The sequence below is a fragment of the Abramis brama genome, assembly GCF_963993115.1.
Source record: "Abramis brama genome assembly, chromosome: 16".
Taxonomy (NCBI): domain Eukaryota; kingdom Metazoa; phylum Chordata; class Actinopteri; order Cypriniformes; family Leuciscidae; genus Abramis; species Abramis brama.
Window position 1 is genome coordinate 4152318 of NC_139978.1, and position 72089 is coordinate 4224406.

The 72089-nt window shown below is 38.5% G+C and overlaps 3 protein-coding genes across 4 annotated transcripts; all 3 read left to right on the top strand.

Moving 5' to 3' along the window:
• The first annotated feature begins 6553 nt into the window (after positions 1–6553).
• LOC311066121 (tumor necrosis factor receptor superfamily member 14-like) lies at positions 6554–13869 on the top strand. The gene is made up of 8 exons (XM_084087128.1): positions 6554–6941; positions 8241–8530; positions 8853–8978; positions 9145–9300; positions 9457–9544; positions 9619–9803; positions 10155–10191; positions 10400–13869. The coding sequence occupies exons 2-6, from the start codon at positions 8404–8406 to the stop codon at positions 9788–9790; spliced, it is 669 nt and encodes a 222-aa protein (XP_083943254.1). The 5' UTR covers positions 6554–6941; positions 8241–8403; the 3' UTR covers positions 9791–9803; positions 10155–10191; positions 10400–13869.
• Positions 13870–30478: 16609 nt separating this feature from the next.
• On the top strand, positions 30479–42770 carry LOC311066117 (tumor necrosis factor receptor superfamily member 14-like). Of its 2 annotated transcripts, XR_014603023.1 has the most exons (9): positions 30479–30885; positions 39154–39443; positions 39761–39886; positions 40078–40233; positions 40387–40474; positions 40549–40733; positions 41093–41129; positions 41338–41614; positions 41736–42770. XR_014603023.1 is itself a non-coding variant. In XM_084087122.1 (8 exons), the coding sequence occupies exons 2-7, from the start codon at positions 39317–39319 to the stop codon at positions 41104–41106; spliced, it is 696 nt and encodes a 231-aa protein (XP_083943248.1). In that variant the 5' UTR covers positions 30479–30885; positions 39154–39316; the 3' UTR covers positions 41107–41129; positions 41338–42770. The 2 variants fall into 2 exon arrangements, 1 of the variants encoding a protein (XP_083943248.1); XM_084087122.1 differs by having other exon boundaries at positions 41338–42770.
• A 19906-nt stretch (positions 42771–62676) lies between these two features.
• On the top strand, positions 62677–68492 carry LOC311066119 (tumor necrosis factor receptor superfamily member 14-like). Its single transcript, XM_084087126.1, has 8 exons — positions 62677–62988; positions 65798–66087; positions 66415–66540; positions 66704–66859; positions 67009–67096; positions 67171–67603; positions 67713–67748; positions 67957–68492. The coding sequence occupies exons 2-6, from the start codon at positions 65961–65963 to the stop codon at positions 67364–67366; spliced, it is 693 nt and encodes a 230-aa protein (XP_083943252.1). The 5' UTR covers positions 62677–62988; positions 65798–65960; the 3' UTR covers positions 67367–67603; positions 67713–67748; positions 67957–68492.
• The last annotated feature ends 3597 nt before the right edge of the window (positions 68493–72089 follow it).

Below are 72089 nucleotides of genomic sequence, written 5' to 3' on the forward strand. Positions count from 1 at the left end.
AGAACCAAATCCATCAACCTTTGGAAAGTGGAAGGGGAGTTACACAGGCCAAAGCTAAGAACATTAAATTCAAAAAGACCTTGTCGTGTAGTAAAAGCCGTTTTAGGTTTATCTTTCGGGTCAACCTCAACCTGCCAGTACCCACTGGCTAGGTCGAGGGTTGAAAACCAACACACATTTGCCAGGCTATCCAACGCATCATCCATCCTTGGGAGCGGATAGGCATCTTTCTGTGTCACCTCATTTAATTTCCTATAATCAATACAGAAACGCAGACTGTTATCTCTTTTTCTAACTGGTACCACTGGAGCTGCCCAAGGACTACACGAAGGCTGAATAATGCCATTGTCTAACATTTGTTTTATGTGATCAGTCACTTCTTGTTGTAAATGAAGCGGAACCCGGCGAGGGGCCATTTTAATAGGTTTAGCAACTCCTGTATCAATCTGATGGCGAATAAGATGCGTCCTACCCAAATCAGTATCCCCTATACTAAAAAGTTGGTTATAACGCTCTAACACTTGACGAATGGCCTGCATTTGTTCTACATTAAACCCTCTAGAGTCTAACCCAAAGTGAGAAATCAAAGCATCCGCCGACCACAAGATCTTACCATCACACCCTTCATCTACTTCCTCTGCACCTTCCCCCACCTCTACATTTGTAGCCAACACCCCAATTTTCATTCCATCACGTAAAGTATGAGCTTCCTTGGTTACATTAATAACACGAACTGGCATAACGCCAGCGGTGACTACACACACCACACGTGCCACTAATACATCACAATAGCGAGACAGAGAAGAGCCGGGCTCCAGCATACCTACTATTTTTCCTGGCGGCGCTCCCTCCACTGACCCCAAAATTATCACTTCACTACGTGGTGGTATCCTGGTATCCCCGCAAACTACAACTGGCATGGAAGGAGCTAAAAAGTCAGTTTGCAATTGTACAGAAATTTTTTTCCCCATCAAATAACAGCATAATTCCTTTGTAAGCCCGTCTAATTGGTCCAATGGAGGTCTCCAATAATACGGGGAAGGTTTCTCTGCGTGTTACTGTCTTTCCTTTTACGCAATACAACAAGATTAAATGGAACACAATTCTCATATGTATTTTCTCGTTATTTCATCTGACTCCATAAATGAAAAGGTTTTAATGATATCTGTGCATCATTAAACGTGAACGAACATCTGATTATTCTTTTAACTCTGGTTATAGTTTACTCATCTAGATTTGGAAACTATATCGCTTAGCAGTCCTTCGGATGCACGACACAATCTCGCCAGTCTGGCTTAACAAAACAGAGGTAATTGGCTAAATGTTTGAGATTTGCTGTATTCACACGTACAAAATAACAGACACTTAAATAGCCCCCTTGAATGCCACCTCAGGAACTTCATTCAATTGTTACAATTAGTAGAGGTCAAGACCACCATTAAAAGACGTTAGCCGATCAACTTACTTTTCTTAAAATGGCTTTGTTTAGCCAAGCCCGTGGGATATCCACGTACACTTATCTAAAAGAACATCGAAAGAGAACAGAGGTTATGGAGCGCACCCGAATCCAGGTTGATCAAACAGCATTAGCTGATTCTGGACGGAAATTAACTCGCCCCCTCATTCAAGTACACTTGAATCTGTTATCCAGTATTAGTCGTCACTAATGTCTGACGCAAACTTGTGGAAATATACGAATCCTATAATCTATAAGAGTGAAAACAATCTCAGAGTCAGTCAGAATAAAATCAAACGTTTACAATTTATTGACCAGGTAATGAAGCAATAATTCAAATCCAATTCGCAAGAATAAAATCATCAGTTAATCATAACAGAACAACAATTCCGGAATCGAGGAATTTGTAGAAATTATTACCTGGCAACGAAAATTACACACAACGGTTTGTGTGGGCAGTCAACCTACAGACTCCCCGAACTTTCTGCACCTTTTCCTTATATACCCAGATAATTCAATACTCTTACCAAATGGCCGTCTATCATTATAATTAGATTTTGGTTCCCTATTCAGGGATTCACACTGGGAGATCAGAATTTGTATTTGAATAGGTTCTTGTTTTACATACAGGAGGTACAGTCTGAATGGAGGATCTGGGGGAGGGAAACACCTTTATAGGACACATCACTTTTCTCATATTTTATAACTTCTTTTAACTTTTCATTATGGTTGGGAGAATGAGACCATTTTACCAGGCGCACTGAGACACTTTAAATGATATCAAACATGCATAGATACTTCTTGTACATACTTTACATTGCATAGGTTTTCAGTGTATTTCAGGTGAGGAGGAGGGGGGATGAGGGGGAGATAGTGTGCGTGGGGTGTGAACTGCACTGTGTGCTGCACCTCGAAATCCCTGTTACATATGCAGGAGATAGTTCAAGTGTTAATGTCCCGGGGGGCCTTTTGTTCCATCGAGGGGTCGGCCAGACATACAAGCAGCAGCCTTACACCTTCAAATCCAGTTTTGCCCCGAATTTGACTAGAAAATCACTGCCCAGTAACACTTCACCGGGGCTAATATCTGCCACTACAAAATCAACCACTACTGTCAGAGAATCAAATTGACAAGTGGTTTCCCACTGGCCTATAACTTCCATCTGGTCTCCATTAGCAACCTTCAATCTACCCCTATACTCTACTAAATCACCCCCTCCACCGGTTGCCTCCTGCCAAAACGATTTAGGTACAATTGATACTTGTGCCCCTGTGTCCACCAATAAGCGGGTCTCCACCCCCCCCCCAACTTTACCAAACACATAAACTCCACCTGTTTCTGATTGGGACTGACATACTCCCCCAGACATAGACGCAACAGAGAGAGGGGCGGGCTCCTGGTCTACCGGGCCCGCCCCCTCCCGTTTCCCGACACATATGGGCAATCTTTCTTGAAATGACGAGTACACCCACATTCCCAACAAGCTTCAGTCTTATCTCTATTTTGTGAGTCTATTCGTGCACTATCAGTTTTAAAAGTCCGTGCATCTCGTCTATTTATAGCATAATCAGTCTGATGACTAAGCGGAGCAAACGAATTCCCTGTTACTTGATCTTGTAGTAATTTAACAGTACTCTGCAAAATCTTTACTTCTTGACGGAGCCCCTCTACCATGCCCATTAAAGATTGAATTTGCCCATCTCTAGCTGGCCCAACATTATCATTTACCACACCACAAACTTTTGCATTTGGGAGAGCACTATTTCGTTCCAAACTCCGAATTAATTCAAGTTCGGACGCCAGATTAATAGCCCCCTCTAACGTGGCTGGTTTCACACTACGCAGATGAATACGCGTATCCGCGCAACCTATATGGGCCACAAAATGATCTCGAGCCAGTAAATCCCCTCGTAGCATTATCCACGGACGGATATGCCTTCGAAATTAAACGCCTCAAAGCATTTCCAAACTCGCGCACGGTTTCATTTGGCTGCCTCTTGCGCGAGGAGAAGCTCACGCGATTCCAATCAGTACTTTCACAAGGCTCTAAACATCTACCCATTGCTACCTTCAGTTGACTGAAATTTCGCCGAGCCTCATCTGGCAAGCCGCAATAAATATCCCGCGCACGACCTGACAATAACAAAGACATAAATTTGAGCTTTAATACATCATCCCAGCCGTTAATCTCCGCAGCCATTTCGAACTGTTCTGCCCAATCAGACCACTCACGCCCTGTACACGTAAATGTTTCGGGCATAAAAACAGGACGAGGCGCAGCATTTATCTCCCCCACAAAAACACCTGCCACCGGCACGGCATTACTACCGCTGGCCACCTCTTGCGGTTCTAACATTCTGACAAACCGTAGGCTATCAACAAAAAAAAAAAAAAAAAAAAAAAAAAAATTCAATGAAGTTTATAAGATCCGCAATCAGCGCTGATCTCACCGCTGCCACCAGTGTAATAAACCTCAGAACAGCCCTACGGTGGTCAAAGAACAGCCAGCCGGTTTAATCAAAGAGAAACACTTTATTTCAAATAAAGAGGCTAAAACTCATCATACGGGTATACAGACAAGATATGGAGCCAGGGAAAAGAAACACGGGAAACTCCGCAAAGCACAACACTTCATACACAGAGTGAGTTTTCACGCTCAATACGTCACACAGTGTTTAATACTCAACATAGCACCCCAGCCTGCACGGCACACAGTGAACACACGTAAGGCGTGTTTCCTCCGTTCTAAATTCCCCAACCTCCCTCTCTAACCCGCTGTCCGTTACACAATACACAGTCAAACAATTCATGTAGGAATAGATTAAAAACACTTCCCTCTCACGGGGCAGAGAAGACCCATCCGTAGGGGTTAAGTAGTGCGAGCAGCAACCCGTCTTCTCGCCGAAGACGTCACTCTGCCGTCCAGGGGCGGAACTTACAGCTCATTCATAAAATCCCTCCGTCGTATGCGTCAAGGCATTCATAGAGTCTCGGTAACACGTGGGCATTCATTCATAGAATCTCGGTAGCACGTGGGCGTTCATTCATAGAATCTCGGTAGCACGTGGGCGTCAGCCGAGCAATATTCTGAGGTAATCGGTGACACTAATTTCCCCCCCTCTACAACTCAACTGTCTCAAACAAAGGCAGCTAGCTAACTAGCTATCTTCATCTCCGGAGGACCTATTGTCCCCGAGAGACAGCCAAAACGTTCTCACCAAGTCACCACCTCAGCCCCGGTCGGTTGCACCACACCTCTTTTTTAAAGTCCCTTTGTCCTCCATTCACAGGTGCATGCCATCAAAGCAGTCATGTAATCAGCCAATGACGACACACTACACTCCTCTGGATTTGTGGATGTTTCCCCGGTGACTGCTTTCGGCTACTGTCTGCCATACAGACCCGGTTTTGTTCATTAAATGTTCTGATCTGCCTTTGCTTTTTATGTTTTATTTATTATACTTAAAATAAATTTGTATATTCATTTATTTCTTTTTTTTCCACAAAATGTATGACTTGGAAGTGCAATTTGATTATATGCAGTTTTAATAAAGTTGAATTAACGAAACCTGTCATTTTTACTCTTCAAAGTGTAGGCTACACTTGCAGGTGTTGATAGCCCCATTAAATAATAATATAGATCAACAATAAACGATAAAAAGTATATAATTATCTAACAAAATACACCATATACAAATATTGTCAGAACGTCGTCTCTCAGTTGCTGAATGTCGGAGATGGTCCTCACTGCGGAACATGAAATCCACGGGGAGGAGTCGGATAAAATCCAACTCCTCCCACCTTACATATACCTAAACCTACCCGTCTCCACCCCCTGATCCCTAAACCCACCCCTAAAACTACCAATCTACACCCCTTATATCTGGATCCAACCCCCGGATCTCATGTACTGCATTGAGGTGCTACTGGAATGTCGCGCAACAACGTTGCTACAGCCCTGTCACGTCTTACAATTCTACGTTGTTACAATGTAGCGAGCACGTAGACAGCGACGTTGCCATAGCAGAAATACAACGTGCCAGAGACGTTGCCACAACGTAAATGTGTTTGCTGGGATACCACTCCTTACCTTCCTTACACCGGGAGGGCTGGACCCTCCACGGACTTTGTTTTTTAACTCTGTAGTTGTTATTTTCAGGCCTTGGGGTTGAGGGGTATGGTTGCCATTTAGTAGTTCATCGTCTGTTCGGCGATGCAAAAGCAGGGGGTAGATTGTGGTGGGATGTATAGAATTTCGTTTTTTAATTAATTAATGTTTGTGGGTAATGTTGTGTCCATTTATATTCCGCGAGGGAGCGTATAAAAGGGGATTCGGATGCACCGTTTGTGTGTGTGGTCACCGCCTGTGCGTCATTGCCGGGGATCGCCCATTCCGGTTTGTTTCTCCCGTCCGCTTTGAGCATAATGGCCGATGGTTCGATGTTGGCGGTGGCTATTCATATCCCCCGCCTGCGATATTTTTTTTCCCAGGATGGTAGGGGAAGACTCATGAATATTAATTAGGGAAGTCATCCCTGATTGGTCTTAACCCCAGTGACGGGTAGGTTTAGGGCAGGGTTAGGGGACAGGGGTCGATCATCAGACCCCCAGTGGCGGGTAGGTTTAGGGGTGGGGTTAGGGGTAGGTCATCAGACCAATCAGGGATGACTTCCCTAATTAATATTCATGAGTCTTCCCCTACCATCCTGGGAAAAACAATATCGCGCCCCGCCTGCATTTTCGTGCTTTGTGACATGGTGGTATTGTAGGTAGCCTACACGATCCGTTCTACGCATGCGTATAATGGGATTTTAGCAATATTGCGATTATACTTTACCTCATGTAAACACAATACTTAATAATGTGATTAAGATCATAATCGCGTCAACTATAATCGTATTAATAAAGGTGGCGTATGCCGTTTTTAACCATGAAAAACACTTTAATCGCACTAACTGAAGTGCGCGTGTTTTTGTCACGCACCTTAAGGGCGTATTCATTTTAAACTTGACATTAGTTTTCCCTGAACTCTGTCAACAGGACTCACTGTCAGCAGTCTGCCTTCATCCAGAAACAACTCAAATAACGTGACAGCAGTGTATAAAACTGTTACAGGCACCGACATAATATTTCTATCTTCATCACGGCACAGAATAACAAAATACATCCATAAGAACCCGTTTGTTATTTAACGTACGTAATTACGCGCATGCGTGAAACGGATCGTGCGTGACGTGGATGTGCGACTGGTTATGAAATGGAGGAGGAATAGACAGGAATAGCCACTGTTTGGCGGGGAAACGCTGTTTGACGCTGCTGTTTTGTATCCGGATTATCTGCTGTGACAAGCTTTCTCATCAACACGTGCGCGTTCGACCTGTGTGTTTGGTGTGGCGCCTGCTCTCCAGCATTTTGTCCTCGTGATCGCTGGTTTTTCTTTCTTTTCTCTAACTGGTCTTTCAATTTGTTTGTAATTTGCTTTAGGTATATTTATTTTACTTATTTTTTCTAGTGCATTCCTTTATGGATGTTGTTTTGCTTAATTGTATTTTTTATTTGTCTTTTTGTAGTTAAGTGTTCTTGTTGTATGTTGAGACCAGTGTGGTAATTTTGCTTCCGTTACAGGAGCCGAGGCTTCAAGGCAGGCCGCTAGTAGGCCCTCACGTGCGGTGGTGGAGGTTTTGTCTCAGAGTGCTGTGCGTTCATGCTTGACCTTATTGGAGTGCGTGTGTTGATGCCATAGACTGTAAAAAATAGGTTGATGCCCGTGCACAGGGTGGTAAGAGTGACTATAGGAGCCTTGTGCTCACTAAAATAGTGTACCTGCCATTGTTAAGCCTCGGCCTCCTTCTTGGTTTCGCCAGATTTGTGAATGTTGAATGATAAATGTTGAACCAGTCTTTTAATGTTGTCTTTTGATTGTTGTTGACTATTTGAATAAAACACTTTTGTATTTTGTGGTATCCACGTCTCAGGCCCTTCTTCGATAACCACGTGATTCATATATTAAATTGATTCATATATATATTCATAAATTGAATTATATATATATATATATATATATATATATATATATATATATATATATATATATAGCCTATCAGAAGGAAAGTATTTAAAGATTTTTAGAAAATCTGCAGCTTTGAACTACTAGCATAAATAATCACGGCACAAAATAAGCTTTTCTTGTCCGTATTTTAAAAGCAGTCGACAACTGACCAAATTATGTGTGCCTTTATCTTTCATGAGTCGCTTTGATCCTACAGTCCTATACCTGTTATTTCTGAATTTCGTTCACACAATTTCAAAAGTGAAAGTATTTTTGCCTTCTGCTCCTCCCACTTGTTTTCATTTCTGTTAAAATGCTTTTTTTGCTTCTTATGTGGTTTTATAAAAACTTGATTTGGTGATATGCTTAATGCCATGATAATAAAATAAGAATTTTTGTTTATTTATTCCATACTAGTATTTATTATGAAAAAAAACATAATTTTTTTAAAAAAAGACTGCATTTAGAATACTGTACCTATAGCACAACAAAGATTTGTCTCTTTTATTCCTCAAAATGTTTAAAAATGTCAATGAAAATGACACTGTGGTGGAAAAGTTTTTGATGTTTAAGGAAAATGTTAAAAATGATGGAACTAAACTAATGAGAGATTTCTTTCCTAAATATTATCAAGACAAAAGTGCTTTTATTTGAAGAAACAGTCAAATGTACAGGCAATAAAGTTCACAGTGAGGTGATTCATTTCTTGTTCTTGTTTTTCTTTCTGTTTTTAGTTTGTTTGACAGAGAATGGATATGTCTGCAAGATGCTTGTGGGAAATACAACCTGCACAAGATCTGAGTTTTGAACGGCTGTCTTGAGTCCTGCCGTCAGCTACTCTTCAGACATCAGACCATGCAGCAAACGACACCGCTACTGTGAAAGCTGAGGACATTCATGACCACTTTAAGGATTACTCTTCTCATTACTGTTATTCTTCCACTTTACTATGAACTTTGCTTTTGTCGATGTGCTCGTGCTGAATATGAGACAGATGGGGAATGCTGTCCAATGTGTGCTCCTGGTAAGACTGATAATAAAAAGTTATACCATATACTTTACATATTTTACACAATTTGTATAATTTCAAAGTTTCTAACTTTAGAATTTTTTTTTTATTCTTTATCAATGTTTTTTTTTACTGCAAGTTTGTGACGTTATCACGTCAGTGATGATAATCTGCTTTATTCTGCCTTAATGAATATATTTTTTCTGCATAAAAGCATTTGTTTGGTTTGTGAAAAAAAAAAAGTAAAGTCAGAATACCATGACAGTGCATTTTGCATCATATTACCAAAGTGATTTCTGTTGAAATTCAATAACAAATTTTATGTGCTGCTTTTTAGGAAACCGTGTTTATTGGCACTGCAGAGAAGATACCAGCACAACTTGTGTTCCATGCCCTGAATCCACTTTTATTGATGAACCCAACGGCTTATCAGAATGCTTTAAATGTACAGTGTGTGATTCAAGTGAGTGTTTCCCCCTTTAAATTTGTTCATCTGAAAATTAAAAAGTTGTTATAATTTACTTAAGAGGTGATTTAGCATCTAAAGAGATGCAAGCTAGTTGCTCATGGGTAACTGTTCCTACAGTAACTAATGTAATATGGTTTCTGCTGACACATTTCTATCTTAGAGCGAGGGTTAAGAGTGAGTAAAGCCTGCACTCGGTCGTCAGATGCTGTGTGTGAGCCACTGGAAAGATTCTTCTGCACTGAAAGAGAGAAACACTCCTGTAGACTCGCTGTGCAACACTCTGAATGCAGACCTGGACAATACATCAGACAAGCAGGTAAATGATCACATTATATAAAGATGCATAGACAGTGCATGAAATGCTGTTTATTGTTATCTGTGCTGCATTAGTTGCAGTTAAGGAAACAAGAGCCTTTATTCATTTTATTTTAAACAACATCTTTATGTAACTATATGTCCCTTGTCTTTCCAGGCACTGGCTCCACAGATACCGTATGTGCCGACTGTAAAGCTGACACATATTCAGATGGCTCTTTATCATCCTGTAAACCACACACAAAGTAAGTGTTCTCTTATACTGTTGGTGTGTGCTGTTGCTCATCATTTTACATCTGATCCTGAATATTATTCACAGGTGTGAAGCATTGGGACGTACTGAAATAAATCCAGGAACACAGTCGTCTGACAGCGAATGTGGAAATCCACCTAATGTTACAGCCATTGCTCTTAGTGTTACAGTTACTGTGATAGTAATAATTACAGTGATAAGTGTCCTTACAATCAGACATATTCAAAAGAAGAAATGATCTCGTCAGTCAGGTAAGCTTTAATCAATTTGTTCAGAACGTTTTTGTAGTATGAGATATAAAGTTATTTTTCATATAATTTCTATGCAAGTTCAGCCAAATTAAATAAATAAATACAGTCATGGAGCTGGAATACTTTTTGACAATCATTCATATACACTATATTTGCTACAATTAGAAAAGAGGCTGATGCAGTGAGTAAAATAATTGATTAAATTATAATTTTGTCTCTCTTCTGTTCATACAGGAATACAGGTATTGAAAGTTGATTTCTTTTTTCACATTAAAGAGAAAAAAAGAAAACAAATTACTTTTAATTTGTTTTAAATAACTAAATGTATGTTTATCTATTTTCTGTTAAAAGGAAACGGGAAATGATCTCAATGAAAAAGCCAGAATGGGTAAGAGTAGTAATTCATATTGACATACAACACAGTTAATCAGCTCATGTACATGATGAGAAACTTCAGTGACATAATATTAGATTTTAATTGTGATTTATTTAACAATATGTTGGTCTTCTGTGGTTTGACTGTGAGAAAACAATGCAAAACATTATTTGTGCCTGTGCAAGTTGGAAAGTAATGCTTTCATTCACTGTGTTTTCAGCTGTTCATGACCGAAAAATACTGATCAGTTCGGATTGGAACAACCCGTAAACGACTAGGAATAGCTACAGTTTCCAGACTACTCAGAATTGTCTCCACATCAGGACCAGTGCCATGCCATTACACATACTTCAGAACAAATGCAGACTATTCCCCTACTCGCAGAAATAGTTGCGTCTCTCTCCTTTACCCAACACCAATGAAGAGAGAACGCCAACTCCTGTGAAGACTTCAGATGATGCAAACTCTGAATCAACATGCACCAATGCTATATTTTTCAAAATGTCATAATCATTTGTTTACAAACAAATTAATTTTTTTACGATTATAAAATCGTTTTTTATTATTATTCCAGAATCGATATTAATTCAAATTCAATTGTTTCATTTTTGTCCTTGCTTATAGACAGAAGTTAGCCACTTTTGTTCCAACAAAGGATGAAATGTGTCATCTATGAGTGTTGAGTGACGTAATATCCCTGTTTAAGGCACAATATGTAACTTTTTTGCTTTAAAAATAGCAAAAATCACTATATCTATGTTATATAGCTATTTTTTTTAGTTGTGTACTTACATTATCCCGACTGTTTCCAACAACATTTAAACCAGGAGAAATTTGTAATTTAATTCGAGAAACGTCCCGTTTCTTTATTTCCGTTTTTGTCGCCGTCAATTCCGTCATATCCGCGTTCTCCCTGGTTTCCGCTCATGCTGCCATGGCAACCAGAGCTATGAACCAGAGCCGTCAGATAGTAACCAAGACGACAGACGTGGACAACTGTGTAGTTCGCAATGTCTATCTGCACGCTGTTGTTGTTTCATTCAATCATTATGGACCATGGCAAGCAGACTTTGGATAAAAAAGGAGAACTAAAACGAGAATCAATATCAGCGCGGTGTTTTCGAGATGCCGAGAGCTCCCATAGACAGTATATAAACGAGAGCTCCACGTCCGAGACTTCGACCGTTCCTACATGTACTTTATTAAACAGGTGAGCACATTTACATAAAACTAATCAATGTTATATAGTTCAACAATGATAAAATGATAGAATATGATCTATATGTTAATATGAGATATGAGAATATGTTATTCTAATGTTGATCTAGCTTACTGCTAGTCTCATAAGTTAAGGGATAAGTAAAGGGATACTTCAGGATTTAGCATTAAGCTTTGTATTAGTAGAAAACCTGTAGTATTTTCGAAATACCTTGCTTTCCACCCTCATATCCCCCTGAGACAAGAGATTTATGTATTTTTTGTCTGGAAAAAATCCTCCGATGACGCAAAAATCGTCATTTTGCGTCATTTGAGGATTTTCTGGCCAGAGGCTAAAGACTACAGCCAGTAGATGGCGTTGTTCTGCATGTTATCAGCCCGCCCATAGAGGGTGGGATCTCACTCACAGAATGCACACAGTGTCAGCCGTCTTTCTTTGGAAGCTAAGCTAGCAGGCTCTTGTTCTGTGGAGAAAGCTGAATAGTAGGAGAAAGCTGAGTAGTAGGGGTTACCATCCTCCTTTTCCCGGACTTGTCCGGCAGGCGAGATCGTTCAAAATGTCCGGGATTCAGCTTTTGCGTTCTGCGCCATTCATTGTTTACATGCACACCTTTTGTTTCAGTCTAACTGAATTCATTCCGATTGGTGAATCTGAATGTAGTGTTTACATGAGCGCTAAACAAGTGATCGGTTGATGTGCGTTACCATTGCTAAGAAAATTCCCGCTCCTCCGTGAGAGATAACTTACGAGACTGGCGCGTCACCATAATCACACCACCGGCCTCACGCCGTTCTCCCGCGGCCGTCAGCCTCGTCCTGCTCGCCACAGTAAACATGATGAATGGCGACTGTAGAACGCAAAAGCCGAATCCCGGGCATTTTAGGCGATCTCGAAATCCCTGGCAAACTCGTCACGTAGGCTAAGTTAGCCTTGTTGTTTTCAACTGCGCTGTCTTATCGGTAGGCGTGGCCTCCTAGGGCAGCGAAGCAAGTGCATTCTGGGAGTTGTTGTCTTTCATCTACATAAGCCAAAAATACATTTTCTGGCTTTTCTCAGTCTAGAAAGCTCCAAATTCAAAAATTTCTTCACATTTCTTCTACATAAATGACCTATTTTAAATACACATTCATCTTCCCAGAGGTGAAGTATCCCTTTAACGTTGGGCGGTTCTTTGCCTCCACGTCATGCATTAAATGCACAGCTATCTGTGGATTATCCCCCTAATACGGTAATTTGCCAGCAATGACAACTTAAAGCTGTTATTGATGTTTGCAACGCAATATTTGACTGGAAAGGTACAACGGGCGGTTCATTCGTCAGTTGCGGCTCGTTGAGAAATATAATGTAGCGATTCAGCGGAAATGGAGTTTAATTTATCAATTTTATTTTAAAAAAATATTTATTTTAATTCCAATGGAATGGATTTGACTGACGGCGCTCTGAAAAGCGAACAGACAAATGCGCTGAATTAGAGACGGTAAAAGTAAGTGGGTCCAATATCATTGATCTTAAAAAGTGGGTGGGTCCTGTCCCACCCATATACAATGGTTCCGACGCCCGTGTGTGTGTGTGTGTGTGGGTGGGTGTGGGTGTTGGGGGTGAGGGTTTTTTTTTTTTTTTTTTTTTTTTGTGCTGTATAACCTTAAAAACTCTATGGCCTAAACTTTAAAACATAGGATAACTTTGTGACAATTAGACATTTCATATGAATGTTCAAAGTGATTTACAAAAAGATGAACAAATAGCATTTCACTGTAAGTTTGCGCTCCTTTTTAAACATCGCATGTGACACTGTGACATGGTGTGGGTGGGAGGGAGAATCCCTCGAGGGGTGTGGTCTCTTTGACCCGTTGCACCGGTTTTCTATGGTCATTTAAGTTTGGACAACGAAGTGACCGGTCGCTTTTTCTATTTGGGAGTGGATAGGAGCTGTGGGGATTTCCCACGGTGACATCTGTTGTGGGCGGAGTTTGTGTGTGTCTCTCTGTAACCTTCAGAAAATGTCACTCTTGTCAGACCTCCGGCCTGTGTGGACGCTCTCCACTCTGCTCCAGCACAAGGAAACACTTATGTATCTTTAAACTGAGTTTTTAACAATTGGGTATGCAAAAACGCAAGGCTTTTTTTAACAATGATTGTGTTTTATGTAGAAGTTTTACAAATACTCTGAAAGTTGAATATATCTTTAAACTGAGTTTTTAACAATTGGGTGTGTAAAAAACACAAGGCTTTTTTAACAATGTTTGTGTTTTATGTAAAAGTTTTACAAAATACTGTGTGAAAGTTAAATGCTTACAAATCAACATTTTAGATCTTTTTGTAAATGAAAAACTTGTTTTAATGTTTTAACATCTCTTAATAACTCTTTTTAGAGAAAAAATGTAATTTTAACTTATTTCATTGATGTTTTAACGTTTAATATGTAATGATTGTACATATGTCTTCTTTAATAAATAAAAACACTGATCTCACACTATGTTTTTATTGTACATTTCTTAAAAAGTTTATATCGTTTAGAACTACTGAGCATGGGAAATTTTCCCACACTTCAGATGTTCAACCCATAAGGAGCCGTGGTACAAGTCCGATTTTCCCAGGGTGTACGTACAGCCTATAAGTGGGAGGAGCTAGCGTGGGAATATTCCCACATCAAAAGGGGGCGTGGCTTAGAGGGCCATAAATCACTCAAAAGTGACATATGGTATCCCTCTATACTCTCTAATGATTCACAGTAAGCACTCCGACAGGATGGTGAAGAAATAAGATCAGGAAAAATAAAAGAGAAAAAAACGTTAAAAAACCTGACCAAGACCCGATGAACTTTTTTTACTAATTTTACTATTTTACAACTCATTCCTTTGCTCAACTCTCTCATAAAAATAAATTCTAATTATAGATCTTTTTGATCGTTACTGAGTTTCCTCAAACAACTATTTGATATGTGAGCGCGCAAAGCTGCTTCTCTGCAACTGCGTCACACATTATAAATCAACACGACAATCACTTCTTCTTAGTCTTTCACATCAAACTTCACTTCTCCTCCTGCCACATCATCTCCGGATACATATAACTTCAATCTTAATCAATTTTTTTTTAATTATATCAAACAAATACTCAATTCTTTCTGGAGAGATCCAAATCAGGCCTGCTCTTGTCTGCGCTGCCGATTAGAGAGAGCGCAATCTCCAACCGCGTGCGAAATCCGGAAACTGAAAAAATGCGCTTTTCAACATTCTCAATCCTCATTGGTCAGTCTTCCAAACAAAAAATATTTTATTTGGCTATTTTGATACTCATGAAAATAAGTGTACCACTATAGTCTATAAGTGAAAATGTATAAGTGACAATAAATGTTCATTTAATATAATAAATACTTACTGTTCACCTCATTTAATCGCGTGTTAATGCTGTTGATAACCTGGGTTACATTTACAGAACAAGCGGGAACCCAGTGTGCCTGTATCTTTCTCTATTGCTGTTCTATTACAAGATAGAAAGTCTCTAAGGCCTTCAATAACCGTACAGCAAACCCAACTAATCTGGTGCCTATTACACGTCAAACTAAGATTGATGTGGAGACAAAAAGTAAGACTGTTAAGTTAGCACTTTTAAACATTCGCTCACTTAAAAATAGATCACTTCTAGTCAACGACTAATAATAACCAAACAACCTTGCTTTTCTATCTAAATGAAACCTGGCTAGAAGACAGCTGCATGTGCAACAGTCCTCAATGAAGCAGCCCCTCCTAACTTTACTTTTATGAGTGTCTGCAGAGCTGTTAAGAGAGGTGGGGGTCCAGCTGCTATCTAATATCTATCTGATATCTATCAATGTAAGCAAATATCATTTGGGAATTACCCATCTTTCGAAATATCTGGGTACTGTGTTAAAAGGTGCTCCACGCATTTTACTTATTATTTACAGGCCTCCAAAATACTCTCCAGCCTTTGCTGAGGACTTTGCTGTGGGAAGAGGATCAGGCGTGACTTTTTACTGCGCCAGTCGAAGTACTCCCAAAAGTGCTATTCCGCCATACATTATAGTTATCCTTTTTAACCCGCTTAGAAAAGCACCACGTTTTATTTTGTGCCTCCATACTTGGTCGTATAACTACTTGTGTAACTGTTTTTAATTAGGGAAAATGCTGATGTGTTTGGTCACTTCTAAATTCATTGCTGCTAGATACCACTGAATATACTGGGCTGAGCTAAGTGCTATCAAAGTGTCACCGCGCGCCAGAGCGATTAAGTGCACGCACTGAGATGAGAGAGGTATGCACATAGACCAGGGACGTGCGGTCAGGGTAGGCAGGGTAGGCAGTGCCTCACCAAAGGAAATGTTGACATTACATTTATTAATTCCAAGAACTTTATTAATTCACCACAATATGATTTATTTTATTCCAAATATTAATTTTTGTAACAAAAATTCTCAGGAATACACATATAATATACTCATTTTGCCATTGTTTGCTCCTAAAACCATTGTTTCATGCAGGAAATTCAAGGCCATGGCCATTGAGGCAGAGGTTAGCAGTGCCTCTTTGGTCCATAGAACGTAGTTTACGTAGGTTTGCGCATGCGCAGTCAGTTCTCATGCTGTCTTGAATTATCAACATTGAGGCAGAGACCGAGCTTGCTTCATGTCACGTGATCCACTCACTCTCACTCAATCCGCGCTTCCCGATCTAGCGGCGCCTAGCGTTGGCTGTCAACAGGCCCGGGGTGGGTAATCGGGAGAATTCCCGGTGGGCCGCTTCACTTTTGGGCCGGTCGAGGATTTTTGTTTTTTCACATTTGTCACGTTAGTTACATTAGGCTACACACGTTCCGCATTCTGACACCGCAGCGCGCAGCCTCTGCATAGGTTGTACCATGTGAGGGAGTTCTCCCCTCCCCTCCTATAGAGTTGGTTGGGTCCATAGCCCGTCTTTTCCAAAACGTTTTCTCAGGTAACTACCGCGGCACCGCCGGCGCCTACCGATAGCTGGGCCGGCCCGGTAGCTATGCGTCAGGGAGGATGGATGGGAGGAAGAGGCCAGGAGGTATGGAAGCTTGTTTCCGCCACAGAATAAAACATTTTAAAAGATAATTGCGACTTTTTATCTCACAATTGCGAGTTTACATCTCGCAATTCTGTCATTATTTCTCAGAATTGCGTGAAATAAAGTCGCAATTGCGTGTTATAAAGTCAGAATTGCGAGATATAAAGTCAGAATTGCGTGAAATAAAGTCGCAATTGCAAGATATAAAGTCAGAATTGTGTGAAATAAAGTTGCAATTGCTTCCTATAAAGTGAATTATTATTTAACCTTTACATTATTTGTTGAACCATGGCATTAATACAAACTAGCCTACACAATAGTGACTAGGCTGCTTGTCGGTTCGCTGACACCGCGCCGCCTCCCTCTTACTGTGTCCCGCACAAAACATTTGTTTTGTTGTATAAGTCATAAGATAGATGTGTCCATTAATTTGATTATTAGATTTGATTGTGCATTAGCCTCACATATGACTGACTTTGCTGTATGCAGGCAGGGATGTGATGATGCCTGATATGAACTTGGGTTGCTACATTAACTGAATGAATATATGCCACATTGATAGGTCACAGCCTACCCATGACAAGATTTCACTGCACGTTACTGTCATAGACTGTAAAAAATAGGGTATGCATCAACTCGTCTTAGTTAAGGGAATAACATAGTTTAATATGAAAAAATGGTGGAGTATCCTTTAAAGGAGTCATAACCTCGTATTACCTTGGATACCTACTGCTGTATTATAGTCTTTCAGGCCCTTCTAAAAAAGAAAAGTGGAAAAAAAATAAACACAGAGCTCCTCAGACCCTTATTTCTGAAGGCATTATTGTCTCGCGCGATCTGATGCGATATTTTGGCTGTCGTGGACGGTCATTATAATAATGCAAATGAGGGGCGCGTTGATTGGTGGCAGGAAGGAGGGGGGTTGACACTGCAGGTAACGCTTTAGCATATCATTACAAACTGACATCATGGCGCAAGTTGTGAATGAACCCGACCGGCTTCCCGGCCAGTGTATAAGTATGAGGCGCCGTTTAGGGCTTAAATCAAACTTCATTCACGCACACATATATGAAACACGCTTGCATACATATATACTAAGTAGTCACACATACATGTATATGAACTCTCCACACACATAACGTTACTCATATGAGACGCGAGCACACACACACACACACACACAAACTAGACGGCGCCTCATATATAAGCATTAGGCAATAAATAAACAATAGCCGAATTCATGATGATCTCAGTCATTTGTTGTTTGCAAAGTAACGTTAGCAGCCATTCCCCACTTGGAAAGCCCAGTATAGAGGTAAATCTTCTCATCTCAGCCATTAAGGTATTAAATGAAATAAATTTGCTTAGTAGCCTATTGTGCATCATCACCTATTATACTACAGGGCCGTTGAATGCTTGAATCTGATTGGTTGACAAACGTTCTAAGGTGTGCATTATTTTCATTTAATTTTAATAGATAAAGTATAGTCCTATATAATCAATAGAAAATTAAACTGAATATAGGCTAAATAAACGGATAGTCCTGCAGCACGGATTTTTATTGCAGATAATTTAACAAATAAATAATTATTGATAGGCCTACTTGTTAAAAGGGCTTTGTGTTTCATTTATTTGGCTAGTCTACTGTCATCTGTCAATAATAGAAAAAAAATGAACGAATTAATTAAAACGAATTGAATTAATAAATAAAAAATAATAATGACGCACATGCTTTTCTGTCTCATTATTGCAACATCTCTCTCTAATAACTGCATTAATAACTGCATTAAGCCGGAGACACACTTTAAGGCCGGTTATGAAATTTGATACTTATGATACGACTGATCATGCCCAAACGCGCGTTCAGCGCGTTCAGTCTGTGTTCAGAGTCGGTGTTTAAAATCTGCTGCAGACAGTCGACGAAAACAGTCAGAGAATGTGTCAGCTAGTCGTGTGTCCCAGCATTAGTCTGCTATCAGTGGCTCAAACCTCCGTTACTAACTCTAATATGACGTTTTGGAATTAGCAACGGAGGCATGGGATTAGATGCGTAAGAAATTAGTCCTACATACAAGAGCGTTTTAATGACAAAAACTTTACAAACATCTTGAAATACATAATCTGAACAATGTTTTGAGGTGTGGTAACTGTAGTATAAGCGGAATAATTGACTTCAGGCCGTTGAATTATTATAAAAATAATGCACACCCGAGGTATAACGGCCACTCCGCTTCGCGTCGTGACCGCATTACCACCTCGGGTGTGCATTATTTTTCTAATAATTCAACGGCCTGTCGTCAATTATTCCTTACTTAGCCTATTTATTACATTTTCAAAAATTACAGAATAAGAAATTAAGTTCTTGATACATTTCTTTTACAAATTTTCATAATTAATAATTTGAAAAAAAAAAGAAAAAGTAAAAGAACGGTTTAGGCTTAGACAACCGCCTAGTTCGCCTATAGCAATCGCCGGCCCTGGGCATGACCACTTTAAGGATTACTCTTCTCATTACTGTTATTCTTCCACTTTACTATGAACTTTGCTTTTGTCGATGTGCTCCTGCTGAGTTTGAGATAAATGGGGAATGCTGTCCAAAGTGTGCTCCTGGTAAGACTGATAATAAAAAAGTTATACCATATAGTTTACATATATTACACAATTTGTATAATTTCAAAGTTTCTAACTTTTGATGTATTTATTTATTCTTTATCAATGTTTTTTTACTACAAGTTTGTGAACTTATTACTTCAGTGATGATAATCTACTTTATTCTGCATTAATGAATATTCTTCTGTATAAATCATTTGTTTGAGAAAAAGAAAATTAGAAAGTCAGAATACCATGACAATTCATTTTGCATCACATTATTAAGTGACTGTTGAAAATTAATACCAAATGTTATGTGCTGCTTTTTAGGAAACCGTGTTATTTGGATGTGCACAGATGATGCCAGCACAAAGTGTGATCCATGCCCTGAATCCACATTCACTGATGAACCCAACAACTTCTCAACATGCCTTAAATGTACAGAGTGTGATTTAAGTGAGTGTTTCCTCCTTTAAATGTGTTCATCTGAAAATTAAAAAGTTGTTATAGATTTTATTAATTTGAATCAGTTTGATCTTTTAATGCAGGTGATTTAGCATCTAAAGAGATGCAAGCTAGTTGCTCATGGGTAACTGTTCCTACAGTAATAATGTAATATGGTTTCTGCTGACACATTTCTATCTTAGAGCGAGGGTTAAGAGTGAGTAAAGCCTGCACTCGGTCGTCAGATACTGTGTGTGAGCCACTGGAAAGATTCTTCTGCACTGAAAGAGAGAAACACTCCTGTAGACTCGCTGTGCAACACTCTGAATGCAGACCTGGACAATACATCAGACAAGCAGGTAAATGACCACATTATATAAAGATGTGAGCAAGGGGAAAAAGGCTTGTGGGGGGTGTTTGGCTCGAGGTCATGGTGCAAAGGACCCTAGTTTGATTTTACTCCGAACCATCCCTTTAAAGGAATAGTTCACCCAAAAATGAAAATTCGATCATCATTTACTCGCCCTCAAGTTGTTTCAAACCTGTATGAGTTTCTTTGTTCTGCTGAACACAAAGGAAGATATTTGGAAGAATGTTTGTAACCAAACAGATCTCGGTCCCCATTGACTTCCATAGTATATTTTTTTTCCTACTATGGAAGTCAATGGGGACCGAGATCTGTTTGATTACAAACATTCTTCCAAATATCTTCCTTTGTGTTCAGCAGAACAAAGAAACTCATACAGGTTTGGAACAACTTGAGGGCGAGTAAATGATGACAGAATTTTCATTTTTGGGTGAACTATCCCTTTAAGGAAACGAGAGCATTTAAAAAAAAACACACAGTATCTTTTATGTAACTATATGTCCATTGTCTACAGGCACTGGCTCCACAGATACAGTATGTGCCGACTGTGAAACTGACACATATTCAAATGGCTCTTTATCATCCTGTAAACCACACACAAAGTAAGTGTTCTCTTATACTGTTGGTGTGTGCTGTTGCTCATCATTTTACATCTGACCCTGGATATTATTCACAGGTGTGAAGCATTGGGACTTACTGAAATAAATGCAGGAACACAGTCGTCTGACAGTGAATGTGGAAAACTCCCTGTTACAGCCATTGCTCTTAGTGTTACAGTTACTGTGATAATAATAATTACAGTAATAAGTGTCCTTACAATCAGACATATGCAACAGAAGAAACGATCTCGTCAGTCAGGTAAGCTTTAATCAATTTGTTCATAACGTTTTTGTAGTATGAGATATAGAGATATACAGTCATGGATCTGGAATACTTTTTGACAATCATATACACTATATATTTGCTACAATTAGAAAAAAAAAGATGAAAATGGAAAACATGACATACAACACAGTTAATCAGCTCATGTACATGATGAGAAACTTCAGTGACATAATATTAGATTTTAATTGTGATTTATTCAACAATATGTTGGTCTTCTGTGGTTTGACTGTGAGAAAGCAATGCAGAATATTCTTTGTGTTTGTGCAAAGCTGAAAAGTAATGCTTTCATTCACTGTGTTTTCAGCTGTTGATGACCAGATAAATGCTGAGCTATCCGACAACGCTAACGACAGTTTCCAGACTAGTCAAAACAGGAGTATTAGTCTACTACTACCCCCCCTCCCCCATTGACCAAAATAAGCAAGTACAACCCCCCCTCCTCACCCATATATCATGGTTAATGGTGTGACACAAAAGCAATAAGGTACGAGAGGCTGTGCTGTGTGGAGAATAAGTCACGGCTGAAGGGTGTTGATATGCTCGACGCAAAGCGGAGGCAACCGTGACTAATTCACCACACAGCACTAGTCTCTGTTTTATAAAACGGTCACCACACTTCATAGAATGAATGAATGAATGAATGAATGAGGGATTTATATAGCACTTTCATTTGTACTACTGTACACCCAAAGCACTTTACAGTCATATCAGGGAATCTCTCCTCAACACCACCAGTGTGAGCTTGGATGATGCGACGGCAGCCACAGAACGACGGCGCCAGTGCGTTTACCACACACCAGCTACAGGTGGAGAGAGGAGAGAGAGTGATAGAGCCAATTCAGTGGATGGGGATTATTAGGAGGCCATGATTGGTAAGGGCTAATGGGTCAGTGTAATGTGGCCAGGACACCGGGGTTACACCCCTACTCTTTATCAGAAGTGCCATGGGATTTTTAATGACCTCAGAGAGTCAGGACCTCGGGTTTACGTCTCATCTGAAGGACGGTGCTCTTTAAAAGTATAGTGTCCCAATCACTACACTGGGGCGTTAGGACCCACACAGAGCACAGGGTGAACAGCGCCCCCTGCTGGACTCACTAACACCTCTTCCAGCAGCAACCTGTTTTTCCCAGGAGTCTCCCATCCAGGTACTAACCAGGCTCAGCCCTGCTCAGCTTCAGTGGGCAACCAGTCTACAGGGTGATGTGGCTGCTGGCTTCATGAAGTAAAATCACTAAAAGCCTTCCTGCCGCTGAAAAATAGTCCTTGACTGTGAACAGCAACAGAAGTTGCATTATTTCTCCATTGGACTGCGGCAAAAACTGTCTTAATGAGTGAGTCAGTCAGTAGAGAAGACTTTAACATTGAAAGGACTGAAACTTGTGAACATGGAGAAGGAAGACGCAACTGACAAATGACGAGTGCACAGAAAACCCCTGAACTGTTAAAAGAACAAGATATTGCAGCGGACATTCAAGACCTTATGTGCCTCAAAAACTGACCATCAGAATTCCTGAACTTTGTCTGAAATGTAAGTGTCCCCCCCCACTTGAAAAAAATGTTCAATAGAGAAATATGCAGTGATGGTAAAACTAAGTGATGCTTTTAAATATTAAATTAAAACCGCCAGTAGGTGTTGAGTTATCGAGTCATTCATTCAGTAACGAAGCAAGTGGCTGTATTTATGAATTAATCATTGAATCGATATCAGACTTTAATGACTCCAGGGGCGTAAATTTCATCTAAATGTTGGGGGGGACAATAAATATAACATTCCTCAAGAGCAATTTTTGAAGGGGACACCAATAATACAGGCAAAATTTTACATTTTCCCTTAGAAAACATTCTCATTCCTGTATCCTCTCTTTAATCCGTTCAGATATGGTATTATATCTGTTCAGTTTTCCAATGTATTCATTTTGTATCAATTGATTTAAAATACTGCAAGAGATTATATTGTAGCCTATGCTTAGATAAACGTTTGTGACAATTCATTTTGCACTTAATGTTTTGCGACGTGTCATCCATTGTATTTTTGATGTTATTATCATTGTGATGTTGTTGAGACTGCTTTGAGCACGATGAGGAGGAGATTCTCATTCCTGTATCCTCTCTTTAATCCATCAGTGCAATAAACCCTCCATCAGCAGCAGTTCCAGTGTCCCGTGTATACCATCAAATAAACACAACGCAGATCGTAACAGTGGTCAGAATTAGGCCGGTTACACATGCATCATCATGTGTCAATTTCATACAGTTAATTAAATGTAATTATAATAATAAGACACAATAGGGCTGTTACCAATCAAATTGCTGGGGTGCTGGGCCCACTTTTATTTACCATTTATGTAAATGACCTCGGTTCAAATGTCCACAATGCTCTGTTTCATTTTTATGCTGATGACACAATCATTTACACCTGTGGAGAAACCCTTCACCAGACCTTTCAGTACCTGCAGGATGCCTTTGACACTGTACAATCTCGGCTATCTGACTTGAAGCTTGTGTTGAATGCAAGTAAAACCAAGACGGTCCTGTTCTCAAATAATAGGAACTCCACATTTATCCCTCCAAACATTGTTACCTTGCAGGGAAATCTAATAGAGCGTGTGGCTGAGTACAAGTACTTAGGGCTTTTACTTGACGACCATTTGACTTTAAGGCTCACATCCTAAATTTAGCCCAGAAACTTAAAGCTAGGGTCTATTTTAGGAATAGGGCCTGTCTTTCTCTTGCAACAAGAAAGAAATTGGTCGAGGCTACTTTTCTGTCTCTTATGGACTATGGTGATTTTTTATATATGCACGCCCCTAATAAATATTTGCACCAACTGGATTCAGCTTATCATGGTGCACTGAGAATTATTACAGGGTGCAAACCCTTTACACATTGTTGCACTCTGTATAATCTAGTCCAGTGGCCCTCCCTTGCTCAGCGCAGGCTGACCCGGTGGCAATTGTTTATATATAAATCCATCATTGGGACATTGCCCCCTTATTTATGTAGGCTTAGGTCCTTTAAGGCCAGCACTCGCTCTCTGCCGTCTAATTATAATCTCCACCTGGTTGAGCTCGCACAGAGTTAGGGAAGCAAGCATTTAGAATTTCTGCCCCATCAGCGTGGAACTTGTTACAGAATGACTTGAAACTTGATAACTTGGTCTCCTTTGGTCAATTTAAGAGGCTAGTAAAGTACCGGGAAGCAGGCACAATGGGCACCTGTCCCTGCTTCCCAATTTAGGATAAGTCTATGGTGACAATGGGGGATGTCATGATTTTATTTTATTTTTTTCTAACGTTGGTCGATTCATTGTACTGTTAATGTGTTATGTTTTGTATGTTCATTGTATTTATTATATTTTGTATTCTATGTGGAACTTTTATGGCGGCCTTCTTGGCCAGGGCTCCTTCGTAAAAGAGACTTGTTCTCAAAGGATTTCCCTGGTTAAATAAGGGTTAAATATAATAAACAAGTAATAAAAACTCAGTGAGTGTTTTAGCGCAATTTTCTCACCTCATGGGATCACAACACTAAATCGTAAATCTTTTCCTGGATTTTTTTTGTGCGTTCCCGAGATTAGACCTTCCTTAACATAATGCCGAAAACCCGAAGTCTCTAGGTGGTCTGGTTGAGGAGTAGATAGAAGTGCAAGATTGGTGCGCACAGACAGAGCAGAAATCATGAGTTAACAATCGCAATTTGTCCGGTGGAAAATTGCGCTAAAAATAAAAATTAAATGAGTATCAACAAAACCTTTGCAATGGAGAGAAAACACAGAAGCTGCATTTGAAATGGCATTTAGATGCTTTTACACAGACATAAATAATGTTTTGTTTAAAACATAAAACGTTGAATATTGATATTTGAAATGATTTAAAACATGAAAAGATACTTTAAATGTTAAATTAAAACCGCCATTAGGTGGTAAGAGAGATTGTGAATCATGTGAGATTCAACCACTGATCTATATAATGACATTCTAGATCAGTGGATCAGTAAGGAAATACCTTGTGTGTTTCTCAGAGACGCAAATACATTTTAATTTTTTTATTTTATTGCTAACAGGAAACGGAGCATGTAAAAAGACACACAACTTAGGGAGAAGAAAGTAAATTAAAGTAAAATAATAATAAATTATAATAAGCAATAGATAAAATAACAAAGGATAAAGGAAAAGTAATAAAACAACAGTTATGGGGCTTCAATTAATTTTAAGGCATCAATAAAATTAAGAAGTTTTGCTGTTTTCTTCATGAACAACAGGGACTTGTAGTACAATGCAAATTCTCTCTTGAAGACAAAAAAAAGAGGCTGTGTTTTTATACATTTACATTTGTGGATGAAAAATTTACCCGAGATAATTAAAGTGTTTACAAGCAGTTCATAGTTTTTGTCCTTCATTATAATATCAAATGTGACGTTATCTCTAGTGAGACTGGAGAGAGACTGGAGATAAGGCTCCAGCAATCATACAAGTCACACCAGACTGTGTTCCTGTAAGGGCAGAAGAAAAACAAATGATCTGTGGTCTCTATGTCCTCATCACTGAATATACAGTTAGTTAGATCAAAGTTAAATCGTGAGAGGAGGTGTCTTGAAGGATATATGTCATTCAATACTTTGAAGTGAAGCTCTTTAGCTTTCAGTAATAAAGGTATAACTTTAAGAAATCTGTGCGTAGTTTCTTCAGAGAAGAATGATTTCGGCTGTATTGCATTGGGTATAAAGTTATAGTAAAGAGATCACAGAACACTTTGGTTTGCAAAGTCCCACTGCAGAACTGGTGACCAGCAAGAATCATCAGTGAAGGCAGAAGAGGGGGTTCAGCAAATGAGTGCATTTTTGCCATCAAAAGAAAGGCAGAAGGGACGCTTTGGATAACCATATCATAATGTTTACGATTGCACTGAAAATTAAATTTTGTACCAAAATCTTCAAAAGATAAAACATTGCCATAACTGTCCAGGAGTGACAGACCAAATGTTGTTTTCCATCCATTCATTGAGATACAGGGACTTATTCCTAAAGAGAATGAATCTGCAATTCCAGATGGGAACATCATGGGGAGTAAAACTGTGTTTGTACAATAGTTTCCAATATAACAGAACTTGAGAATGAAATTCAGACAGTTTTACAGGAAGTTTTGGAACATTAAAATCACAGCGTAAAAGTAAATCAATACTTTTTTTAAACAATTCCGGAGACACAATACCAGAAGCTTCTACTGTTTGCTAGAAAGCATCTCAACCATTTAGTCTTTAAGGCTCCATTTATACAATCAAAGTCTATGGCTTGTCGCCCACCGTCTTCAGTCTTTCACTATACTCGCTTTTTTCAGATAATGGGTTTTTCTTTTCCAGATGTAATCCAAGTTTAATGTATTGATGGTTTTAGAGGCTTTGTTGGGGATTGACAGAGAAGAGGCTGGGTAAATACACCTTGAAAGGCTTTCCATTTTGGTTATATAGATGCGACCAAACAGAGAAAGATCTTTATTTAACCATCTGTCTAATCTTCATTTACATTCATCCATTTTGTTCCATACATTTAATGTTTCACTCAACTTAGTGTCTTTGGTTATATGTGTACCCAAGTATTTGACTGCAGTTTTAATAGGGACACCATATGCTGCCTCAAGGTGGCAGTCATGTATAGATAACAACTCACACTTTTCCAGGTTCAGTTGTAACCCAGAGGCTTTGGAGATTGAGTCTATAGTTTCAGTAGCCTTTGGGCCCTGCTCAACATTCTTAAGAATCAGAGTGGTGTCGTCAGCCAGCTGACTTACAACTATTTGGTTATAAAAGACATTTAACTGTTCAATATCTGAATTTTTGATGAGGATTGACAACATTTCAGCTGCAACTATGAAGAGTGAGGGTGAGATGGGGCTTGTTGTATGCCTCTGTTGACAGTGAGCGAGGCGTAGTGCCACTACGCATCAACATTACCCACAAACGTTATATTCTGTCATTATAAAAACATATTATTTTCTAAATTTTTCCCCAAAACCACAGAGTTCCAGAGCCTTAAAACTAAAGGGGTGTCATACCGTGTCAAACGCCTTATAAAAATCCAGAAAAAGGATAAAGCCATCGTCCTTTAAATGCTCATTATACTCAAGTAAATCAAGGACAAGGCGAACGTTATTGTGTATTGATCTACCTCTCATAATCCTGAATGGGTGTCACTTATTTTTTGAGGAAGACCCTCTTTAAGACGATTTGAAAATATGTGTGTTAGCAATTTATAATCATTGTTTAATAGTGTTATTGGTCTCCAATTGTCCAAGACTTTGGGATCTTTGTTTGGTTTTGGAATGAGAACAATTACACCTTGCCTCAGCGTCTGTGGAAGTGATCGGTTATTTAAAGCTTCTTTAAGTGTTTCAAATAAAAGTGCTTTGATATGTTCCCAGAAATGTTTATAAAGTTGGCTGTCAGGCCGTCTGGGCCAGGGGAGCGGTCAGAAGTCAGACATTGCATTGAAGGCCTCTGTTGCATCAGCCGAGAATCTAGAAGAATATAAGTTGTTGCTGTAAAAGGAATAAACTTCATTGGATATCGTTTTAGGATCAGAGCATTCATCTTCATTAATGACCAGTGTTCCTGTGTTATTTCTTTCCTGGCAAGTTTTCTCTAATCTACAGAAATAAGAAGACGCAAATATATATTATATTTGAACCCAGGGGTTTTTGTACTGGATTTGAGGAATGTTGAAGAACACAAACTTCCTGTCAAATACATTAACATATATTTCACATACATGAGTGACTTTGAAACATCTATCGTGTTTTTAACCTTCAATTCTCATATATTTAATCTTCTTCTGACATCACACAACACAAACAGTATTTTATCCGATATATTGACAGTGACAGCGATTAACACTCTTTCAGTAAGAGCTTTCTGGCTAATAAAGTCAGCTGATGTTGATGTTGTTGTTCTGACCTTGCTCCTTCACTCAGATCTCCATGCGTGTTATAATTGACAGTCATAATCTTCACCGATTTATTAAACACAATTTCTCCTTTCTGCAGATACTCCAGTGTCCTCCGTATGGGGAATCTTCCCTTCATCGGCATGATTATAGGATTTATTTGAGTAACACTGATGATCCAAAGACGTGATCCCAACACATCAGCTCATGCGGCTCCTGCCTCGCGCTTATTGATGACGTCAGATACACGCGCCGCCAAGAACGAACAATCACCATAGACAGTATATAAACTGGACACAGCGACCCCATAGGTTAGTTGAAGCACATTAGAAGCAGTCACTTCCTGATTGCCGAGCGTACTGCGCAGACTCAAACTGAGCTTGACGACGTGGATGTGACGTGAGCAACCTGCCTGACAGTTGTAAGTTTTCTAGTAGCCGTGCCAAGCGAAATCGGAACCATTCCCTTCCGAATCTCGCAGAGACGGAGAGTGTGAGTAGGAGCTGTCCATGAGCTAGGAGCAGGAGCAACGTCATGACTCTCTATGGGCTTCTCCCTTGACTTTATCGGACTTTATTGCCTCCACGTCCCCCCGATTGATTGCGAGCTTCTCTTCCTGTCTCTACGGTAATTTCCAGAGAGTCGCGTGGTTATGACGCAATCGTTAGCCTACTTTTACAAAAACTGCTTCTACGGGGCCATAACGTAAGATACAAGGTAATGGAGCCTTTTATACATTGTCGTGTTTCTTTAGAAATAAACAGTGGACAAATGGAGTCTTTAAACGCCTCAGATGTAAAGTTATTCGCTGTCAAAGTGACGCGAAAATGAATGGGAGTCAATGGGATGCTAACAGCAGGTGAAGGCTTGTTAGCCAATGGCGGCTCACGGGGGGTACCTTCAAAATAATATGAAACCCTGACCGCCTGACAATCACCAGCGGTTTCTGGACTGGCTGCAGTAACACGTCTCTGTCCATGCGGGGGCGCTCGCAGGCGAGTGCAGAATGAATGGAGATCAAGCGTGCCGCACAAGCCCTGAAAAGTGAAGCCAAAACGTCTCGATCGCCCCCCGGTGACTGGTCCTAGTATAGGTCATAAGCAGCGCCTCCCCATGTTATTCAACGGGACGTGAGACCAACTAAACAATTAAATTACACTTCAAATATCTTTTTACCAAAGGTGGTTTCTTTCATTTGCTGTCGTTTTTATCACGCTGATGTAAGTTCAAGTGTCTGTTTCAAAAATAAGTTGGTTTTTAGTTAGTTACGTGATGCGGTGGTGTGACGTCATGATTGACAGCTGTGATTGAAAGCTGTCACTGAAGCACCAACGGACATTTTTTCGGGATCTTCGGAGGACTGAGGAGATTGTATTTACTTTATTTTAACAAGCCTCTTGACGTACTGCAATCAATTTTTTAAAAAGTGTGCAGAATCCACTCTCCCTGAGTGCATTCTGCGAGAGTGAGGGCGGAGCGTTGATTTCGCGGCTTTACTTCCTGCTCACTACTGCGCAGGTCTGGTCCCGAGATCGCTACTGCGCAGACTCAAGATCCAATATGTCAGTGCCAGAGCCATAGAGAGAAAAGAGTTGCGACACTCCCATAGACCTCCGTTGTAAAAAATGGCGGCGCTTTTAACCGCCTACTTCCGGGATTTGAAGATCGGAATAGTTCCAAACACTGTCATTTGGGCGTTGGACCCCATTCACTTACATTGCTGCGCGTCGAGTTGTTCCAGAGTTAAGTTGCTGAAATATCAACCTCTTTTGAATTGTCAACTGTCTATATTGTTTCAGAGGCCCTTTGCGATGCTTATACTGGTCTTCATTTGTACATGCACAGCGTAATTATTTATATTTTATGTTGGTTGTTTCAACCAATTTTCAAGCACTGCCTGCTAGCTAGTTAGCTAGCGCGACTTCGTCAGCTAAGAGTTCGGTAATGAATCGCTGCCACCTTTATAGCAACTTTTATTTAATTACATTTTTTGGGATATACTAACTTTTCATTATGTTTTATTGTCTTGAGTGAAGCGGCTTGTGAGAACAATGCTGGACCTCTAGGATTGTTATGGCCATCACCAGTCCTGTCTGTTTCATGGATTACCTGCCCCTGGTTTTTGTTTTTCTTGTTCACACACACTCACACAAGCACACATTTTTGTTGTCTGTCATTGTTTAAAAAAAATTTTTTTTATTTGAAAACCTTCATTTGTATCAGCCATGCTTAAATTCGTTTTTAATCTGTTATAGTTTTGATAATGTGTATGGCTTAATCTTAAAATAATATTCTCTTAACATGATAATGTTTCACGTTGTGGTCCTGGGGGTGGCCACTTTCATCAGAAGAAGTGAGCTAGCTTCTAAGCGAATTCTGAACGGACCGCCACGGCAGACCTCTTTGCGTGATCACGAAGGTACAAGGTCTAATGGCTGAATCCAAATTTATAAACAAAATCACGGGAATCAATAGCCTAATACAGCCCAGTTGTGCTAAAATAAATATCATGAGACGTCCATCATCAGATGAATGATATGGAAAAGTTAAGTTAGAGCCGCTAAAGCCAGTGCTACTACCCATGCGAACATGAACACTAAGCTTTTCCCTCCAAAAATATAGCCTAAAACTTATCTCCAAATGCAAAACTGACATTAACAAAATGCAATAATGCAATAACAGCTGAAAAAGTACTTGGGTGTGTGTTTTATTTTATATACCGTTCAATAATGCAATTGCTGCTGTCTGTCCCATAGAAGAATATGACAGCCAGCGTATGTTTTGGAACTATTGGGGCTTACATGAACCACGTGACAGCCATATGGCTCTGGTCAGCGCCATATCGGGACTCTGGCGGCTTCAGTTCTCATCAATGGAAGAGAGCGAAGGGGCGTCGTCCATCTTTTTTTACAGTCTATGATGGAGATCTATGGCGAAATACCCATCAAAATCCACTTTTCTCAGGATATAATTTTTTGTCTAGTAATTTGAATGTTGTATTCGAAAGGAGATGCAAAGAAATTACACATTGCGGGGTGTTAGATTTTTTAGAGTCACTTATTTGCTTTAAAAAGTCTTTTAAAATGTCAATGACGTCATACACATCGTACGACCAGAGATAGCCTACTGCTGCTTCACGGCAATCCTTCAGTTGTTTTGGTGCGTTCGCGCTCTGCACTTTCTTTTCTCTCGAGGCATCTACAACACAGCTGACACAGGTAAATACAACATTTATAATACTCCCCGTAGACGTGCTCTGCAATCACTGACAAGCAAAGACTGAACTCAATAAATTAATTCATATACAATGTACATGATTAAATACGTAATGATTCGTTGCAATAAACAAAAGTACAATAAAATGTAAGTCGCGAAATACAGCTGCTCCCGACGAGCTGGATGGCGCCTTGCATGGCTGACACCGCCGTCGGTGTGTGAATGAGTGAGTGAATGGGTGAATGTGAGGCTATGTAAAGCGCTTTGGTGGCCATAGGTCTGTGAAAGCGCTATATAAATGCAGTCCATTTACCATTTACTTAATTTCTTAATGAAAAATTAAAAACCGAAACACGCCTTAAAATAAAACTCAAGAAATACACTTTGAAATAAAAAACAGCAGACAACGTAAAATAATTTAATACATCATGCATGAAATAACGGAATAGCTACATCATGAAATGATGCAATTAAAAAATAAAGTGCATTCTGAAAATATTCAGAATCCATGTTTTTTCGTTTTTCCATTCAACCGCGCTACTTTTCTATTGTTTTTCATTGTAAACACACGCTAGCACGTCTTTGTTGCTGGAGAAGTGATTTTATTATATTCTGTCTTAATAGTTCCACTCAAATAGTACACACAAAATGTATTCTTTTGTCATTCAGACAGATCTTAAATTATATTTATAGTCTAAATAAGTATTGCATTATGCACAAGTTTGCTGAATGTTTATTCTAAGTGCATCAATATCTCAGAGTATAATAAAAATACAACTTGACTACTATTACTATCAATTTCTGTCCACTTATTGATAAAGATAAATAATAAAGAGGTGATTCTACTGTCAAGAGAATGTCATTGGTTTTTATAGCCTACTTTTTGCTCAACTGTAATTTCAGGTTCTGCTCTTGATAGCCCACATAGATGTTTATTATGACTTGCTTTATATTATTTCTATCTTCTAAACCTGGTTATTAATAAATAAAAAAAAGATATACATATATTCAGTATATAAAAGTATATAGACCTATTATAATATGAATTGATCATTTAAAATCACAATTATAAGTATTATTCATACGACCAACTTCCGGTTGTAAAAGGCAGCAGACGACATACGGTTTGTCATCACACCCATACAGTGGCGGAACTAGAGTTTTATACAGGGGGTGGCCAGGGGGTGGCCACTGCTACTTGCGGGGGTACACAGTACACACACACACACACACACACACACACACACACACACACACACACACACACACACACACACACACACACAGACAGACAGACAGTGGAAAAGCTTATGGAAGGAATTGGGTCACTCTGTTTGTGTCTATAAGTGTTGAACATCTTTCTAATTATAATTATTTAATTTATAATTATTTTTTTGTGTTCATTTTTTGGTGAACTATCCTTTTAATCTGGCAAAATCTTCTCAACTTAAATTCCTGAATTTGGTATGTGATTGACTGCCTGTGTCTGGTAGATGCTCTGAGCTGTTGATGGTTCTGAAGTCTGACCACACTGACTCTGACTAGCCAGTGGTGATGCAAGGGCTGGGGTCTGATCTGCCTGTTAGTCCAGTCATTTTAAGCCAAAATGGGGGTCAACCATGAACAAATTGCAACAGAAGCAAACTCAACTGATTTTGTATCCTCAATATGTCCTAAGTAAGGAAAAACAAGTCCTGAAGAATCCCATTCTGAAAAAGACCCAAATATAGCCTATTCATACGCCTATTCATTCTTTTTCTTACGTGAATAGGGTAAAAATTTTAACCTTTAGATATCACCATGAAAATTACTGAGTTGATTACTTGCATCAAGACAAACAAAAAATGTATTACAAGTTTTTTTTTTAAATTGGTTGTTAACATGGACAAATGGTGCATAATCTAATTATGTATGTGATAATTTGCGTAAATACCACAACAGATCTAAACATTGGATATATCCAGGAGAAAATGTCTTGTTGAATCTTGTTGACATATAACAGTAAAATACCTAATGTTAAGGTCTGAATGGAACCCATTACGGCTACCCATGAACATTAATACATAGAGGCAGGAAGAAGTACTTTAGAAACCAGCCTTTATTAATTATTAAGAGATTGGGTTTGGGGCTGGGTCTGTGGGACTGTTTCTGGGGGACGAGTCTGAGGGAAGAACAGGAGACAATGTTAAGGAAAATGCTGAAGACTAAAGGTAGGTAAAATAAAAAGTGAATCCCCAGAAACAGTTTTCAAAACTTTCCCCTAATGGGATTCTTCTGGACTTTTTTTCCTTACTCAGGACATAATGAGGATACAAAATGATTTGAGTTTGCTTCTGTTGCAATTTGTTAAACCTTTTTTCATAAAATGACTGGACTATGTTTGTGCTTATTAAAAATATTTTTATCTTAACTCTTTCCAGTATAAAAAAAAAATGGTGTTTTTGGTAATTTTCACAATTTCATGGCACCCCAGAATATTTTGTTGTATGAATATCTGAACATAAGAAAGAACAGACCCTGTGCTTTAAAAAAAAAAAATTCTAGCTTCGTGCGTCTTTTTAGCGCAATTTTCCACCGGACAAATTGCGCTGGTTAACTCATGATTTCTGTTCTGTGCGTCTGTGCGCACCAATCTTGCACTTCTATCTACTCCTCAACCAGACCACCTAGAGACTTCGGGTTTTCGGCATTATGTTAAGGAAGGTCTAATCTCGGGAACGCACAAAAAAAAATCCAGGAAAAGATTTACTATCTCTTAGTGTTGTGATCCCATGAGGTGAGAAAATTGCGCTAAAACACTCACTGAGTTTTTATTACTTGTTTATCAACACTTGAATGTTGGCAAGTTTCATAAAAAGCAACATGAGCAAAAAGCTGAGAAAATCGCATTTTTATCAAAGACTACATCTAGATCAGATTTAATGATGATCAAAACACAGCTCGAGTCCATCAACACCCTACACCCATAAAGCTTCACAGTCCTATAGTAATCGCATTATGATATCGCTTGTTTCTGCTCTTCTTTGCCTGCGTTTTGATCTCCTATCCTCACATTAGCTAGAACATTTGTATACTGTAACGTAGGCTACACACGGCAAGGTAGCCTACTGTATATGCGTGTATTAGGCCGAATGTATTCGGAGCAAACCCCCCTGATGCTAAACCTTAAAAACTTACTTCAAATATGATGTTTTCTTATTCGGTGAAGTTCGGTATCTTGCAACCATCTCTCGTCCTCTGCTCGTCCGTTTGAAAACTGCGCGCGCGCCGCGTTGCCGGCGAACGTAATTTTTTTTTTTTTTTTTTAAATCAGCATCAGCAACTGCCAGTGGCAAATAAAATTTTGGGGTGGCACCCGGGGTGGCCAATCGCATGTCAGGGGTGTCCAGTGCCACCCCGGACCCCCCTCTGGCTCCGCCACTGCACCCATAGATAAACTAGTGAAGGCAAAAATGATTGTTTTTGATGCAATACCAGTAGTTTTTTTGAGACTTTTGTGAGGCAGTAATGAACCTCATAAGCAATCACTGTTTAAAAAACAGGTATTGTTAAATGGTGTTGATATTAAAGACAGTAAATGTAATAATACATTTTTCAGATGCCTGATTCATTGCCCTGCAACACCTCGAAATAAATACTTTTGGAATGAACATTTTGAAAATTTGAATTGGAGATTGATTTGAACTTATAATAACAAATATTGTATCAATAATACAATTTATGAAATATACGTTAAAATTAAACATAACATTTATCCAACAAACCAGTTCCTAAAAAGGTATAAGAATGACCTTTCTGAATCTTGTGTCGTTCCCTGTAAACGATTTGAGTACGGTGATGCATATCCACTGTTCTCTGTAGATGAATTTTAAGGATGATGGACAGGATGGGAAACGGCTGGTCACATACCACTCCTCCTTACCTTCCTTGCACCGGGAGGGCTGGACCCCATGGGGTAGATTGTGGTGGGATGTATAGAGTTTCGTTTTTTTAATTAATGTTTGTGGGTAATGTTGTGTCCAATTATATTCCGCGAGGGAGCGTATAAAAGGGGATAGATACAGACGGTTGGTCTGGGAACGCCCCCGGGAACGCCCCGTCACGTGATGTGAATTTAGCCCGTGGCGGAAAACATTGCCTTGGAGCTCATTGAAATACACGGGGCAATCATGCCGAAGAGTTGCTGTGTCGTTTTCTGTACCGCCAATAAACAAACAAATTATGAACTGAAGTTCTACATCCTTCCTAATAAACACACAGAACCGGAAAGGAGGACAAAATGGCTTTTGAGCTTTCTTTTTTGAGATTACTGTGTGAGTAGCTCCCTGTGTGATAGTAGTGGGTGTTAAACTCGTATTAGGCAGTGGTGGGCTAGTTTTGTCTACATCCCTTACGAAAAAGAACTATAGTAATCCTATAAGAATTCTATAGTAGTGTATAATACTTATGTGATGTTCTGTAATACCTCTATAGTACTTCTATAGTATGTCCCAAAATACTATAGTATTCCTATAGGATTACTATAATATTTTGTCCCGAAATACTACAAGATTCCTATAGTTGTTTTTCATAAGGGATGTCTAATTCACATTAGTGTTATCAGCTGAAGGCTCATGACGCGAGCCGTGAACCTATGGAGTAACTTACTGCAGTCTGTGAGTTACTAGAGGACTTTAGGGATAACTGTCAGCACAGTCCCTCGGCAACTTCGTACTACTGATCACCGTTTTACAAAAGGATAGTTTGGAGTGAAGCATACGTACAATTGGTAAATGACAAGGTTTTATGGAGTTATAGTATGCAACATAAGTTGATTGAGTTATAGGCTAATGTTACCGCTACAGCTGCCGCGATGTCTTGGAGATTCAACCACATAACAAAATATGTCTGGAAACGACACCTTCGGCCATTTGGTTGGGTCATTGACCCAGTTTTTAATTAAATAAGGGCTATCATAACCTATTGCAGTTAATTTTACAATGTACCGTTGCCGGTCGGCAGGCGTCAATGACTCGCAATACCACATTTTTGTCATTCAAATACACACGATGTTCGCAGTGTTTTCCCCCACGCCGACTCCACCCTCGCCACGCCCCCAACTATGACTAGATGCCGACTGTATGTATTAGGATGCACCGTTTGTGTGTGTGGTCACCGCAGTGGCGTAATTTTGTTTTAAAAAGTGGGTGGGACATTGCTAACACAATGCTAAATCATAAATCAGATGTATGTACAATAACATTACGATGTTCAGCAGTCCATTTAAATAGTACATTGGGTCTAATGACCCAATTGTCGTTTGTCATTTGTCGTTTAATGAGGTCTAATGAGGTCCGACAAAATTAAGTGTGAATTTAAATGGGCCAGTGGCGGAACTTTTGCCAAGCGTGTCAGAGGTTCTGGGTTCTAATCCGCACTCGTATAGGTTTTTTTTTCTTTTCTCATCAAAACCGATTGTTTATCAGTGGTTGTATATCAGGCAAGGACACGTTTGTGTGCATTTTGTTTTGTAATTTCACTGGAATGAATAGAGTCTCCACAACGGATTGAAGCGTGTGTCCGAGTGAAGACTGTACGCGAGCCACAAGAGAACACAGCATCCGCGCCACTGATCGCAGCGGAAACGAGCACTTTGATCACTTGATTTAAAAAACAACACATTTCAGCGCTAGATCGCCTCTTATTTAACAAACGAACGAAATGAATTCTCTGCTAGTTAACTGGAGATGTTTTATTTATTTGTATTATATGTTTCAAAAGTGGTGGGGACAATATCGACCTTAGCAAAAAGTGGTGGGGACATGTCCCACCTGTCCCACCCGCAAATTAGGCCTATGGGTCACCGCCTGTGCGTCATTGCCGGGGACCGCCCATTCTGGTTTGTTTCTCCCGTCCGCTTTGAGCATTATGGCCGATGGTTCGTTGTTGGCGGTGGCTATTCATATGCATATGCCCCACCTGCATTTTCGCATAGACAGTAAAAGAAATGGACACAGCGACCCCATTGGATTCAACGGAGACAAAGTGAAGCCAATTAGAAACTCTTACTTCCTGGGGGTCGAGCGACTGCGCAGACTCACACTGAGCTTGACGACGTAGATGTGACGTGAGCAACCCGTCTGTCTTTTAGTAGCTGTGCCAAGAGAAATCTGAATCATTCCCTTCCGAATCTTGCAGAGACGGAGAGTGTGAGTAGGAGCTGTCCATGAGCTGGAGCAGGAGACACTTTTGCTATGTATTCTGATTAATTATTTTGTCACTTTGCCTCCACGTCCCCCCGATTGCCCACGAGCTTCTCCTCCCGTCCATACGGTAATTCTCTACTGTGCGACAGAGAGTCGCGTGGTTATGACGCAATTGTTAGCCTATTTTTACAAAAATTGCTTCTACGGGGCCATAACAGAAGCTACAAGGTAATGAAGCCTTTTATACATTTTCGTGTTTCTTTAGAAATAAATAATGGACAAATGGAGTCTTTAAACGCCTCAGATGTGAAGTTATTCGCTGTCAAAGTGACGCAAAAATGAATGGGAGTCAATGGGATGCTAACAGCAGGTGGGGGTCCGCTAGCCAATGGCGGCGCCTGGGGGTACCTTCAAAATAATAGAAAACCCTGCCCCCCTGCATTTTCGTGCTTTGTGACATGGTGGTATCCTTCTGGGTGTGCGTGACGTGGATGTGCGACTGGTTATGAAATGGAGGAGGAATAGACAGGAATAGCCACTGTTTGGCGGGAAACGCTGTTTGACGCTGCTGTTTTGTATCCGGATTCTCTCCTGTGACAAGCTTTCTCATCAACACGTGCGCGTTCGACCTGTGTGTTTGGTGTGACGCCTGCTCTCCAGCATTTGTCCTTGTTGTGATCGCTGGTTTTTCTTTCTTTTCTTTAACTGGTCTTTCAATTTGTTTGTAATTTGCTTTAGGTATATTTATTTTACTTATTTTTTCTAGTGCATTCCTTTATGGATGTTGTTTTGTTTAATTGTATTTTTTATTTGTCTTTTTGTAACTAAGTGTTCTTGTTGTATGTTGAGACCAGTGTGGTAATTTTGCTTCCGTTACAGGAGCCGAGGCTTCAAGGCAGGCCGCTAGTAGGGCCTCACGTGCGGTGGTGGAGGTTTTGTCAGAGAGAGAGTGCTGTGCGTTCATGCTTTACCTTATTGGAGTGTGTGTGTTGATGCCCGTGCACAGGGTGGTAGGAAACGTTCTGGGAAGGTTCTCTTTAGGTAATAACCACAGAGAACGTTCTGTGTTTACTGGGTAAGAGTGATTATAGGAGCCTTGTGCTCACTAAAATAGTGTACCTGCCATTGTTAAGCCTCGGCCTCCTTCTTGGTTTCGCCAGATTTGTGAATGTTGAATGATAAATGTTGAACCAGTCTTTTAATGTTGTCTTTTGATTGTTTTTGACTATTTGAATAAAACACTTTTGTATTTTGTGGTATCCACGTCTCAGGCCCTTCTTCGATAACCACGTGATTCATATATTAAATTGATTCATATATATATTCATAAATTGAATATATATATATATATATATATATATATATATATATATATATATATATAAATATATATATATATCCTATCAGAAGGTAAGTATTTTAAGATTTTTAGAAAATCTGCAGCTGACCTGGAGCTTTGAACTACTAGCCTAAATAATCACGTCACAAAATAAGCTTTTCTTGTCCGTATTTTAAAAGCAGTCGACAACTGACCGAATTATATAAATGTGTGCCTTTATCTTTTATGAGTCGCTTTGATCCTACAGTGCTATACGTGTTATTTCTAAATTTCGTTCACACGTTCTAAAGTGAAAGTATTTTTGCCTTCTGCTCCGCACACTTGGTTTCATTTCTGTTAAAATGCTTTTTTTGCTTCTTATGGGGTTTTATAAAAACTTGATTTGGTGATATGCTTAATGCCATGATAATAAAATAAGAATTTTTGTTTATTTATTCCATACTAGTATTTATTATGAAGAAAAACATTATTTTTTCTAAAAAAAGACTGCATTTCGAATACTGTACCTATAGCACAACAAAGATTTGTCTCTTTTATTCCTCAATGTTTAAAAATGTCAATGAAAATGACACTGTGGTGGAAAAGTTTTTGATGTTTAAGGAAAATGTTAAAAATGATGGAAGTAAACTAATGAGAGATTTCTTTCCTAAATATTATCAAGACAAAAGTGCTTTTATTTGAAGAAACAAATAAAGTTCACAGTGAGGTGATTAATTTCTTGTTCTTGTTTTTCTTTCTGTTTTTAGTTTGTTTGACAGAGAATGGATATGTCTGCAAGATGCTTGTGGGAAATACAACCTGCACAAGATCTGAGTTTTGAACGGCTGTCTTGAGTCCTGCCGTCAGCTACTCTTCAGACATCAGACCATGCAGCAAACGACACCGCTACTGTGAAGGCTGAGGACATTCATGACCACTTTAAGGATTACTCTTCTCTTTACTGTTATTCTTCCACTTTACTATGAACTTTGCTCTTGTGGATGTGCTCGTGCTGAATATGAGACAAATGGGGAATGCTGTCCAATGTGTGCTCCTGGTAAGACTGATAATAAAAAGTTATACCATATACTTTACACAATTTGTATAATTTCAAAGTTTCTAACTTTAGTTTTTTTTTTTATTCTTTATCAATATGTTTTTTTTACTGCAAGTTTATGACGTTATTACGTCGGGTGATGATAATCTGCTTTATTCTGCATTAATGAATATATTTTTTCTGCATAAAAGCATTTGTTTGGTTTGTGAAAAAAAACTCAATTATAAAGTCAGAATACCATGACAGTGCATTTTGCATCACATTATTAAGTGATTTCTGTTGAAATTCAATAACAAATTTTATGTGCTGCTTTTTAGGAAACCGTGTTTATTGGCACTGCACAGTTGATACCAGCACAACTTGTGTTCCATGCCCTGAATACACTTTTATTGATGAACCCAACGGCTTATCACAATGCTTTAAATGTACAGTGTGTGATTCAAGTGAGTGTTTCCCCCTTTAAATTTGTTCATCTGTAAATTAAAAAGTTGTTGTAGATTTTATTAATTTGAATCAGTTTGATCTTTTAATGCAGGTGATCTAGGATCTAAAGAGATGCAAGCTAGTTGCTCATGGGTAACTGTTCCTACAGTAATAATGTAATATTGTTTCTGCTGACACATTTCTATCTTAGAGCGAGGGTTAAGAGTGAGTAAAGCCTGCACTCGGTCGTCAGATGCTGTGTGTGAGCCACTGGAAAGATTCTTCTGCACTGAAAGAGAGAAACACTCCTGTAGACTCGCTGTGCAACACTCTGAATGCAGACCTGGACAATACATCAGACAAGCAGGTAAATGATCACATTATATAAAGATGCATGGACAGTGCATGAAATGCTGTTTATTGTAATCTGTGCTGCATTAGTTGCAGTTAAGGAAACAAGAGCCTTTATTTATTTTATTTTAAACAACATCTTTATGTAACTATTGTCCATTGTCTACAGGCACTGGCTCCACAGATACAGTATGTGCTGACTGTGAAGCTGACACATATTCAGATGGCTCTTTATCATCCTGTAAACCACACACAAAGTAAGTGTTCTCTTATACTGTTGGTGTGTGCTGTTGCTCATCATTTTACATCTGATCCTGGATATTATTCACAGGTGTGAAGCATTGGGACTTACTGAAATAAATCCAGGAACACAGTCGTCCGACACTGAATGTGGAAATCTCCCTGATGTTACAGCCATTGCTCTTAGTGTTACAGTTACTGTGATAATAATAATTACAGTAATAAGTGTCCTTACAATCAAATATATTCAAAAGAAGAAACGACCTCATCGGTCAGGTAAGCTTTAATCAATTTGTTCAGAACGTTTTTGTAGTATGAGATATAGAGTTGTTTTTCATATAATTTCTATGTAAATTCAGCCAAATTAAATAAATAAATAAATACAGTCATGGAGCTGGAATACTTGTTGACAATCATTCATATACACTATATTTGCTACAATTAGAAAAAAGAGGGTGATGTAAAATAAATAAAATAATTGATTAAATTATAATTTTGTCTCTCTTCTGTTCATACTGGAATGCAGGTATTGAAAGTTTATTTCTTTTTTCACATTAAAGAGAAAAAAAGAAAACAAATTACTTTTAATTTGTTTTAAATAACAAAATGTATGTTTATCTGTTTTCTGTTAAAAGGAAACGGGAAATGATCTCAATGAAAAAGCCAGAATGGGTAAGAGTAGTAATTCATATTGACATACAACACAGTTAATCAGCTCATGTACATGATGAGAAACTTCAGTGACATTATATTAGATTTTAATTGTGATTTATTTAACAATCTGTTGGTCTTCTGTGGTTTGACTGTGAGAAAGCAATGCAAAACATTCTTTGTGCCTGTGCAAGTTGAAAAGTAATGCTTTCATTCACTGTGTTTTCAGCTGTTCATGACCGGAATAATACTGAGCTCTCCAGATTGGAACAACCCGTAAACGACTTGGAATAGCTACAGTTTCCAGACTACTCAGAATTGTCTCCACATCAGGACCGGTGCCATTACACATACTTCCGAACAAATGCAGACTATTCTCCTACTCGCAGGAATAGTTGCGTCTCCCTCCTTTACCCAAACCAATGAAGAGAGAACGCCAACTCCTGTGAAGACTTCAGATGATGCAAACTCTGAATCAACATCACCAATGCTACATTTTTCTAAATGTCGTAATTATTTGTTTACAAACAAGTATTTTTTTCACGATTATAAAATCGTTTTTTTATTATTATTATTATTCCAGAATCAATATTAATTCAACTGCTTCATTTTTGTCCTTGCTTATAGACGAGGTTGACAGAAGTTAGCCACTTTCGTTCCAACAGAGGATGAAATGTGTCGTCATCTATGAGTGTTGACTGACGTAATATCCCTATGAAGTGGACGCGTGGAAGAGACGTGAGACTGAATGCAATGAAAAGACTCTGGTGTGTTAGATTTATCCATAGTCTCTATATAATATCTATGGATTTATCGGTCAGCTCGTGCTGAGGAGGCGGAAACAAGATTGCTGAACAGTTTGTCTTTGTAAGGAGGGCAGAAAGACCACTTTTGGTTCTTTTACATGAGAGGTAGTTGGTCATATGTTCATTGGTCAGTTAATTGTTATTGTTGGTTGCATTTATTTATATACAGTACCAGTCAAAAGTTTGGAAACACTACTATTTTTAATGCTTTTGAAAGAAGTCTCTTATGCTCATCAAGCCTGCAGTTAAAAAAAAAAAAAAAAAAAAAAAAACAGTAATATTATGAAATATTATTACAATTTAAAATAATGGTTCTCTTTTTTAATATACTTTAAAATGTAATTTATTTTTGTGATGCAAAGCTGAATTTTCATCAGCAAGTACTCCAGTCTTTGGTGTCTTATGATCCTTCAGAAATCATTCTAATATGATGATTTATGATCAATGTTGGAAACAGTTGTGCTGCTTAATATTTTTTTATAACCTGAGATACTTTTTTCAGGATTATTTGATGAATAAAAAGTTAAAAAGAACTGTATTTATTTAGAATAGAAATCTTTTGTAACAATATACACTACCGTTCAAAACTTTGGGAACAATAACTATTTTTTTTAAAAGAAATTAGTACTTCAATTCAACAAGGATGCGTTAAATTGATAAAAGGTGATGGTAACGATTTATATTGTTAGAAATGTTTTTATTTTGAATAAATGCTGTTTTTATGAATAAATGCTGTTAACGTTTTACTCATCAATGAATCCTGAAAAAAGTATTCCAAAAAAATATATTAAGCAGCACAACTGTTTCCATCATTGATAATAACTGAGCATCAAATCATCATATTAGAATGATTTCTGAAGGATCATAAGACACCAAAGACTGGAGTACTTGCTGATGAAAATTCAGCTTTGCATCACAAAAATAAATTACATTTTAAAGTATATTAAAAAAGAGAACCATTATTTTAAATTGTAATAATATTTCATAATATTACTGTTTTTTTTGTTTTTTTGTTTGTTTTTAACTGCAGGCTTGATGAGCATAAGAGACTTCTTGCAAAAGCATTAAAAATAGTAGTGTTTCCAAACTTTTGACTGGTACTGTATATATTTATATGTTGTTTGTATAATATATGTTGTTTGTATATCTGGAGTTTGTAACAAATAATTCCCCCCTGGGATTATTAAAGTATTTCTGATTCTTTAGCAAGTCTACTGTTGTGCATTTTCACAACAGAGTTTTGACTTATTTTCCGTGTGTTTTTACACTTTTCTAGTATCACTAATTTAAATGGGAAGCTTTTTACATCTTGTATGTTATACCTTTTGTACCCTTCTGTCATTGTATTCATCGTTTTTATTGTTAATAAACCACATCCATCCCCTGCACTTTTGGAAAGCTTGCTACGCCCCTGAGCTTCACAAACAGTCTTTTCAACCTCATAGTATCATTATTAGTGTGATGCAATAGTTAAAATTATCCTAGATGTTTAAAGTTCAAATATAAACACTGATGTCTACAGTAGCGATCAAAATCAGCTTTTGATAGAAACTTGGTGGCAACAAGTGACTTAAAAAATGTATTTGTTATTGAATCATTTATTCAAGAGTATGTAATATTGTATGATGCTTCTGAATAAAACTTATGATGTGATGGTTTGCTTTTGCAAATATGACTCATCTTGTACATCATGTACAGTCTGTATAAGTGTATGATTTAGCTTTTCCCGATGGTCTAGTGTTAAAAAAATTGCAATATATCGCAATACTTGTAGAATCGCAATTCTTAAAAAAAATTGCAATACATATCGTATCGGCACCCAAGTATCGTGATAGTATCGAATCGGAAGATGTGTGTATCGTCCCAGCCCTAGTTTAAATTAATAAATGTTTCACTAACTGATTTTGTATATGTATATTTCTAAATACAGTCGTTTGCATGTCTTGATCTCCTACTCCTACTATATGTTTTTTTGAAAGCCAAAAGGTCATCACTTTTCTCCTGTTTATTGGCTAGATGAGGAGATAGGGTAGGTAATAAGTCATTGTATGTTTTCCTTCTTTTGTTTGATTCGTATGGAAGGTAGTTTTATGTGGGAAGTTAGTTTCGTGTGTTCATTGCTTTGACATTAGCTCACCCCTGAAGATATGCTTCCAAACTTTTTTTTTATTAAAGAAATTGTTTTGTTAAAAACAAAAAGAGTCACACTATGAAAACAAACAAAAAAAGAAAAGGGGTAATTAAGAAGTACTGTTTTGTCATTTATGTTACACCCTTACCTAGACCAGGGACCGTAACATTTTTTAAGGCAAAGTTAAAATCACTAAATAAAAAATGAAAATAAATAACAAAAGCTCAGACTATATGTTAACTAGTGAGAGGAACACATATTAACTAACCTGGGATTAGTAATAAAGTCTATAGATCTTCTGTAGCTCCACCTCTTTTCAGTGATGCAGTAATCTGATTGTATTCCCATCTGCATGAAGGCAAGATCTTACAGATTTATTAATGAACCACTTGTTTTAAAATCTTCCTGGTCTACTGACATTTATGACATCCACTTCAAACATCACAATGCTCATGATAACTTTCGTAAACTCTACAGTAAGTTAATCCACTTCACCATCGAATTACTCTTCGATGTGATACCATAGAAATATACAGAGCCAAAACAAAAAGTTCAAAGACAAAATTCTAGAGATGGCTGGATGCTTGTTTCCCTGGTGCATAATGTCTATGGCCTACTAGATTTGATTTACCCCACTTACAATAGTCCCTTTACAGGTACTGCTATCAAAAAAATAAATAAAAAAAATTCTACATGAGGCACATTTAATGTCCAACAACAAATATTTTAGCAAAATGTATATTAGTCAATTATTGTGCTCCATTTGGCGCGCATGCTGGTTCTAGCTGTTTTTGTCAGCAGGGAAATGACCAAAAGACTTTGTAGGCTGTACAGTGCACTTATATTACTATATGAATGGGAGAAAGTGCATATAAGTGCAATAATAAGTCCCGCCTTCTAAATAAAAGAGCCAATCGCAGATTTGTGAAGTCACTGCGTCACTGCAGCTGCCCTTATAAGTTCCGGTTGAGAAGCTCACATTTATGATACAGGTGTTGTCAGATGTCATTAATTGTAAGCTTGGTGAACAGCTTTGGAGTTTCCCCATTCAAAGAGATTCAAGCTTGCATGACTGAAACATGGAGAGGCATTTCAAAGATGGCCGTCAAGTGAAATTTGCCTGAAAGGGACATGGGCTGCGTCTGAAATCACACACTTCCCTACTATCTAATAGGTGAAAAACTGTGTGACAAAAGAAGTATGTCTGAGTTTACAGTGCTCATAAAACTGTAGGCTGAATGTACCCGGATGATCTAAAACTGGTGAGATTCTGAAGTGTGTATATGATGGACACTTTACTATCCCATGAGGCCACAGGAGAGGATTTATGAATGACTGACGCTGGTAGATCACATGATAATGACAACATGGCGAATGTAGTACCAGATTACATTCATACTACAGTAGTCAGCATTTGAAGTGGAGCAAAAAAGTCCATCAAAGTTGTCCTGAGACAAGAACGGGTATTTTTCAAAATTCATGTATAACTTTGATGAAAGGTTTTGATCCACTTCAAATGTTGACTACTGTATATAGAACTTACTTTTTTAGTGGTTGTGAAGTAATTACTTATTCAAAATAAGTGCCTACTCAAGAGTGTGTGATTTCGGACGCAGCCATTGTCTTGACTCACTGAACCCGCGGGTCAAATTAGTGGGATTGCGTGAACTTGAATGGTCCTTTATGGAGCCGCTTAAGCCCCAACTGATGTGCTAGCTTAATTCAAGTCAGGTTTTGGACTTTTGGTCAGATTTAATCCCCAACTTTCTTCGTGCACTGTATAGAACAGGCCTCTGAAGACCTTGATTAGCTGGTTCAGGTGTGTTTTACAGGTGTCCAGTCCTGTTCCTGAGAATCAAATTGTAGAAACATTTGAAAGATGATCAAGAGAAATGGGATACAACTGAGATATATCTCAAACATCATAGCAAAGGGTCCGACTCTATTAAAGTTCCCCTGTAGTCAACAATTTGATCCCTTACTACTCATCTTTGATCACCAAAATTGTATATTTAAACGTTTAAAAAAATAAAATAAAAATGATTCATGCCTTAAAATATCTTGAATGTAACTCGACACCCTTGCCTCATTTAGTATGCGCGGTTCAATGAATATGCAAATGAGCCCCGCCTCCACTCCCTCCACTCAGCTCAGAGATCCACTGGTTGACGATCACACGTTGATCTGATTGGTTACAAGGTAGTTTGTGACGTCAGAAACACCAGCGATTTCAAAGCGTGTTTTTGAGACTGTCTTTGGTTCACTGCAGTTTTAAGGAGAAAATACTCAGCAATGGTGTCGACTTATGAATTTACACATGGTTTGTCTTAAAGCATATTAAAAACACCCTATAGACATATAAACATATAAACAACATTAAAAGCTGGATTTTCACCACAGGGGGACTTTTAAAAAACGGCACAGTTATCACAAATCTGGGTTTTAGCTGTCACTTCTTACGAGGGATGGACTCTAGATTAATTTAAAACATTTATTGCATTGCAAAATGTAATAAATTAGAATAAAAAGGTCTGAATACTTTCTAAATGCACTGTAAATATCCTTCCCCCCCTCAAGCAACAACATTTAAACTCCACATCAGTATACAGTAGAATTTAATAAAATTCATAAGCTAGTTCATGCACAGCGTTTTCTTATTGTCTCACAGACAGATGAAAACAGAATTACAACATGGCATTACAACACCTATAAAAACACCTTCACTCTTTATGCGTATGCGAAGGTACAGTGCCACGAATTTCATCATTAGGGGTTTCATTTCTAACCGTTGTGGTTCACAAAACAGGCCCTGAATGAGCCGTACGCCACTTCACATGCATGAGATGTATGGAACGCCAAAAGGGTCAAATTTCGCCACTAACGAAACGCCTTTCAGTCTCAAAACACCGGTGTTTACAGCGTTTAAGACGAAAAGACGCCGCAAAGTACGGCGTTCTGTGGTACAAACGCCAGAAATTACGCCATTTGCAAATCAAAATGCAAAATGTTTTTTTTATCCATCCAATGACGCCGTTTCTGACGCCACAGGCCATCCATAGTGCGCCGAAAATTGCGGCGCTTCTGTCTGACAAAGACGGCGTAAAAAGCGGCGTTTTGTATAATATTATAATCAGCCCCTCCCTTTTCTTCAAAGTTCAGCCCATCTCATGATGGAAAGACATATGTAGTAGATTGTCGATCTGAATGGCGATAAGAGTTAGTCAAGATTTAGACTTGATCGTGTCATATTTTTTATTTCTTCATTGGGCACGTGTATCCCCCTTTTTCCTTTATCACATGGGTATATAGAATGATTTTAGCCTCTGTTTACATTCATGTCTGTGAAATACATTGGATTTCCCAGCAAACTTACTTCAGTAGGGCATTGGTCTGCGTGCACGGGCAACAGTGTCGTTTTGCTCTTATAGTGACAGGGGTTCGACTCCAAGGTCCGACCGTATTATTTTCTCTCCGTATCGTTTCTTTTGTATTGGTCTGTTGCTGTATGTCTTTTAAATTTTGGAAGACTACCCGGTAGCTGACAACTGATTGAATAGCAGGCGGTATATGCTACTTTTTACGGAAATGACAGCTGGTATAATAAGGCTTTAATGCGTGTAGCAACTGTTTTAAGCCTGCTTAGTGGCTATTGTGGGTCCGTTTGTATTGCTGATTATAATGATTTAGATAGGCCTAGATGCTTCACGATATAGTCCATCTCGCTTTTTAATATCATAAAACTCTGGACTTTTAGCAGTTCCGTTGAACTATTGCCTTCCTGATATAGCCTATACTGTTGAGGTCTCAGACACACTCCCTCATTTTAAATTCATTTACAACAGTCAGGAAATTTGAAATGCTATAAACAACCGCTGCGCTCATTATTTTCCATCTGCTTTTATGTTTCTGCATCGGGATGCCCGTCAAGATCCAGCCTCTTATGAAGACTCTTAGATGAACCATTAGTGGAGACTGAGATGACGCCAACCCAAGCGATGACTACCGCTGCTCTTGACCATCATACAAGACTGTAACATATTTCACATTATAAATTATTTATTATCATGCTGCCATTGCCTTAAAATGGACATAGATATTGCTAACAGTGAATATTATATTTTGTACTACCATATTACTGTTCATTCTGATGTCATATAATATAACTATTATAAGACTTTTTTAACACAAAATTATTCATTTTCTGTAGAATCAGAATTGCTGGCGCTATTTTAAGGGGACAATTTAGGAAACAGGGGGCTAAAGTCAAGATGGAAAATGTAATGGTCATTCATTTTTTGCCAAGACATTATTCAGTAATTTTCCGGAATTTTCCGTTTACCTTAAAACACAACACAATGCAATGCCTCAGTAAAAATACATGGGCAAACTGTAAGAAACATCTTCTCTTATTATAGCCTAATAAATGCCCTAGTTTATGGACTGTAAATAATAAAGAGATGTCAGATGCCTGTATTTCCATAATGGCTAATGTACATATTTTATTAGGTTTTTCTTTTAAAAAAGAACTGTATTGTAGCCTATTTTTAAAAAATAAAATCTTGATTTGAATTGTTTCAGTCAAACTTGGACTCAGCACATTTGGAATAGCCTATTTACTGGAGTAATAATTTTATTTTTATTTTTATTAAATATCTTGAAGCAGCGGGAACTGCGGACTGTTCAAGCCATAAAAAAATAGTAAAAAAAGCGTCTGGTCTGTTCATAAAGTGATGTGGATGTTTATCTCTGCAGTTCAGCACTCTATATAGACAAGTCGCACCACGTTTATTTATACCACTTTATACAATAGGCCTACAGCATATTGCTTTAAAGCCACAAATATCATAACTTCCTAGGCTTACAGTAATTGAGACATGCAAGAAATTCATTAAAATCAGAAAGACAAATGCTATTGTTTCGGCCTCAAAGGCCCCGGAAACATGGCTCGTTTGTTACGTAGGCGGCGGCCTACTTTAATCCAAACCCGATCTTCTTGGTTTGCTTCTTATTTATTAAATCCAGGCCATTGGTTGATGAAACATTGAATAAAATTAAGATACAAATTACACAGAATGAAATTCACTTTAAAGAAAGTCTTTCTACAAAACAAACTCCTACTAATGCTGTACACTATTCATAATCAACATAAATGAAATAAAATAACAATAGCCTATAATAATATTTAAACATAAATATGAAACTAAATAAGAGTGGAGTGATGGCTTGGGCCAAAGAGCGGATATTGAGCGGAGAGTCACGGTGAAAAGTAACTTGAAACTTGTTTTTTAAATAAGCGTGTCTTGGTTCACCTTCTGCATATCAGAAAATTCATATCTAATGCTTTATTACACAAAACGAAACTTGAAACATTATTATATTTATATGACTATCACTTGGAGAATAGGCGATAAAAAAACCCCAAAATGTTAGGCCTACACATCAATATGCTACAGATGTAGGCTACATATTTTATTGCTATTTGGTATGTATTGTTTTTATCATTGTGTTGTTGGAGGAATTGAAAGTTTTTGTTCCTCGTTTTTACGAAGTAGGCTAGGCAATATGTAGCAGGCTAATACAATATTAGCAATGTTAGTAATATTAATGTCCATTTTAAGGCAATGGCAGCGTAATAACAAATCATTTATATGTGAAATATGTTACAGTCTTGTATGATGGTCAAGAGCAGTGGTAGTCCTTGCTTGAGTTGGCGTCATCTCTCCACTGGTAATGGTTCATCTTAGAGTCTTCATAAGAGGCTGGATCTCGACGGGCATCCCGATGCAGAAACATAAAGGCCAGGTCTACTGGATATTTCCCGCCACTATCCTCTGGCCGGGCTGGGCCCTTGATCAAGAATTGTTACAAAATGCAACACGTCATGTGTCATGCGCAGCATCTCCCCCACTCGCACGCATCACACCGGGGCGGGATACTAGGCTTTAAAAATATTTATTTTGTTTAAAAAATATTCTATTCTAAAACCTTGTTAAATTATATTAGAGTAGCCTAGTAGGCCTACTCTGGCCATTCAAAGTTCATTCTTGTTCATTTTCTGCATTGTTCACGTTTGTTTTTTTACGTTTCTTTATTCGGATCCATTTGCAATACATTTCATTCTGAATAAACAAATCAGTTTACATGCTTCCTCCTTGTTGCATTATTCATTAAGATAATAATTAATAAATGCACGCACATTTATCTGTGAACTTGATAAATGTTGCAGATATGTTTTAGGCTACTATGCACAAACAAATGCCTTTCAACTTATGTGTGCAAAATTCAGAAGTAAATGAATGTGCAGGAATTTGTACAAATAGAGAGTCTGTAGGCCTACTATAGCCATTCAATTAGCGCATTTATTTTTATATTTGTTAAAATATTATAATGTTATTTTTTTCCATCTATGTTGAATATGAAAAGTGAACAGCACGAGTAAAATAGAATGCAGAATATATCGGGAGACATAGAGTGGGTCAGACATGATTTTGACCACTTCATTAAGTTTTGTTTTGTAGAAAACCTTTCTTTAAAGTGAATTTCGTTTTGTATAAATTAAATTTTAATTTTAATACATTTTTCATCAACCAATTGCCTGTATTTAATAAATAAGAAGCAAATATAGCAGTCAGTATAATCATGACATGGAGGCGCCGGCGCGGTCATAGCATTGCACGTGAACTGGAGCGCATCTCATCATATAAATTAACCGAAACTCGGTGTATGCCTTACAGTCATGAGAAATATATCTAAAAAAAAGCTTGAAATGTCTTTAAAAGACACAATTCAAAACGAAAAGAAATAGGCTACTCTCTGATCATGTAATCCATTATGTGCATTTCTCTCTATAGCCGCGTTCAGAGATGGCGATCGTCAACTTCATCTTTGCAGCCGACACTGACAGAAAACACTATTAAAGGGTTAGTTCACCCAAAAATGAAAATTATGTCATTAATGACTCACCCTCATGTCGTTCCAAGCCCGTAAGACCTCCGTTCATCTTCGGAACACAGTTTAAGATATTTTAGATTTAGCCCGAGAGCTTTCTGTCCCTCCATTGAAAATGTATGTACGGTATACTGTCCATGTCCAGAAAGGCAATAAAGACATCATCAAAGTAGTCCATGTGACATCAGTGGCTCAATCTTGAGTTTATCAAGCGACGAGAATACTTTTTGTGCGCAAAAAGTAAACAAAAATAACGACTTTATTCCACTATTCATTTCCTTCTCTCTGGGCCTCGAGTGAGTTCACGTAGTGTAATAGCGTAGTGCGTCTGTGTTGTACGTCACACGTAGGCTCACTATTGGCCGACGCTGGTCATGTGTGTGATGCGTGTGACGCACAACACAGAAGCGCTACGCTACGTGAACTACGAGGTGTCCATGAGCTAGGAGCAGGAGAAACTTTTGCTAAGTATTCTGATTAATTATTTTGTCATTTTGCCTCCACGTCCCCCCGATTGCCCGAGAGCTTCTCCTCCTGTCCATACGGTAATTCTCTACTGTGCGACAGAGAGTCGCGTGGTTATGACGCAATCGTTAGCCTATTTTTACAAAAACTGCATCTACGGGGCCATAACGTAAGATACAAGGTAATGGAGCCTTTTATACATTTCTGTGTTTCTTTAGAAATAAATAATGGACAAATGGAGTCTTTAAACGCCTCAGATGTAAAGTTATTCGCTGTCAAAGTGACGCCAAAATGAATGGGAGTCAATGGAATGCTAACAGCAGGTGATGGTCCGCTAATCAATGGCGGCGCCCGGGGATGCTTCAATGTTTTCCGAAACACTGCCCCCCTGGTGTTTCGGAACTCTTCTTCCCATTGCCTGAATGTAGGCAAGTCTCTTTGCAGCCTGGTAATTCGGGAGGAGCAACGCTGGCAGGATCTTCTTGATTGCCCTGACTACTGTGCGACTGTCACCCCTAATAACGCTAACCTCTCGGATAAACTCTGTGTTTTTTTCGATAAAAACATGTCTGTAGGGTGTCTATATACCTTCTACCCTCATGTTTGTCTTGCACAAACGGCAATAGTCGCTGAACGCCATCGTGTACACATAAATCTTTGACCCATCGTCTTCTTCCTCGTCGAATTTCTGTCGCTCTACATACGTCATCTGGTATAATTGAAACGATTGGCTATGAGCTACGTACAGGCGCATTTGATAGACATTCGTAGCGCCCAATAAACGTCTCTGGGCATTCGTAAACCACGCCTCAAATACGAGAAAATGAACATGTGGTTCCCAGACCACGTCTCAATGAGAAGAGGTCTGACGTTAGCCAGGCTACCAAATTCTATCATGATTTATACACATCTAAATTTAGCAAGCAACATGCTCATAATTTTTTTGATTCGTTATTTTCCATTAATCAATTAGGTAATGCTGATCAAGCCCTTTGCGATTTTCGCATTACTTTAAAAGAAATTGATGAAGCAATTAAATCTTTAAAAATAAACAAATCCCCTGGTACAGACGGTCAAACCTCTAACGTCAGAATTCTATCACATATTCAGTGAAAATATAGCTCCTTTCTTATTAAATGTCTTTAAGGAAAGCATAAACAAATCGTCTCTCCCTCCTACATTATGCCAAGGGCTGATCACTTTAATTCCCAAACCAAATAAAAATATTAATTTAATAGATAATTGGCGTCCTATAAAAATAATGATTATAAAATAATTGCTTTAGTATTAGCCAAAAGATTAAAAGGAGTATTACATTCTATTATTGATGAAGCACAGTCTGGCTTTATGCAAAATAGACACATATCTAACAATATAAGATTAATATTAGATATTTTAGATTATTCTAATATAATTAATAATGACAGCTTCATTTTTTTTATTAGATTATTACAAAGCTTTTGATACTTTAGAACACGTTTTTTTTATTTCAAGTAAGATGGTTAAAATGTTAGATGTAAATGGAAATAGTTCTTGTAGTGGCTATTTGTCCATAAACTTAAACAAAACTAATAATATCAAACTTCTCAAATGGCCACTGAGGCTAGGTCATGGGTTAGGCTTTACGCAGGTTTAGAGGTACCAAAGTGAACTAATGTCCATAACAAAAAATGAGTTTGAGGAGGTTTATTTACACATATAAGCAAGCTCACAGACATTTTCTGCTGCCACTCTTACGCTGGTAAAAAACCATATGCCCTCGCCGCCCGAGGTCCCTCCCACCTTGACCTACTTATGTAAATTAACATAGCAACATGTGACCAATAAACAACAATATAAGTAAACAAAAAAAAAAAGCATAAATACAAAATAAAACAAATTAACTTTAGCAAGAAAAGAAAGAAAATAAATTAAGCTATAACTTAACTTAAGCCTAAAATAAACAAAATGAAAAATAGCTCCAACAACCCAGCCCCTAATTGTAACGGTACTTTACCCACAATTAACCTTAGCTTTAGCACAAAGGAGCTATTTCCTAATTGTAGCCTAAGCATTAAGCTAGAATCTTTACATCTTCAGATTCCCCATGCCTGAAAGAAACAAATAGATGGAAGACAGAGATAGGAGAGAGAATGAGCTGCATAGTCAATTATTGGCCTCCAAGAGAAGACAGAGCTTGGTTATTGGTCTGTCCAGGATGCTGATCTTCGTTTGGACCTTCACAGAGCGAACCAGTCCTCTTGAGTCAGCTGTGGTGCTTAGAACTCTGCCCATCATCCATGAGCCTCTTGGAGCTGTGGCATCAGCGATTACGACAATATCTCCTGGAATGAAGTTTCTCTTTTGCTTTGTCCATTTTTGTCTTTCTTGCATTACAAGCAAATACTCTGCTGTCCACCTTTTCCAGGAAAGCTCCGCAACGTACTGCACTTGCCTCCATCTCCTCTTAATGTACAGGTCAGATTTTTCGAACAGGCCTAATGGCAGAATGGGCTTGCCTTTTAGCAGGAGAATGTGATTTGGAGTGAGCGCTTCTAAGTCATTGGGATCTTCTGAAACCTTAGTTATTGGCCGGTCATTGAGTATTGCTTCTACCTCACAAAACAGTGTTTGCAGGCCTTCCTCGTCCAACAGTTGATGTCCAACAACAGAGGTAAGTACACTGCGCACAGAGCAAATCAGACGCTCCCAAACGCCACCTTGGTGAGATGCAGCTGGGGTGTTAAAACTCCACGTCACTCCTTCCTGCACAAAAGTCCTTTCAATTTTAGAGTGATTTAAAGCAGCCAGAGCCTGCCTCAGTTCCTTCTTCGCACCAACAAAATTTGTGCCGTTATCTGACCTTATACTTGTCACAGGTCCTCTTCTGCAGATAAATCTTCGCACAGCATTGATGCAGGAGTCTGTGTCGAGGGAGTGCGCCACCTCCAGGTGTATTGCGCGGCTGCTCATACAGGTAAATATCACTCCATATCGCTTCAGCACAGTTCTCCATCTCCTCACATCCAGTGGTCCAAAATAGTCCACTCCCGCATTTGTAAAGGGTGCGTTATCAGGCACAACTCGTTCCTCTGGCAAGTCGGACATTTTCTGTTCTCCAAGTTTTCCTCTGTACCTTCTGCACACTGTACATTGTGAGAGAATCTTCCTGGCCGCAGAGTTGGCATTTATGATCCAATACTTCTGTCTCAATCTGTGCAGCATGTGATTGCGTCCAGCATGTCCAAGTTGGTAATGGATGTAACGTAATATGAGCTGGGAAACATGCAGATCCTTTGACAGAATCACAGGATGTTTTACCTCCCACGGCAGGGCAGATTTAAATAGGCGTCCACCAACTCTGAGGATACCATCTTTGATGAAGGGGTCGAGGCGATACAGAGGGCTGTCTTTGGAAACAGTCTTTGGGTCATGTTTTAGTGATGAAATTTCAGTGCTGAATCTTTGGTTTTGTGCAAACTGAATTATTGCCTTTTCGGCTTCCTCCAAGCGCTCTGGTGTCAAGCTGGATTTTCCAAGTGCAGCTTTGAATTTTTTAAGCTCCTTTTCCACATTTTCATTCTGCTTGACCACATATTCTTTTCTCTTTCGGCTCAAAAGTAAAAGTCTTTCTTTCAGCTCCAACAACCAGGCCACTGATGTTTTAAGCTTTCTCCAGGATGAAAAATAGTGAATGAGCTGACTGAGGGGATTGTCACTGTGTATTGTAACAACATTCACTTTAAATTCTTTTTTCACCTCTGCATCATCAGATGGGATGGAGGAGGAGTCCAAGTGGAGTTTTGGCCATTTGGTGGAAGGCAAGTGCAAAAAGTCTGGTCCTTTTAGCCATTTTCCTTTCCCAAACTCCTGAGCTCTTAGTCCTCGAGATGCTTCATCTGCAGGATTATCTTTGGTGTTTACATACCTCCACTGATCTTTGTCTGTGGCTTCTCTTATGGTGCTGACACGGTTGGCAACATATGTGTGAAAGCGCTTTGTTTCATTGAAGATGTACTTGAGAACAGTAGTGCTATCGCTCCAGAAAAATGACCTTTGCAATGGCAACTGTAGCTCCTTCAACAGCATTGTGTTCACTCGAACAGCAAGCACAGCTGCAACAAGCTCAAGGCGTGGAATGTTTAGTTGCTTTAGAGGAGCAACACGAGCCTTGCCTGTGATGAATGAAACATGCACATTGTCAGTGCTCTCCAATCTCAAGTATGAAACAGTGCCATATCCTGTTTGACTGGCATCTGAAAAATGATGCAGTTCTGCTTTCACTTGTGTTCCAAAGTTCTTGAGTTTGATGCACCGTTCCACTTTAAATCCACTCATATGCTGAAGTTCAGAGAGCCACTCAGACCAATGTCTGGAGACGGCACTGGGGACTGGCTCATCCCATTTGAAGTTCATTCTGCATAGCTCCTGTAACAGTAACTTGGCAGGGATTATGAAAGGAGACAGAAAACCCAGCGGGTCATAAAGAGAGCTCACCACAGAGAGGATGCCCCTCCTGGTGTGTGGACGTTCCTGCACTGCAGTCCTGAAGCTGAACGTGTCTCCTTGAACACACCATTGCATCCCCAGAGCTCTTTCCACAGGGAGTTGGTCCCTGTCCAAATCCATATTCTCCAAACCCACTGCTCTAATGTTACTGGGAATAAGTGCAAAAACATTTGGGCTATTTGTGACCCACTTTTGGAGATGGAAGCCGCCTTTTTTACAGAGAGATGTTAGTCCATGTATGAGCTTCACTGCATCTTCCTCTGTCACAGTGGACTTAAGACAGTCATCCACATAGAAATTTGTTTTGACTGTGCTGAGGACATCAGGTGAATATTGCAGTGCATTATCCTCAGCAGTTCTTCTCAGTGCATAGTTTGAGCAGCTTGGAGAGGATACAGCTCCAAACAAATGCACGCACATCCTGTATTCCTCTGGCTCTGTTGTAGCGTCTCCATTGGGCCACCATAGAAAGCGCAAGAAGTTGACGTGCTTATATGGGACCCGGACCTGATGGAACATGGCGTTGATATCAGCCATAACAGCGATGGGCTCTTCTCTAAACCGAAGGAGGACACCAATAAGCGTGTTAGTAAAGTCTGGGCCCTGCAGGAGCTGGCTGTTTAATGATGTACCTTTGTAAGTACAGCCGCAATCGAACACAACACGCAACTTTCCTTTGGTTGGATGATGTACACCATGGTGGGGAATGTACCACACCTTTCCTTGTTTTGGAGTGGGCTCATTTGTGGGAACCTTTTCTGCATATCCTTGCTCCAACATGTTGTTGAGGAAATCAATATATTGAGCTTTGAATGAAATATCTCTATTAAATCTCCTCTTTAGGCTTTGGAGTCTTTGTAATGCAATGCAGCGATTATTTGGCAAAACAGGATCTTCAACTCTGAAAGGTAAGTCAATGTAATAATGTTCATTGTTAAGCACTGTTGTATCCTTCACAATTTTCATGAATTTAATGTCTTCTCTTGACATCTCAAGTTGTTCATCATTTGTTCTTTCAGTAAAGTCATGATTATACTGCTGCATCAACATATTTTCCAAGTGCTCCACAGATATGTGATTAGCAGTTACAACGGTGCATCCTGATTTGACACCAGCACCTCCAGAGTCTCCAGCACGAAGAGGCCCGTTTATGACCCAGCCAACTCTGGTCCTCACTGCATATGGTCCACCACATTGACTGTTTATTAGTTCCCATGGCTCCAAAACTTTGGGAGAGTCAGTTCCAATGAGCAAGTCCACATCTGCATCTACTTCATGTAGCCTAATGCTGCTCAAATACGCCCATTTGGCAACATCATCCTGACATGGCACATTGACTTTAGATACAGGCATTTTTGTTTGTGTCAGAACAGATGGCAGCTCAATAAAGTCCTCGGTGTCGAAACCAGACACCTCCAGACCAGTTATTACAGTAGTATTAATGGTTTTAGTCTGCCCCATTGTCCTTAATAGTATATTACAGTTTTTGCCTGATACTCCCAGCCTTTCAGCCATACTTGTAGTGCAGAAGGTACCAGAGCTCCCAGGGTCCAGGAAAGCGTAAGTGTGCACAACTTTATTACTTTTCTGACTTTTCACCTGCACAGCCACAATGGAGAAAACAGCAGTATCCTCTTCACCAGCCCCAATATGACCACACGTCTGCTGCTGCCCGGATACAGTGCTCACAGTTTCTTTGGAGGTTATCCTTGTAGTATCCTCCTTCTCCACATGCAGGACAGATGGGTGTTTCCTATGACACACTTCACAATCCAAACGACTCCTACAGTCTTTGCTTGTGTGTCCATATTTCAAGCACCCAAAACACACACCTTTCTCCTTTAGAAAGTGAATCTTGTCCTGTTGTGTCTTTCTTCTAAACTGAAAGCATTTTTCCAGGGTGTGATTGGTGAGATAGCAGAACAGACATTTGAGCTGGTTATTGTGAGCCGTTACGTTTTCCTTTTCTTTATGTCCATCCTTTATTGCATTGATGCTGGTAGCAAAGGTACCACTTTTCCTTTTCTGCTTAACTTGAATGGATAGCTTTGTGTGGCTGGCTGGGGGAACATCATTAATATTTCCAAACAGCGGGTCTGAAACAATTTTGACTTGTTTTTCAATAAAATTTACAAAATCAACAAACACTGCTCTGCTTCCAGTTTGTTCCAGTATGTCACATGCCACATTTCTCCACTTTTCCCTCAGCTTGTATGGGAGTTTCATTAGGATTGTCCTGAGGTTAGCTGGCATGTCCAACTCCTTCATGTACTTTATATGATGTACTATATTGGAGCAACCTCGAAGGAACAAAGCAAATGACTGCAGAGCGTTAACATCCTCAGGTTTTATTGAGGGCCAGTTGTTGATTTTGTCCATATAAGCAGAGGAGATTTTGTGTTCACTGCCAAAATGTTCAATCAAAAGTGTTTTTGCTCTTTGGTAACCAGGTTCAGAGGGCAGATGCTGACAACTTCTTACAATGTCTCTTGGTTGCCCCCTAGTGTACTGTTCTAGGAAGTACAAACAATCACTGAAATTCTGAGTTTTATCCTCAATACAATTTTCAAAGGCTCTGAGAAAAGATTTGAAATACAGGGGATCACCATCAAATACAGGTATATTTCTCATAGGCAGAGCAGAGACTTGTATTACAACATGTTTGGATTTAACACCAACAGGGACAGAATTTAATAAGCGACTGGAGGGAGGTTCAGAGGTTTTATTGGTGGGCACAAAACGTTCAGCATTTGGATTTAGTTCATATGTCCCTTGAGTTTCTAACCTTTCCAAGTAAGAGATCATGCCATCTGATGTTCTAGATGCACATCTTGACACTTTAGAGCCACACTTTGAGCTTATTTTCAGAACCTCCAATTTTGCATTTGTCACCTTTAATTCTGCCTCCAGAGCAAGTTGTTCCTTTTCTCTCCTTAAATGTTCCCGTTTCTTCCGTAATTCCTCTTGTTCAAGTCTTATTTGTTCCTCCTGCGCCTCCAAAATGTGCTTTTGTTTTAGAGCAGCCATGCGCTCCTGTAATGCTGCTTTCTCTACTTGCGCTAATATTTTTGCAGATGCACTGGATGAAGTCCTTGACAGTTTAGAGCCAGCCTTCGAGCGCGCTGCAGAACCTTTATTGGATACACTGTCCTCAGGCCCAATATCAGTTTGATTATCAGGTGGTTTGATTGGAAGTTCATATGAATGGCCTGTATTTGATAACCACCTTTTGGCATCATCAATAAAGTTTGAAAACCAATTTTCCTTTTGTTCAAAATATTTATTTTCTTTTTCTTTTTCATCCTGAGGTATGTTCAGTGACACAAATGACAAATGATGTTGTTTTGCCTCATCAACACGTTATCATTTGATTCAAAAGAGACTTGACTGCATCAAAATTGTCTGCAGAATGCATCAATTTATCCATTTGATTCATGTACGATTTGGCTCGTCTGCATTTCGTCGATCTCTTTTCCTGACACGTTTGCATGAAAAACATCATTCCTTTAGCAGTGAAACTTGTGCGCCTTCTTGTGGAAAGCGCCGTGTCACTTGTGGCTTTGTATGCAACGTCAGACATTTTTACTTTTTATTGATGTTGGTCATGTGCACACACAGTTATTTGCAAAGATTGAATGAAACACGTACCTTGCAGAACGTTGTTTGCAGCGGTGGTTGCCTTTGCGCACGGAGTTGGATGCGCGCAGTGATTGTTGTTGCGCGCGGCCGTGCGCGTCATCTGTGAAGGCTTTGGGCCTTTGCGAATCCAAATTGCAACAAATATTAATCCTCCACTCCGTAAATGCAGCTCCAGCGCTCCAGTAGCGTCACCGTTATCCAATACGGTGTCCAGGGAAGCTTTACACTGTCGGATGGGTCGTATTATTTGATGTTTGCGCTGTATCCAGCCCACGCCTCCGCCACTCCTAGGCCCAGCCTTGTCTTTGTCTCCCGCATCCAGGTGAGTAATCCACTTTCGAAAAGGTAATCCAGCAAACAACGAATCCAATTTCCACGTAAACCAACGATATACATCCAGGGGCAGGTTTTTTACTTAATGTAGTGGCTATTTGTCCATAAACTTAAACAAAACTAATAATATCAAACTTCTCAAATGGCCACTGAGGCTAGGTCATGGGTTAGGCTTTACGCAGGTTTAGAGGTACCAAAGTGAACTAATGTCCATAACAAAAAATGAGTTTGAGGAGGTTTATTTACACATATAAGCAAGCTCACAGACATTTTCTGCTGCCTCTCTTACGCTGGTAAAAAACCATATGCCCTTGCCGCCCGAGGTCCCTCCCACCTTGACCTACTTATGTAAATTAACATAGCACCATGTGACCAATAAACAACAATATAAGTAAACAAAAAAAATAAGCATAAATACAAAATAAAACAAATTAACTTTAGCAAGAAAAGAAAGGAAATAAATTAAGCTATAACTTAACTTAAGCCTAAAATAAACAAAATGAAAAATAGCTCCAACAGTTCTATTAAATTAAAAACGGTACCTCTCCCAGACTTTTCCTTGTGTTCGACAGGGTTGTCCATGTCTCCTTATTTATTTTTAATTGCAGTACAATTTCTTAATTTGCATATTATAAGGAGCAACCTAAAAGGCATAACTGTAGGAACTACAAAATTAATCATAAGTCAATTAGCTGATGACACAGCGTTATTTCCCCGTAGCCGTACATATCCTTCAGTCATTCTCTAGAGCTTCTGGTCGAAGTCTGAATAATGATAAATGTGAATTATTGCCCATTAAAAATTGTAATGTTTCTTCAATATGTGGCATAGCTGTTAAAAGCACTGTAAAATATCTTGGCATAGAAATAACTAAAGATAAAAATAGATTATTGCTAAAAAAAAGAGAGAAAACTTAATTGCTGCTTCAAAGGGATCTAGTATCTATTAAAGGAAGAGTTTTGCTCACTAAGGCCGAGGGACTTTCACGTCTCTCTTATGCGGCACAATCTCTTTATGTTGATAAGTCCACATGTAAATTGATTGATAGAGATCTGACAGATTTTGTCTGGAAAAATAAAAACCACTATATGAAAAAATCAGTTATTCTAAACAATTATAACAAAGGTGGTTTAAATTTGATTGATTTTAGCTCTTTAAATTATACTTTTAAAATAAATTGTCTTCATCGGTATTTGAAAAATCAAGACTCCATCTGGAATATCTTCCCATCAAGCTTTTTCAAATATTGGGGGTATAAGATTTTTATTAATGTGCAATTACAACATATCTAAAATTCCCATCAAACTTTCAAATTTCCACCAACAGGTACTTTTGGCATGGGCTTTAATATATAAACACAATTTCACCCCCCATAAATTCTTTATTTGGAATAATCAAAATATTTTATACAAAAATAGATCTTTATTTTTTGATAAATGGTTTAATAACGGCTTACTTTTAGTATGTCAGCTATTTAACAACCAAGGCTTTTTAATGACTTACACTGAATTTCTTTCTAAATACAATATGCCAGTGTCCCACAAAGAGTTTGCCATAGTTATGGGAGCGATACCAACAGGAATCTGTGTCCTCTTTAAAAACTGCATTCACTCTCCTGCTATAATTACTACTTTTCCTGAGCCAACTGAAACTCCAATAGGTAAAATATGTTTTCCAGGAAAAAAAGATAGAAATAATAACGTTAGATACCTTTTCTTGAAAATATAATTTCTGTTTCTCCTGCAATCTCTTACTGGAGTCATTTATTTAAAAATTTTAATTGGAAAAAGATTTGGTCCTTACAACATAAATATTTTCTAACTAATAAAGTAAAAGAAGTGTCCTTTAAAATAATAAATACATTTTACCCTGTTAAATATTTTATGATTAAATATAAAAGTAATATTGGCACAAGATGCTCATTTTGCCAAGTTCACACAGAAACTGATTATCATTTATTTTGGTCATGTTTCTATACTGAACAACTATGGAAAAATATTGAAATATTTATTAAAGATAATATCCAGCAAGATATATCAGTAACCTTTAAAGACATTATTTTTGGATACTTTGAGTCTGACCCCAATAAATAATAATAAAAAAAAAGCCTGCTTTGTTATTAATTTATTTTATTTTATTGGCAAATTTTATATCCATAAATGTAAATTTACCAATAACAAACCAATTTTTATTGTTTTTTTGAAAGAATTTAAAATGTACCTTAACACTATTTCATCCTCAGTAAATAAGAAAGCAATTAAAACTATTTCAAGTTGTAATGACTTTAATTTGTGTACACTAAATGATGTATAAAATGTCTTGCCCTAATGATTCATTTTTTTCTCTCTTCATTTCTCTTTATTTTCATTTGTCTTAGTTATGCACTGCTATTTTGTATGTTCAGATGACATTGTTATATTTTGTATTGAAATTTTTGTAATTCTGTTACAAAATTGTATACCATGCTTGTCATCTCTGTATTGTTTGCAAGTATAATACATTTTTTTATTAAAAAAAAAAGCAAATAAGTGACTCTAAAAAATCTAACACCCAGCATTGTGTAATTTCTTTGCATCTCCTTTCGAATACAACATTCAAATTACTAGACAAAAAATGATATCCTGAGAAAAGTGGATTTTGTTGTGTATAGCGCCATAGACCTCCATTCATTCTGCACTCGTCCTGTGAGCGCCCTCATGTGGAGCCAGAGTGGAACTGCAGCAGTTCAGAAGCCGGAAGTGCACTGAGAGGAAAACTTCTCCCCTTATTAGACACTCTCTGCCATCACCCAAAGAGTGTAGAAGTAACTTCTATACTCTTTGCCATCACTATAGAGTTACCGGATACTTCACCACACCGGCTTCAACTTCCAGTCGACTTCCTAACCGCTTGATTTAACCGAGGCAAACCGAAACACAAATCTAGTGAGACTAAACCACAGTCTATGGACTAAACCTGTCAGGTACTGGCAAAAACTTCTTGCGGCCGATTTTTCGACGAACGAACCCTCTCTGACCAGTGTTGTGATGTGAAAGAAACAGACGTGAATATATATATAGCCTATCAGAAGGTAAGTATTTTAAGATTTTTAGAAAATCTGCAGCTGACCTGGAGCTTTGAACTACTAGCCTAAATAATCACGGCACAAAATAAGCTTTTGTTGTCCGTATTTTAAAAGCAGTCGACAACTGACCAAATTATGTGTGTCTTTATCTTTTATGAGTCGCTTTGATCCTACAGTCAGGGGCGGTTCTAGAGGCGGGGCCACAGGGGCCCTGGCCCCTGCTGAAATTTGATTGGCCCCTGATTGGCCCCCGTTCCTAGGGGTGGGAGAAAAAATCGATTCTTAGATGCATCGCGATGCGGACGTGGACGATTCTGAATCGATTCACAAATGTCAAAAATCGATTTTCTAAAAAAATATAGCCTATATATTTTTTCCCTAATAACGTAATATTGACGGAACGCAAAAGGCGGAACTCTAAAGCCTCTGTTATACTCCAGTTTGGACGCGTACACGACAGCTGCGCACAGCTCGGACGCGGACTACTTGTATTTATACTTTCTGCTGAGGTCCGCTCGGTAAACGCGTTCAACGCATGCGCAGTAGATCGGTCTGGCCAGTATAATCGATAATATTTTAAATATTTATAGTTTATATTTGCATTTATGTCAAAACCTAGACACTTTCAAACATCAAAATGACATTTATTAATATGTATTCGTGTCAAAATGACATATAAACATCTTTTCCTATTCTATTTTGCCTGGAAACGCTTCCAACAGGCTTGTGTGAAAAATAGGCATTGGTTCTATTTCTAGCATGCACGCGTTTTCCGTTTTTTTCAAATTCGGCGTCCATGTTATTTCCATCTCTTTCGCGGTTTTAACCTAATGAACGCGCGCCCTTGGTCCGCGCGGTCACAAAAAATGGGAGGCACGCGCCAGTCCGCAACGAGCCTCCGCGCGCACCCCCGATGACGATTTTTACGTCACGCGGACCCTTGCGGACCCTCGCGCCATCGCGGTCGCGTAAAGTATAACAGAGGCTTGAAGCGGACGTGCAGTGCGCAGACAGTCTGTGGCGTGCACATAACAGAGTCGCGCACATAACAGACCTATGTAACCGACGCATGATGGCTGAGCACCAAATTCGAACGGCACCCTCTTCGTTAAAAGCTAACGTATGGAAAATTGGCAATTTCATTGTTACCTATTTAGTATTTTTTGTATGAGAGCTGCTTTCTGTATTGTTTAGTTTTCACATCAATATACTGTAAACCGATCTGTTATACGTACGTTACACTGCCCTGCAATATGTGCAATGCCAGTCACAAAAAGTTACATTTTGACTGTGCTCTCTGCAGATGTTCATTCACTTTTTTTGTATAAGCTTTTTTTGATTGTGGTATACAGCAAACATTTCAAGTCATAACTCTTTATTCTTTAGTTGTGAATAAGAGCGGCTTTGTATGTTACTAATTATTCAGAATATGCATAAGTCCACAAGCATTATATGAGAGCTGCTGGTACATAATTCTATATTTTTGAACGAAAACTGTTTGTGAATTTGCTACAGCAAAATGTTTTTTTTTTTGTCTGAAGGATTATATTGCTCATTGGAAATAACAGGAGGATGTTGGTTAGAAGTCTATTATTAAATGCTAGAGATTCAGAATATGCTGAAGTTTGTAGTAATTTACTACAAGTATGCTGCTAGTACTGGCACACATTTATTTTCCTGTTGGTTCTTTGCAATGTTGGGACAAATGCTGGCAAATGTAACCTTACAGTTGACTTGCCAAATCACTTCCATTTGTTTTATTAATCAAATTAATATAGGAAGTATTGGAAGTAAGTTTGTTATGGGTCATCATAAATACTTTGCTTTAAAAGTACCAAGTAGTAAAAACAAAAAGTAAAAAAAAGAAGTTGTTACCCTCTGAATCGTAATCGAATCGAATCGTGAGGTGCCTAGAGATTCCCACCCATCAATCATCGACGAGAAGAGCAACCGGAGAATTCTTCACAACGATCACAGATGCAATTCCACCCCCAAACAATTAACAATAATTTACTGTTTATAAGCGACGACATGATTATGAAACTTGAAAGGTGGAATTCAGAAAGAAGTGCATTGTGTCCTTTATGCACAGTATAAATAAATGAAAAAAATCATTAAGAACTTTACTGGCTCATAATTTTTTATTAGAGCGTTTGAAAAAGGAATGACTGCCGAAATGTATTTGCACCGTACTGAATAAATTATTTTGTGTGCTTGAATGTACCCTGTATTTGGCCCCTGAATGTAACATGTGGCCCCTTAATGGCCCCTGTTACAGAAAAATCCTAGAACCGCCACTGCCTACAGTGCTATACCTGTTATTTCTAAATTTCGTTCACACGTTCTAAAGTGAAAGTATTTTTGCCTTCTGCTCCTCCCACTTGTTTTCATTTCTGTTAAAATGCTTTTTTTGCTTCTTATGTGGTTTTATAAAAACTTGATTTGGTGATATACTTAATGCCATGATAATAAAATAAGAATTATTGTGTTTATTTATTCCATACTAGTATTTATTATGAAAAAAACATGATTTTTTTTTATAAAAGACTCTGCATTTAGAATACTGTACCTATAGCACAACAAAGATTTGTCTCTTTTATTCCTCAAAATGTTTAAAAATGTCAATGAAAATGACACTGTGGTGGAAAAGTTTTTGATGTTTTAAGGAAAATGTTAAAAATGATGGAAGTAAACTAATGAGAGATTTCTTTCCTAAATATACAAAAAAGACAAAAGTGCTTTTATTTGAAAAAACAAATAAAGTTCACAGTGAGGTGATTAATTTATTGTTCTTGTTTTTCTTTCTGTTTTCTAGTTTGTTTGACAGAGAATGGATATGTCTGCAAGATGCTTGTGGGAAATACAACCTGCACAAGATCTGAGTTTTGAACGGCTGTCTTGAGTCCTGCCGTCAGCTACTCTTCAGACATCAGACCATGCAGCAAACGACACCGCTACTGTGAAGGCTGAGGACATTCATGACCACTTTAAGGATTACTCTTCTCATTACTGTTATTGTTCCACTTTACTATGAACTTTGCTTTTGTCGATGTGCTCCTGCTGAATATGAGACAAATGGGGAATGCTGTCCAATGTGTGCTCCTGGTAAGACTGATAATAAAAAGTTATACCATATACTTTACATATTTTACACAATTTGTATCATTTCAAAGTTTCTAACTTTAGATTTTTTTTTAATTCTTTATCAATATGTTTTTTTTACTGCAAGTTTGTGACGTTATTACGTCAGTGATGATAATCTGCTTTATTCTGCATTAATGAATATATTTTTTCTGTATAAAAGCATTTGTTTGGTTTGTGAAAAAAAAAACTAAATTATAAAGTCAGTATACCATGACAGTGCATTTTGCATCATATTATTAAGTGATTTCTGTTGAAATTCAATAACAAATTTTATGTGCTGCTTTTTAGGAAACTCTGTTTTTTGGCACTGCACAGAAGATACCAGCACAAATTGTGTTCCATGCCCTGAATACACTTATACTGATGAACCCAACGGCTTATCAGAATGCCTTAAATGTACAGTGTGTTATTCAAGTGAGTGTTTCCCGCTTTAAATTTGTTCATCTCAGAAAATTAAAAAGTTGTTATAATTTAATGGTGATTTAGCATCTAAAGAGATGCAAGCTAGTTGCTCATGGGTAACTGTTCCTACAGTAACTAATGTAATATGGTTTCTGCTGACACATTTCTATCTTAGAGCGAGGGTTAAGAGTGAGTAAAGCCTGCACTCGGTCGTCAGATGCTGTGTGTGAGCCACTGGAAAGATTCTTCTGCACTGAAAGAGAGAAACACTCCTGTAGACTCGCTGTGCAACACTCTGAATGCAGACCTGGACAATACATCAGACAAGCAGGTAAATGACCACATTATATAAAGATGCATGGACAGTGCATGAAATGCTGTTTATTGTAATCTGTGCTGCATTAGTTGCAGTTAAGGAAATAAGAGCATTTATTCATTTTAAACAACATCTTTATGTAACTATATGTCCATTGTCTACAGGCACTGGCTCCACAGATACAGTATGTGCTGACTGTGAAGCTGACACATATTCAGATGGCTCTTTATCATCCTGTAAACCACACACAAAGTAAGTGTTCACTTATACTGTTGGTGTGTGCTGTTGCTCATCATTTTACATCTGATCCTGGATATTATTCACAGGTGTGAAGCATTGGGACTTACTGAAATAAATCCAGGAACACAGTCGTCCGACAGTGAATGTGGAAATCTCCCTAATGTTACAGCCATTGCTGTTAGTGTTATAGTTACTGTAATAATAATAATTACAGTAATAAGTGTCCTTACAATCAGACATATTCAAAAGAAGAGACGATCTCATCAGTCAGGTGAGCTTTAATCAATTTGTTCAGAACGTTTTTGTGGTATGAGATATAGAGTTGTTTTTCATATAATTTCTATGTAAATTCAGCCAAATTAAATAAATAAATAAATACAGTCATGGAGCTGGAATACTTTTTGACAATCATTCATATACACTATATTTGCTACAATTAGAAAAAAGAGGGTGATGCAGTGAGTAAAATAATTGATTCAATTATAATTTTGTCTCTCTTCTGTTCATACAGGAATGCAGGTATTGAAAGTTTATTTCTTTTTTCACATTAAAGAGAAAAAAAGAAAACAAATTACTTTTAATTTGTTTTAAATAACTAAATGTATGTTTATCTGTTTTCTGTTAAAAGGAAACGGGATATAATGTCAATGAAAAGCCAGAATGGGTAAGAGTAGTAATTCATATTGACATACAACACAGTTAATCAGCTCATGTACATGATGAGAAACTTCAGTGACATAATATTAGATTTTAATTGTGATTTATTTAACAATATGTTGGTCTTCTGTGGTTTGACTGTGTAAAAGCAATGCAAAACATTATTTGTGCCTGTGCAAGTTGGAAAGTAATGCTTTCATTCACTGTGTTTTCAGTTGTTGATGACCGGAATAATAGTGAGCTCTCCAGATTGGAACAAGCCCTAAACGACTAGGAATAGCTACAGTTTCCAGACTACTCAGAATTGTCTCCACATCAGGACCGGTGCCATTGCACATACTTCCGAACAAATGCAGACTATTCCCCCACTCGCAGGAATAGTTGCGTCTCCCTCCTTTACCCAAACCAATGAAGAGAGAACGCCAACTCCTGTGAAGACTTCAGATGATGCAAACTCTGAATCAACATGCACCAATGCTACATTTTTCTAAATGTCATAATCATTTGTTTACAAACAATTGTTTTTTTTTACAATTATAAAATCGTTTTTTTAAAATTTATTTTTACTTGTACAATACTTGTAGAATCGCAATTCTTAAAAGAAATTGCAATACATGTCGTATCGGCACCCAAGTATCGTGATAGTATCGAATCGGAAGATGTGTGTATCGTCCCAGCCCTAGTTTAAATTAATAAATGTTTCACTAACTGATTTTGTATGTATATTTCTAAATACAGTCGTTTGCATGTCTTGATCTCCAAAAGGTCATCACTTTTCTCCTGTTTATTGGCTAGATGAGGAGATAGGGAAAGCTATATGTCATTGTATGTTTTGATTCTTTTGTTTGATTCGTATGGAAGGTAGTTCTACGTGGGAAGTTAGTTTCGTGTGTTCATTGTTTTGACATTAGCTCACCCCTGAAGCTATGCTTCCAAACTTTTTTTTATTAAAGAAATTGTTTTGTTAAAAACAAAAACAATCACACTATGAAAACAAACAAAAAAAGAAAAGGGGTAATTAAACGTACAGTATGGAATTTTTCGCCACTAGGGGTCGCTAACCTCTTCACAATAACAAAGGCGTAGTTTGATGACGCAACATTTGCTAAGAATTATGGATCTTGTCGTCAACGTCAAGTCGACCGATCTAATAATGTTTATGGATGACTGAATACATCGATGCTTTTATCATGACTGTGATATGAAGCAGTTCGGGATTGCTAAGAGACAGCTATCAGCTCCACATGCGACGCGAGTCCCGCGGATATAAAAGGAATATGGACATTTCAATTCTACCGAACTACACGCAGAATTACTACTCACAGGTCAGTTTATTAGACAAATTAAACTTGTGAGGTAACGCAGCACTGTTTCACCTGGTCTAACATTACACTAGCACACTAAACTGCATTTGAATGTGTTGAAATGTATGTGTTAGTTTGTCTGTATGAGACTAACGTTAGCAGTAAACTAGATCAACATTAGAATAACATACAGATCATATTCTGACATTTTATCATTGTTGAACTATATAACATTGATTAGTTTTATGTAAATGTGCTCACCTGTTTAATAAAGTACATGTAGGAGCGGTTGAAGTCTCGGACGTGGAGCTCTCGTTTATATACTGTCTATGGGAGCTCTCGGCATCTCGAAAACACCGCACTGATATTGATTCTCGTTTTAGTTCTCCTTTTTTATCCAAAGTCTGCTTGCCATGGTCCGTAATGATTGAACGAAACAACAACAGCGTGCAAATAGACATTGCGAACTACAGTGGTCCACGTCTGTCGTCTTGGTTACTATCAGAGGGCTCTGGTTCATAACTCTGGTTACCATGGCAGCACGAGTGGAAACCAGGGACAACGCGGATATGACGGCATTGACTGCGACAAAACGGAAATAAAGAAACGTCCCATGTCTTCGAATTAAATTAAAATTTCTCCTGGTTTGAAAGTTGTTGGAAACAGTCGGGATAATGTAAGTACACAACTAAAAAAAATATTTAACATAGATATAGTGATTTTTGCTATTTTTAAAACAAAAAAGTTACATATTGTGCCTTTAATAAAGTACATGCAGGAGCGGTCGAAGTCTCGGACGTGGAGCTCTCGTTTATATACAGGCTATGGGAGCTCTCGGCATCTCGAAAACACCGCGCTGATATTGATTCTCGTTTTAGTTCTCCTTTTTTATCCAAAGTCTGCTTGCCATGGTCCATAATGTTTGAACGAAACAACAACAGCGTGCAGATAGTCATTGTGAACTACACATTTGTCCACGTCTGTCGCTTTGGTTACTATCAGACGGCTCTGGTTCATTGCTCTGGTTGCTATGGCAGCACGAGCGGAAACCAGGGACAACGCGGATATGACGCCATTGACGGCGACAAAACGGAAATAAAGAAACGGGACGTTTCTCGAATTAAATTACAAATTTCTCCTGGGGCACGTTCAAGTTCAAAACGGTGCGCAACGTTTTGCTACGGTTTCCGGGTTGAACGTCATGTTTCCTGGAAACGGCGTGCACCGGTGTGCAACGGGGTTTGAGATGCGTTTTCTCTTGTTTGGTGGGTGTGTCAGAACTGCCGTCCAATCAGCAGCAACATAAAGCACGTGGTATTAAAGTGAACTCGCACAATGGGTTCAAGGAAAGTAATTTACAAATGTGTTCATGCAGCTCGGTATACACAACAGCTGAGGATATTAGAAGACATGTTTGTCGAAAGTTTTATTGTAAAAATATAGGATATCAACATAATGATGTAGTTGTTTATATTTTTAGCTTCATTGCAAGTGTATGACATTTGGTATAGAAATAAACAATGGTAATTAAGTGCTTTTCCTAAAAATGAGAAAGAAAATACAGGGTATTAAAACAGTATGAACTACAAATAAAGTCAGTATGTGAGGCTAAATGTGTTTTAGTCTGCATTAGGTAAGATGTGTGCTTCAGTTTCAGCAATCCCTTCACTCGATTGGGATGTTCTCTTTTGTTCTGGGCGGCAAGTGCAGTAACTGTAACATTGGGCATATTTTGTAGTATTAAACACATATTTATACCGACTTCATCAGGCTCCGAAAATTCTTCACAAAGAACACAAAGAATGGCCTTCTCAGCTGCCATAGTTGCAACTCTTGCGTCATCAGAACAGTGTGTTCAACGCATCACCGTTTCTGTTTAAAAAACGTTGTGCAACGTTTTGTCGGGGCTGAACGCAGCCCTGGTTTGAAAGTCCGGTTGGAGCCAGTCCGCTTTGCGATTGGATGATTTCTTCAGTGATGTCATTGCTGTGTGCAGTGATCTCAAATCACCGTCCAGGTAAATTGGCTTAATGAATACGTTTTGCTTAAATGTCATAATTCATGCCTTTCTTTGTCATTAAACTCACATGGTTTACATGTTAGGGCAACGAATTAAAGCCCGACCAATAGTTTTCTCGTTATCAGCAAAAAATAAATAAAACTCTTGTGAAATTAGGCTTGCTAAATGGTTAGCTAACTTCAACATAAGCTAACTCTCATTATCTAGAGACGATGTTATTTTCTCTCGAACGTCATTGTAAAGTGTCACTGTCAGTAATAACAATATCACTTGGCCTAACATTACTGCACATACATCTTTAAAAACAATATTTTTCTATTCATTTTAACCTTAAGTATTTATAAGGAAATGGGAATCTCTCACTATTGGGAACACCTTTTGAAACTTATATCAACTTAGCTAGCCTATAATTAACATTTTCTGTTCTCCCTGCAGATTCTGTCAAACTTCACCTTTTCGAACCAAGATACACCAATCTATATCTTTATCTATCTCAGTCTTTATCTATTTCCTTAATCTTTCCTCTCTGTCCGTCTTTGTCAACTTGTCTGTCTTATCCGTCTTTGTCGGCCAGTCTGTCCTAGTTTGTCAGTTTGTTATCATGCCTGGGGGGTCTACAAAAAAGATTTGTCCCTTTTGTCAGAGCACAGAAGATCGGTTCCCATTGTAAAAAGGAGCAGCCTCTGAAGCAGCACCTCAAGAAGAAGCTTCAGAGGTTTGAGGAGAAGCGAGAGGAATGGGTGGTTGGTCATAAGAAGAACCACAACATTGCATCCATCAAGGATGAAGCCATTGTCATGGTATGTGCAATTTCATCCATGACATTAAACTGATCCAGATCATCTAATTGAGAATATAGATAAAGTTGAATTCATTTTTTCAACAAAATTGGAACACGCATATATAAGTGATACTCTGGAATTCTGAGTTCATAAATACAGGCATGCATTATGACAGAATCACAGGTGCAACATATTAATCAAACTTTCTTGTCAAGTGAATGAGAAATAACAAATGGACTGCA

What these genes read in the sequence shown, in the direction of transcription:
- LOC311066117 (XM_084087122.1), top strand. Translation starts at nt 39,317, where the DNA reads ATGACCACTTTAAGGATTACTCTTCTCTTTACTGTTATTCTTCCACTT. An exon ending in ACAATACATCAGACAAGCAG is followed by an intron (nt 40,234 to 40,386) that starts GTAAATGATCAC and finishes CATTGTCTACAG; the next exon opens with GCACTGGCTCCACAGATACA. An exon ending in TCCTGTAAACCACACACAAA is followed by an intron (nt 40,475 to 40,548) that starts GTAAGTGTTCTC and finishes TATTATTCACAG; the next exon opens with GTGTGAAGCATTGGGACTTA.
- LOC311066121 (XM_084087128.1), top strand. Translation starts at nt 8,404, where the DNA reads ATGACCACTTTAAGGATTACTCTTCTCATTACTGTTATTCTTCCACTT. An exon ending in ATGTACAGTGTGTGATTCAA is followed by an intron (nt 8,979 to 9,144) that starts GTGAGTGTTTCC and finishes TTTCTATCTTAG; the next exon opens with AGCGAGGGTTAAGAGTGAGT. An exon ending in TCCTGTAAACCACACACAAA is followed by an intron (nt 9,545 to 9,618) that starts GTAAGTGTTCTC and finishes TATTATTCACAG; the next exon opens with GTGTGAAGCATTGGGACGTA.
- LOC311066119 (XM_084087126.1), top strand. Translation starts at nt 65,961, where the DNA reads ATGACCACTTTAAGGATTACTCTTCTCATTACTGTTATTGTTCCACTT. An exon ending in CTGTCCAATGTGTGCTCCTG is followed by an intron (nt 66,088 to 66,414) that starts GTAAGACTGATA and finishes GCTGCTTTTTAG; the next exon opens with GAAACTCTGTTTTTTGGCAC. An exon ending in TCCTGTAAACCACACACAAA is followed by an intron (nt 67,097 to 67,170) that starts GTAAGTGTTCAC and finishes TATTATTCACAG; the next exon opens with GTGTGAAGCATTGGGACTTA.